The 72,089-nt window shown below is 45.2% G+C and overlaps 1 long non-coding RNA gene across 1 annotated transcript; it reads left to right on the plus strand.

Annotated features, from left to right (window-relative positions):
- The first annotated feature begins 5,801 nt into the window (after positions 1 to 5,801).
- On the plus strand, positions 5,802 to 34,736 carry LOC308586952. The gene is made up of 3 exons (XR_014008166.1): positions 5,802 to 7,293; positions 27,236 to 27,355; positions 34,349 to 34,736. It is a non-coding gene; the product is annotated as an uncharacterized lncRNA (long non-coding RNA).
- The last annotated feature ends 37,353 nt before the right edge of the window (positions 34,737 to 72,089 follow it).

The following is a 72,089-nucleotide window of genomic DNA, read 5'->3' on the forward strand; positions in this document are numbered from 1 at the left end:
TGGAAGATGTGTAAAGGTCTACAATGTATCTGACTGGTTTTGCATATTGTGCTAATAAAAAGAGCCTTGACAGAGCTAGCTGGCAGCTTGCCTGTGCACAGCTCACCTGAATTACCAACTCCTGCCTCATGCCTTCACTTCAAACTACAACTCTCGTAATTCCTAGCCAGCACAGCCAGTGGTCAGGGTTAGTGGAAGTTGTGGTTCAATCATATCTAGGGACCTGAGGTTGAGAAAGGCTGCTCTAACCACTACACCACACTGACTCACCAACTTGCACCTTACCAGAAATACAGGGCATGATCCAACTAAAGGCGCACATTTTTACACCTCTGCAAACCTTCCCTCTCACACTGAAAACCACACAAGTGCATTCTTTTAAAAAAAAAAACACACAAGAAAACACCAGGCAGACATTGCACAGAGCATGCGAGCATTAGCAAGGTTGTTCCTGGCCACAGCACCTCCGACTGTCCAAATTGGCTTCCACGGCATACAGATCTGGAGACTGAGAAATCGAGCCACAGAAAACAAAACAAGGACAAAACCCATAGGCAGTCCTGAGTCTATTAAGCCTGTAGGAATGAGCTGCTTATTGATTTCCGTGGAATCAGGTTTGCACACCCCGGCTGTGAACAATTGTCTGCCCAGTAAATCAATGGGATTTGAGCAGCCTAACTTTGTGCAGGATAGGAGCCAATGCAACTTGCAGCGTGAGGCACGAAAAATCTGTATCAGATTAAAGAGCTGTATTTGTCCAGGAGTCTTGAGTCCCAAAGTAACCATTTCGTTACGGAATTCCACAGCAACCAATCTCTGGAGAAGACTTGAATCCAATGTCGCACTAAGCAAGCATCCTGTGAGTGCAAAGATTCCTGCTTGTGCAGCAGGATTTGCCCCCTCTCCTCCACCCCCCCCCCAATGCATAGCTTGCACCCTACCCAGATCTGCTCCAGAGGCTTGTGGGGGGGGGACCCAGAACAGATTTAGGTGGCAAATGGCTCCCAGTACATTTCCAAGCACAATTCAAAATGTTGGTGCTGACCTTTAAAGCCCTAAATGGCCTTGGCCCAGCATACCCAAAGGAGTGTCTCCACCCCATCACTCACTGAGGTCCAGCTCCGAGGGCCTTCTGGCGGTTCCCTATGAGAAGTGAGGCTATAGGGAACCAGGCAGAGGGCCTTCTCGGTAGTGGCACCCACCCTGTGGAATGCCCTCCCGTCAGATGTCAAGCAAATAAACGACTATCTGACTTTTAGAAGACATCTGAAGGCAGCCATGTTTAGGGAAGTTCTTAATGTTTGATGTTTTATTGTATTTTTTGGAAGCCGCCCAGAGTGGCTGGGGAAACCCAGCCAGATGGGCAGGGAAGGAAGGAAGGAAGGAAGGAAGGAAGGAAGGAAGGAGAGAGAGGGGAAAGTGCAAGCCGAAATCCTTGCACGAATGGGACCGTTACTTTGCCTTACCTTGGATACAAACCCACACACTCATGGCCAAAGCTACGTCTCATGAAAGTGCTGTCCTGGTGCAGTTGGTAATGCGCTAGGTTCAACTTCTCTTAGCCATGGAAGCTCTCTCAGCGTGACTTGTTTCTCAGAGGGGAAAGGGGACTACCCTTTGCTCAGCTGAAGTGAGTTCTTCTGAAGAAGGATGAGATACAAAAAACGTAATTCAAGTAACCTTGCTTTCCTCTTGTGTCATGTGGTTCCCAGGAAGGAGATGGAAGACTAGTTCGTGTATGCATATCAACCTATTTTTCTGTTTACTTTGGGAAAAAAGGAAAGCTCTAGGTTGGTTTCCATTTATCTTCCAAAAAGTCCTTGTCTGATGTGACTCCGGCTATAATCTGTTTCAAGGGCAGCTGCTCTTTAATGAGAGCGTTGAGATTGTGTCTATCTCCAGTTTACGAAAGAGCTGGAGATGAGGGGGGAAAGCATGGAAGTCTATTATCTGTAAAGTGTTTCTCCTGCATTTGTGACTGTTCTTAATGTTTTATGGAATATATGTGGTCGTGCGGTGGGGGTGGGGGGGACAGACATTATTTTTTAATATATATATATTTTGTTTAGGCATTTTCCTTAGGCACTTTTGAGTTAATTACTTATTCAGAGGGCTTCTTACTCAGTTCCTTGCAAAAAAATGTGTTGTGCATTAATTCTGGTTATGTACAAAAACCCACCTGCAAGGGATAGAAAAAGAAGGGGGGAGGACGACGACGAAATAAAGAAAGAAAACCTCTGAATCAGTAATGCTGATAAAATGAGCAGCTCTCCTGGGGCCTTGCTGAGAAGCTGGATACTGGACAAAATTAGAATCTTGTAGCTAAGGCTATTCATAATGTCATTAACATAAAGGCAATTAAATGAGTTTTTAACCTACAACCCTTTATTGTTATTAATGAACATTAGGAGAACACAGGAGATGAAATTGGTAATTATCTCTGCACCAAGCTATGCAATAATGTGTTTAAATATAAAAGCAAAACAAATGATTATTGTTGGTATTTTCAGTTGGAGGAACCCCAAGGAGCGGCTCCGTCACATTTAATCACATGGTACTACAGCAAGGGGGTTAATTAAATGAGGGCTCCACTTTCAGGAGGTTTGGCTACTCTGCTTAATGCGGAAGAAAGAAGCTTTTACATGCATTGGCAATGTCTTTCCAGGGGTTCCTTCCCACTCCCTTCAGCTTAACGACCTTTTGCAAAGGAAGGGAATAATTTTACTCTTTTTGAATGATAAACCGGAGTCTAGTCATCAGCACCTGACTCGTCACACCTTCCCAGGACCAGTGATTAGCTAAGAGTCAAGGTAGAAGTTTCGATAGAAATGTACAGGAAAGCGAGAATGAAGAATAGAAGGCTGGTTCTCCCCAAGACAAGTTTTCAACCTGCTGGAAAACAGTGGCTTTCAATAAGCCTGAAATTCACCCAAGGAAAAGCAACGAGGCAAACACCTTCTCTGCAAAGTGTTCAGCAAGCAGAACACGGCACTTTGCCAAACAGCTAGCATAATCCGGTGAGTTGCTAGGACCAATTACATCACACTCGGTGTTATTCCAATGGACAATGCTAAATAGATGGCGTTGGTGGCTGTGGCGGCGACGGTTTTAATTCTAAAAGGGGCAGTAATTATATTTTGCTATAATCACCATCACAGAATATGATGGGATCTTGTCTGTGTGCAATTGGTTACAGCACAAGTCTTTCCCCCAACTGTGTTCGCCCAACCATCTTTATAGCAAAGAGCAGCGCCAGCACAGCAAAGCAAGACTTGTGCCCTCTGTTTGTGCAGGCTGTGCATTTCAGTTAATTTATATAGGATCATCAGGGACGCGGGTGGCGCTGTGGGTTAAACCACAGAGCCTAGGGCTTGCTGATCAGAAGGTCGGCGGTTCGAATCCCCGCAACAGGGTGAGCTCCCATTGCTCGGTCCCTGCTCCTGCCAACCTAGCAGTTCGAAAGCACACCAAAAAGTGCAAGTAGATAAATAGGTACCGCTCTGGCGGGAAGGTAAACGGCGTTTCCGTGCACTGCTCTGGTTCGCCAGAAGCGGCTTAGTCATGCTGGCCACATGACCCAGAAGCTGTATGCTGGCTCCCTCAGCCAATAAAGCGAGATGAGCGCCGCAACCCCAGAGTCGGTCACAACTGGACCTAATGGTCCCTTTACCTTTTATATAGGATCATCAGTATTTTAGGAGGGCGTCAAATGGGGAAGAGACACGGTTCCTAGCCGTGGGCCCACGTGGTCGGCCCTGAATGGAAATGTTGGAGGAGGAAGCAGGGGTTATGAGAGATGTGGCGTCCAAATCCAGAGTTGCCTCCATCACAAGAAGACATAAAAAGGCCAAACAATATGGTGGAAGAAGGCTCAGGAATGCCTAAGGTGGCTTTTGTGTTGGAGTGAGATCAGGACCATGGCTAGCAGCCAGGTCAGAGTTCAAGAGTAGGGATGGATATGTGAGTGGGTGGGTCGATTTTGGTTCTCTTCGTTCCTCACTTTTTCGAACTTAAATTTGGTTTTCCACATTTCTGCAAGAATTTATGGGTTTTCTTTTTTCCTTTCAAATCCTCATGAAAATTATTCAGCAGTTTAGTGCGATTTCTCCTAATCAGCACATTTTTTATATGCAGCATTTACTGCTGGGCACATTTTTGCAAGCAATTTCTCCTAAGATAATATGTTTTTGAATTGATTTTCACCAATGTATTCACTTTGTGTATATTTCTCCTAAGATAATACGTTTTTGAATTGATTTTCACCTATATATTCATTCTTCACTTGTACCTAATATATCCATTTTTGTAAACACTGGTTGGTTGGTTGGAGACCTCCCATCACAAAATTTGAATGAGTGCAAATTTCAAAAACTGGCTATGGTTTTTTTGTTTTGTTTTTGTTCTCATGTTGTTTTGGAAAGTGTGAATTGGATAAATTTGGCTGTGAATGTGAATTGGATTTTCCCTCCATCCCTGTTCAAAGGCAAGAGTTTCAGGACCACAAGCAGCAATCCTAGAGAGCTGAAAGCGGCAAGGAGGGAGCAATTTGCCTCACCAGTAGCTTGCCATATCCGCTCAAGCTTTGTAGTCTGGCCTGAAGGAGCCAAAATTAAGTCCGTTCTGGATGCCAGTGTCCTTTATTAGTCATTTGTTTGTTTATTTGTTTACTGCTTCGTGCCAATATAGGCATCTAACTGGTCTGGTGAAGCCATTAGTTCCTCGGTGCCAGGGTTTAAATTATGGAGACTTGGGATGTGTGCATATTTAAACACATGTGAGGCACATGACTTCCCCCAAAGAACCCTGGGAACTGTAGTTAGTTAAGGGTGCTGGGAACTAGCTCTATGAAAGGTAAACTTCAGTTCCCAGGATTTTGGGGGGAGGAATGAGCAGAGGAAGGTCAGGTTGCAATGAAGGAATACATAAGGTGGAAGATTCTCTTGGGAAAGTCTTTTTTAAAAAGTATTAAGCAGGGAAATGAAGATTTCTCTCTTTAAAGCAGGAACACTCAAACAGTATTACCATAAAAAAGTCAGCTGCTGAAATTACCCAAGCCTCTATTTATTAAACAAATTTAAGGCTCTTTTGAGTCCAGAGTACCCACAGAAGAGGCTGCCTGCTGTTTCTCTGTATGATTCACTGCTCTGCCTTGACTCCTGCCGCTCAGCTTCTGCTGTGGGTCAGGAATTCTGGTGCAGCTGTGATTTGGATGCAACCGGATTATTCATTCACCGCTGACACTCAAACCTGCCCTCAGGAGGCATGCCAAGAACAGCAACTCATGCAAGGAGACAGGTGGTGGGATTCTCTTATGCACTCCAAAATGAAAGCTTTCGAAGGCTGAAGTGTGCCTCTAAAAAAGGGGGGCGGGGGGCGGGGAGTGTTCTCATCTATTAGAAGTTTGAGAAACTTAAACTGATTTAAAGTAGGGTTGGTTCCTAATTCACACCCTGAATGGCACTTTCCTTGTGTGAACCTGTCAAGCGCAACCCTTTGCCACCGAAATCAATGGAGGGCAGTCATTGACTTTCGTAGGGTGCAGGATAAAATCCTAATTGCTTTAAATAAAGCCTGTAAGATAGAGCCTCTTGTCCCGAGAAGACGCATTGGAATCCAGCAGGGTGGAAAATAGCTAAGGATTCTTAAAAGACAGTATAATTAAAGCACAGCAGATCACAATCCCCTTGGAAGAGGAAGAAAAAGAGAGACCAGAATGAACAAGATGTTGTCAATGTGGCTTCACGGGGCACTGTTCAAAGATCTAAGGTTTTTATTTTTGTAAAAAAAAAAACTTGTACAGAAAGTAATGAAGATTTGGGGTCAAACCCAATTAAAGAATCAATTACAGCTCACACGGACACAAGAAAAGAACAAATCACTTCTAGACAAACACTTCTTTTAAAAAAGGCACTGCCTTTTATGATTATACGGTAGGGGGAAAGACATATAAAGACATTTTCATCTATTGAAGTTGACTCCCAAATGACTAAGAAATTATAAGATGCGTTTGAAATGAGTTTTTGCCTGTAACGTGGAGGTAATTAACTTGGAGGATCAGTGCGTAGAGCACGTACCGCAAACAAACCAGAGATAAATAACCAACGCATCTGATAAAACAAATTGGTAAAATGAATAGAGGTAAGTTTCAACAGGAGTAAATAAAGAGAAGCATAATATAACCACAGGAATATATTTCATTAGGCAAATTAGCCACTGGCCTTTATACCGAAAATGATGTTCCAAAAGGTTTTGACAGCTTAACATAAAACAGAAATTATAATAACCAATAAAAACAAAAAGACTAGCTAGAACATGCATGGAAAATGTAAGCAAGCGTTCGACACTCACCCTCATTTGGCGTTCATCCAATCAGAAATTTTGTCCGCCACCCCCCTCCCCCCCAAAAAACCCCAGAATTTTTCCTCTTTCTAATTACTTCTAGGCTAGAGGCCTCAACAGAAATCATAGTTTAGAGGAATGAGAATTTTTTAAAAATTGAAGAGCAACGGGAATTAGCTCCCCCCCCCCCGAACTAATGCATACATTTTCCAAATAAAAACATAATGAATGAGGCCTTCCGGTGATAGGGAATCACAAAAGCAACTGCCTACAAGTCTACTCTAACTGCAATAAATTAATAATGGAGCTTAATTGCATTCAGGAAGAATAAGCACTGACAGGCTTAGCTCCTGCCCGACAACACCCCAGGCCAGTAGCTACTGCAAGGCTCTAGCTAAATCCATTTTGCCTACCCATTATCCTGGTGCCCTATTATCTCTCTAAGTAAAATATTTATATACTACTTTTCCTAAGCTCAAAGCAGTTGACATTAAAATAACACATAACAATTTAAAGCCACAATTACACAGAAGCAATCAGGGAGGAGGGGTGCGGCACACCAGCAACAAAAACATTCAATGGCCACAAAAAAACCCCACACAGATTGAATCAAAGCAGTTTTCCAATCAAAACAACCGCCCAAAGCCACCCGGATTTAATAGACCTTCGGGAAGGCGGCGAGAGCAGAGCTGTTCTTGACCTCCTCTGAAAGGTCACTCATCTCAGAACCTCATAGAGGCCTGGCTCCAGCAGGTGCTCATTGGGACTGGTAGAATGGCAGCCAGGGAGGCCCAACAGTAGGTGGCGCCAGAGCCAACAATAGGCAGGCGCAACTCAATTCAGTTTTGCTCCCATCCTCCTCCCTGCTGAGTTCTACAAAGGCAGCCTTGAGACTAAGGAAGAAGGCAGGCAGTGCCGCCCCCTGGACTGGATCTAAATAAGAAGAGCAGACAAGTAAGGGCTACTTGAGGCAGTGGCATAATGCAGGTTGCCAGCACCCGGGGAGCAGCAAGTCAAGTGTTGCGCCCCTCTGGTGGACTGGGCACCTGAGGTGGAGGCGCACAGTGGGGGGGCAGGGCAGAGCCCGCGAGGCACATGGCTGCCAGGGCAGGGCATGCAAGCATTGCGCTTCATTGCACCCCTCTCAGAATTTTGCACCCGGGGTCACTGCCCCTCTGCCCCCCCCTCTACGCCTCTGACAAAAGGTGCTGTGGCAATTTCCCTTTCATCCTAATTGGCAAACCTCTGCTGCCACCCGTTCTCAAGGGTGAGTGACTTTGACCCCACTGCAGCAGTGTCCCCAAATGATGTGATGTGTAAACCCCACCCCACCCCTTATTTATTTATTTATATGGGAGAAATTCAAAATGGTGTTCAAAATGGTGCTTTGCTTGACGACAGGAGTGGGGTAACAAATGCAGCCCTCCTGGCCTTTCTACCTGGCCCTTGGATCTCTCCCCAGGCCACCCCCCTTTGTGGATCTGCTTCACAGCCCAAGCATATTTATAATAATAATTATAATATATTATTTAGACCCCGCCCATCTGGCTGGGTTTCCCCAGCCACTCTGGGCAGCTTTCAACAGAATAATAAATACAATAATCTAGTAAACATTAAAAGCTTCCCTAAACAGGGCTGCCCTCAGATGTCTTCTAAAAGTCTAGTAGTTGTTTTTCTCTCTGACATCTGGTGGGAAGGCGTTCCACAGGGTGGGTGCCACTACCAACAAGGCCTTCTGCCTGGTTCCCTGTAACTTGGCTTCTCGCAGTGAGGGAACCGCCAGAAGGCCCTCGGCACTGGATCTCAGTGTCCGGGTAGAACGATGGGGGTGGAGACGCTCCTTTAGGTATACTGGACCGAGGCCGTTTAGGGCTTTAAAGGTCAACACCAATACTTTGAATTGTGCTTGGAAACGTACTGGGAGCCAATGTAGGTCTTTTAAGACCGGCGTTATGTGGTCTCAGCGGCCGCTCCCAGTCACCAGTCTAGCTGCCGCGTTCTAGATTAGTTGTAGTTTCCGGGTCACCTTCAAAGGTAGCCCCACGTAGAGCGCATTGCAGTAGTCCAAGCGGGAGATAACCAGAGCATGCACCACTCTGGCAAGACAGTCCACAGGCAGATAGGGTCTCAGCCTGCGTACCAGATGGAGCTGGTAAACAGCTGCCCTGGACACGGATTTGACCTGTGCCTCCATGGACAGCTGCGAGTCCAAAATGACTCCCAGGCTGCGCACCTGGTCCTTCAGGGGCACAGTTACCCCATTCAGGACCAGGGAATCCTCCACACCCGCCCGCCTCCTGTCCCCCAAGAACAGTACTTCTGTCTTGTCAGGATTCAACCTCAATCTGTTAGCCGCCATCCAACCTCCAACCGCCTCCAGGCACTCACACAGGACCTTCACTGGTTCTGATTTGAAAGAGAGGTAGAGCTGGGTATCATCCGCATACTGATGAACACCCAGCCCAAACCCCCTAATGATCTCTCCCAGCGGCTGCATATAGATGTTGAAAAGCATGGGGGAGAGGACAGAACCCTGAGGCACCCCACAAGTGAGAGCCCAGGGGTCTGAACACTCATCCCCCACCACCACTTTCTGAACCTGGCCCAGGAGGAAGGAGCGGAACCACTGTATGACAGTGCCCCCAGCTCCCAGCCCCTCAAGACGGTCCAGAAGGATGTTATGGTCTAAATGTCTGTATGTCTTGGTTGATGTAGTTTGCAAGAATTTAATAAAATTAAAAAAAACAAAACAGAAGGATGTTATGGTCGATGGTATCAAACGCCGCTGAGAGATCCAGCAGAACTAGGAAACAGCTCTCACCTTTGTCCCTAGCCCGCCGGAGATCATCAACCAGTGCAACCAAGGCAGTTTCAGTCCCATGATGAGGCCTGAATCCCGACTGGAAGGGATCCAAATGGTCCGCACTGCATACAAATATCTGTTCCACAACACAAAGACATAAATCCCTGTCCAGGGATATGTAGATGAATGGCTGCACAAGATGGAGAATGATTCAAGTTGCCTATGAACCTCATCAAGTTCTAGATGTCAAAACACACAGGATATAACCTGGAATTCAGCTTTGTGTTGTGGGCAGTTCAGGGAGAGGCGTGAAACTCGCCTTCGCTCCACACAAGGTGGGCACCAGATACGGGGCAGGTTTAGCTCCTACACGAGGAGTTGGGAACCTTTTACACCTCAAGGACCTTCTGTGCAACCTTTGGAGGGCCACAGGCAAGTGCTAGGTGTGTCCAGGGGCACAGCAATATATGTAAATGTTCCATTTTTAGAATAGGCTATTTTCCATGCACAGCAGACTCCACTTTCTGTAGTCCATTGCAGGCAAGCAAGTGCTATTGCTGGAGCTAAAGGACACAGTCCATCCATGCAAACAGCCTCCATGTAAACGGCCTCGGTCCAGTATATCTGAAGGAGCATCTCCACCCCCATCGTTCTACCTGGACACTGAGATCCAGCCCCGAGGGCCTTCTGGCGGTTCCCTCACTGCGAGAAGCCAAGTTCCAGGGAACCAGGCAGAGGGCCTTCTCGGTAGTAGCACCTGCCCTGTGGAATGCCCTCCCACCAGATGTCAAAGAGAACAACAACTACCAGACTTTTAGAAGACATCTGAAGGCAGCCCTGTTTAGGGAAGCTTTTAATGTTTGATGTATTAGAGGATTTTAATATTATTATTATTTTGGAAGCCGCTCAGAGTGGCTGGGGAAGCCCAGCCTGATGGGCGGGGTACAAATAATAAATTATTATTATTATTATTATTATTATTATTATTATTATTATTATTATTATTATTATTATTATTAATAATATAAAAAGAGTTGCCGGAACACACCATGAACTTTCCCCTTGTTCTTTTACAATGGAAATGGGGCCCACCTGAGTGGTGCTGGATCTGAGCTGTATTTTCTGATTGAAAAAAGGCCCTGTTTGTATGTATTTGCTTTTACATTACATGTTTTATTCCACCTCCTCAAAGATTTCAAACAGCAACCATTCTTTATTATTATTATTATTAAAGATTTTCTTGTTTTACAGAAGTATGTGTAATGTCTCTCGTATTTTTTCCATGTAACATTTTTACAAATCCGTTTGTGGGGTCAGGTGGCAATGTTTCTATTATGCTTAATGTATGCAGGGTTTGCTGTCAGCGTTGCTCGTGCAGGTTCTCTGCTGTTAACAGCAACCATTCTAAATCCATATGCCATATCACACCCTCCGACATTTCTCCGAGGAAAATAGGGACGTCCTATTCCATAATGATAATTTTACCATTTATACCCCACCCATCTTATTGGATTGCCCCAGCCACTCTGGGCAGCTTCCAACGTATATAAAAAAGCATAATAAAACTTTAAACATTTAAAAAACTTCTCTATACAGTGGTACCTCGGGTTAAGTACTTAATTCGTTCCGGAGGTCCATTTTTAACCTGAAACTGTTCTTAACCTGAAGACCACTTTAGCTAATGGGGCCTCCTGCTGCTGCCGCGCCGCTGGAGCACGATTTCTGTTCTCATCCTGAAGCAAAGTTCTTAACCTGAGGTACTATTTCTGGGTTAGCGGAGTCTGTAACCTGAAGCGTATGTAACCCGAGGTACCACTGTTCAGGACTGCCTTCAGACGGCTCGGGCGTTAGATACTGTAATTCTATATGGTCCAACATTTCTCCAATGAAAATAGGGACATCCTAAAAGAAAGCGGGACATTCCAGGATCAAATAAAAAACCGGGACAGGTTCCCTAAATCAGGGACATCCCTAGAAAATAGAGACACCTGGAGGGCCTGCCATATGCAAAACATATATAGTCATAACGTAGTGATATTGTTCCCTATATAAAATCCCTGTGACGAAAACAACCTGCTATATCAATTGCCTACTCAATTATGCAATACATTAGATACAGATTAATTTTAAGGCAAATTAATAAGTACCGTAACATATAACAATAAACCAATTGATGCTGTCCTCCATTCTGTTCCATATGCTCAAATGTCTCCGAATGAGCAGCTGAGGGTTTATTGAACCTTGAACTTTGCTATTCTAGCATCAAATGACATTGCTCAACTTCTCCAGAAATCCACATTGTCTTCCCTCTCTGTTTCTGATCAAATTAGTTAGTTGGACCAAATTTCCTTTAACCAACTGTCTATAAACAGACAAGAGAGTTAGGATTTTTCCAGTTTTGGCACACAATCATTTTATACTGTGGTCAATGGATAGATCACCATCTCTTTAATGATGGTGTCGGCATTCTAGGGCACTCTGAAATTTCATGGTATGGCAGCACAAAAATACTTGTATGAATAAATAAACAAACAACATTGATCCCTACATTCAGAGCAAATTGTGGCTTGTGTACAATTGAAGCCGTATTTATATACATATATTTTTTAATCAGCCACGTGCGTCCAACCCCCCAGCCCCGGCCGCCCTCATCCCCTTAGCCAACTTGTTCTAAATACCTGTCAGGTTCTTCCCTGACAGCTACAGATCTCTCTTCACTGATGTTGAATCTTCTCGCGTTTGCTGCTTAAGTCTGCTATACACTAGTGTAAAGGGGGGAAAGGCCCAGGCTATTCATAGATTCTTATAGATTCAGGAATGATGTGCATACTAAACAGGCTTCCCTATCGCTCCTTGTAGTCGCTCCTAAGTGCAGCTGTTTTAGCTTCTTTTGAACTCCTAGTTGTTCTAGGAAGCCATTAAGCTACATGAAGATGTACTTGGGTTGCCAGCTCTGGAGCAGGAAGAGGAAGACAAGATGGCCTCCAGCACTTTGTTTATAAGAACGCTTTCCTTCCAGCAATCTGTGTCAGCGCCAGGTAGAAGGATGGTGTCATTTCTGTCCTTAAGGCACCGATCAAGCAGTGCTGTAAACACAAATCCTCCCATTTTGTACATTCCACTTACTCTTGAATCAGGCGTCTTTCAAGTTGGGGCAGTCGCTGCTGTAGAGAGAAAAAGATTTAGCAGGACATGTAAGCAGGCACATTTAAAAGCAAAACAAGTGCACATGCGGCTGTGAGTCGCCTGAACTGTTTGTTTTTTATTTTATTTTTTAAAAACTCTACCTTTCAGGGCTTAAACCTGACATTTTCTGAACTGATATACTTCTTTGTTAGACCTAGGGCTCAGCTACATTAGCCCAAAAACAGTGTCTTGAGTGTGTTATAAATATGCAACACCAGATGGCGATGGAGAGCAAAAAAATGATTCTAAGAGATTTTACATAGCGGGTTTTTCCCCTTTTCTTAAAATGATTTAATTTCTGACTTATTCATAGTGGAATTTTTCCTGGGTGTTGATCCACCCCTAGTTGTTTGTCGGAGAGACAGGATGAACGCTTTCCTTTGCAAAAATAAAAATAAAAAATTATTCACATACACAACAGAGAGAAATTACTGTATTTTTCGCTCTATAAGACGCACTTTTCCCCTTTCCCTTTTTCCTGCAGCAATCCCTCTTGCTGTTCTGGCTACAGGGATAGCTGCGCAAAGCCTCTTCAACAACATTTGATTCAGAATATATATTTTTCTTGTTTTCCTCCTCTAAAAACTAGGTGCGTCTTATGGTCAGGTGCATCTTATATAGGGAAAAATACGATAGTTTAACGGGAAAAGTATCCGTTGTGCCCCCACCTCGTCCTGCAGGATTTGCATGAGTAGAGCAAGTCTCATACAGCCACAGTAAGTCTGGATCTAACCATATTTCTGTTATTATTATAACAACACCCCCACCTCTGCCTTCACATTGCCTTCCCATAGCCGGGTAAGTGAGGTACCAGGTTTGGGGAAGGATGTGTGAGGGCTCTGGCAGGGTCCTAGAGTCCTCCCGCCTCCTTCCCTAAGCCAGACAAGTGCTAACTAGGCTTTGAGAAGGAGGCAGGAGGACTCTAGGATCCTGTTAGAGCCCTCATGCCTTCTTACCAAAGCCCAGAGCTTACTAGATCTTTCGGAAGGAGGTAGGAAAGTGCCTGTACAGGGGAAGTGGTCATGCTGTGATAAACCCCACCTCTTCCGAGGGCCAGACAGAGAGGTCTAGAAGGTCACATGTAGTCCACAGGGCAAGTTGCTCCACCCCAGAGGAAGGTCAAGATTTCCAAAGGTGCATTTTGTCCTATCAGTGTTGCAGTGGGGAGACTGAACCAGCTGAGTCTCTCCCTGCAGAAAGGAACCGAAGCTGGAACGTGTGCCGAGGAAAGCAACCAAGATGACCAAGGGTCTGGAAACCAAGCCTTATGAGGAGCGGTTGAAGGAGCTGGGTATGTTTAGCCTGGAAAAGAGGAGTCTGAGAGGAGATATGATAGCCATCTTCAAAGATCTTAAGGGCTGTCGCATGGAGGAGGGAGCATACAGTGGTACCTCGGGTTAAGTACTTAATTTGTTCCAGAGGTCCATACTTAACCCGAAACTGTTCTTAACCTGAAGCACCACTTGAGCTAATGGGGCCTCCCGCTGCTGCCGCGCAGTCAGAGCACGATTTCTGTTCTAATCCTGAAGCAAAGTTCTTAACCTGAAGCACTATTTCTGGGTTAGCGGAGTCTGTAACCTGAAGCATATGTAACCTGAAGCATATGTAACCTGAGGTACCACTGTACTTGTTTTCTCCTGTTCTGGAGGGTAGGACTCGAAGCAATGGATTCAAGTTGCAAGAAAGGAGATTTCGACTAAACACCAGGAAGAGCTTTCTGGCAGTAGGAGCTGTTCGACAGTGGAACAGTCTCCTTTGGGAGGTTGTGGACTCTCCTTCCTTGGAGGTTTTCAAGCAGAGGTTGGATGGCCATCTGCTATGGATGCTTGAGTTGATATTCCTGCATTGCAGGGGGTTGGACTAGACAACCCTTGGGGTCTCTTCCAACTCTGCGCTTCTACAATGCTCTGTCTGCCCCCAATGCGCCAGACGCTGGATTCCATGCAGGATCTTGTGAAGCATGCACCACCTTAACTGAGGGAATCTGGGAAGGACTCTATGGAGACAGGCTCCTTTTGCTCTAGCAGGGAAGCAGTGCTGTCAAGGCCAAGCCGCCCATCAAACTGAGAAACGCAAGAGCTGCCAAGCTGGAGCTCTCTGTATATTTTATAACGACAACTCTGAAATCCACCGGCCTACAACTGAGCCACATATACCGACCCGTAATGAGGTGAATGGATCAGGGTGAACTGACACCAACCAGAGCCCTCTCTTCCCGGGGTAATACAACAGCGCATTTTTAGGTAACAAGGCTGTCCCTTCCCAGGGGTGCAGTGAACAAAGCGAAGATGGGGAACTAAATTCAGATAAGCTTTCAGAAATGGAGCCAGTTACCCTCTGTCTCCCTCCCTCCCCGCCCTGCTTCTTGGCTCCCCAGTCGAGCTTGTTTAGGCTCCTGGACTCTTGCCATTTCGAGTTGACGTTTCCCTTCTAAATGGCATTTCAACATGAATCTCCCTAGGTGTCCACCCTCCTTGCCTGGATTAACTCTTGGGCGCCATATGGTGCAAAAGGCCTGTCACACATTCTCTGAATCATTTCTCTCTTTTTTTTCTTTTCTCTTTTTAAACTGCCAGACTGCTGACTCCTTTGGCATCATGCCCTGTGCCTGCGATATGCAGCCTGCAAATAATTGAGAATGAATCTTGCGAGGCTTTTTCACGGCAAAATGTTTCCTTGGTGCCTATTTTCTCCAAATGGTTCATGAAAATGCAAGCATTTTCAATAGTGGTTATTCAGATTCACATTATTATTATTATTATTATTATTATTACAAATAACATTAACAAATTTTCAGAAGATTGTTGATGATATTGATCTTGATGATGATGATGAATAGTACCAATAATATAACACTGATCACATATCTAGTCCAGGCAGTTTACAGAACTGCAAATCACATATGAAGAGGAAGAGGAAGAGGAAGAGGAAGAGGAAGAGGAAGAAGAAGAAGAAGAAGAAGAAGAAGAAGAAGAAGAAGAAGAAGAAGAAGAAGAAATGGATTTCCATTTTAACTAACTCTTACCCCCTTTGCAAGTTTCTCTTTTCATTCTGTTTTCATTATCACCAAGCTCCTTCAGTCTCTCTCCTCAGGCATTTGAGCCTACACAAAGCACACACAATGTCAGGGTTGATAGATTATCCACCTGGAATTCCCTTTTTTTGAGCAGGGGGGTACCTTTTGGCGCTCCAGATGTTGCTGTACCACAACTCCCATCATCCCCGGCCATCAGCCTTGCTTGCTGGGGCTGATGGCAGTTGTAGTTCAGCATCATCTGCAGGGCCAAATGTCCCCCACACCTGGCTTTGAACCTTCTAATGCTCTGGTTTTGCTCAGAAGCTTCATTTGGCAGAAGATTCCCTTGCATGCTTTCCTGTTCCCCCACAGAAGCACCACAAGCCGAGCCACTATAGGAAAGTGCTTGGAAGCAGCACAGCTGGTAAGCTCCTTAGTGACACCCCCACTTTCTTTCCCTCAAGGAGAGCCAGTGTGGTATAGTGGTTAAGAGCGGTAGACTTGTAATCTGGTGAACTGGGTTCGCGTCCCCGCTCCTCCACATGCAGCTGCTGGGTGACCTTGGGCTAGTCACACTTCTCTGAAGTCTCTCAGCCTCACTTACCTCACAGAGTGTTTGTTGTGCGGGAGGAAGGGAAAGGAGAATGTTAGCCACTTTGAGACTCCTTAGGGTAGTGATAAAGCGGGATATCAAATCCAAACTCTTCTCTTCTTCATCTCGGGCAGTGGCATAGCGTGGGTTGCCAGTGTCCGGGGCTGCGCGGAGGTGACAAGGAAGGGAAACGGATGGAGTACGCACACAAATTCAACTGCCTAATGGCATCTGTGTCACCCATTAGATCGCAGCTGCAGAGATAAGTAAAGAAGAGTCGTTCTGTTGTCTGGAGAGGTCACTTCCTGGTTCGCATGGAGAAGTCATTTTCAACTGAGCCCAGCAAGGAAAGCACACAGCTGTATTGAGGCATCACCAGATGTTGAAATTTCCCACCCCTAACAACCGCCCCTGTGCCCCCCTCATGCTATGCCACTGATCTCAGGCAACAGCGCTATGCCAAATAGACAACAGACTTGCTCTCTGTGGCTCCAGAGGGCCAGACCAGAAGAACAAATGGGTGGAAACTGCAATAAAGCAGTTTTGGGGTAAACGTTAATGAAATCCCATTGCTTGGTAGGGCTGGGCAAAGCTCCTGGCTTAAAATGCTGGCGAGCCATTGCTTGTCAGTGTAAACAATACTGAGCTGGATAGACCATTGGTCTGACTCTGCACTACATTACCCAATAGACACACTAAGAAAATGCTTAGGGCACCAGCAAAAGCAGGGGCACACACACACACACATTACTGAAATAATGTGTGTGTGTATATATAAGCATTTTCATAGGAAAAATCAGAACTTTGTTAGACTTCCTTATGCTCCACTACACACACTTCCCGCATTTTTGGTCCCTGTGTACTATAATTTGCTAAGGGGGATGAAAGTTGTTAGGAGACCCCCACAGAGCTATAGTTCCCTGCGTAGAACTGTATCCCTCTTCACAGAAACCTCTGGCCAAAACCTCTGTGAGGGGAATAGGGGTCTCTTAACAACTCTTACCACCCTTAAAATACACACACGAATAAAACCCCCACAGTTCTAGCTATGTGCTCTCGCCCTGAATGGCCTGCATCAAATGGTAGGGCTGAATTTCAAGGCCTACAAGGTTCCATCCATCGAGTTCAGCCTACACTCGAGTAGGACCCTAGCAGAGACACATGCCCGACTGACATGTTCTCTTCCTCCTGGTCTTTCATTCGGGAACTTCATAAGCTTTCTTCAGCCTGAACATCACAGCGACCGATGCCAATTGACACTGGCACACTTAGGGCTCTGCAGAGTTTTCGCATTTCGCGTAACAGACCTCAGCAACTCAGCATTTTGGCTAATCTACTTTATTTACATATAAACACACACGGAGCACTGCAACATGGCTCCCTCTCTCTCTAGCATCAGACAGCAAAGAGAAAAACAAACAAAGGACAATAGTCCCACTTCACAGAACACAGTGACACAAACATCCTGTCTCCGTCATTTCCCACTCTGTGGAGTCAAAACACACACCGTCATGTGAAAGACAACAATCCCATGACTGCAACCACGGAGCAGGAATTCGAACAGCTTCCACCACCCCCACTCCCCAGAAAGCAGCCTGGAAGTGGGGGGCAACAGCACACTGCCCACCTGCAGCTCCCAAGCCTCCCCCGACTTGTTAAAACAAAGGGGAAGGGGAAGGGGAGCGGCAAGGTGGGGAAGCTCCGCTCCTTCCTCTGATGGCTCAGGGTAGGCTTGGGAGTTGTGGGGAGACAGTGTGCCAAATGTCACCCCCCTCAGTGATGACACCCAGGGCGAGCTGCCCCACCGCTCCCCCTTCCTCTGCTCCTGAATGGATTGACTCAGCATTTGGCAGCTTTCTATATTTCACAACTTTTTCCTGAAGCCCTCCTGGACATTGGAAGCTTACTCAAACTCTGGTTTTCTATCTTGGCAGGGAGTGTGTAGAATATATATATATTCTTCTTTTTTAAGGAAGTATATGTGTGGGAAGGAAATTGACAGGTAGCGTTGGTTATGCTGGTAGTTCAGGTGCCGCCGTGTAGGCAGGCGGAGGTGTTTTGTTCCCTTCTGATGTGCTCAAATGAAATATTTGTACAATGTGTCTGCACAAAACTTAGGAGTGTTTGGTGCGTTCTGCCGTTAAGGAGAGATGTGACTCTGCTATTAATTCAGTTTTGTGAAATGAAAGTGATAGTGGAGCCCACTGCACGCCGGTGGAACTTCTGAACCGCAACAGTGACAGCAAAAAAGTGTTTTGTGTTTGTTATTTACTACGCGCTAAGGGTATGAAATGTCTTTGCTGTCATTACGCCTTGTGATTTTTTTTGTAGTGAAGTTTTAAAAAAGAGAGAGGGAGAGAGAGAGTCGGTGCCCAATGTGCGTGGAAGAACTTTCAAACAACAATATTTATTATACATGTACGTACTGTATATATTTGCTGCTTTGCTGTCACCACAGTGTGGTGTGTTCTTGTGGAAATGAAAGGGGACCAGACCTTGGGTGCCACATTGCCTTGTGCCTCAGCAACACAGCTATTGACTGGGTTGTAACAGGAACCACTCGTTCCGCGACGAAGGATCAATCAAACGAAAGCTTTAGCTTAGCCTATTTAACCACGGAGGCTGATATGCAGATATGCACTAATTATCGACGGTTTCTTGCCAAACAACGGACAAGGAAAAAACAATATGAACAGCGAAACCATATCTTTCTTTCTTTCTGCCCCTGCCCTTTTGTACACACTGCGTTGTAAAATACGGCCATCGGATTAGTTTGTTACGTATCCCTATCACCTAAAACTCTGTTTTGAAAGGGTGTGCTTGCCTGGTGCATTCCCAAGCAAAACCTATTTCTTTTTAAATATGTTGACTGCACTGTTCTTTATCCAAACGATCAATTGCTGGGGCCCATCGCCTGCTCCCTTTTAATAAACGAGGATTCACGACCCATGGGTGTTATATGCCTGCTTGCACACAGGGTGGCAGAGCTTATAACAAGTAGGCTGTGTTTGAATTCAAAAAATGGAAGGTCTTGCTTAAAAATCAAATCAAATAGTGATTTCTGGCGAAGCTCATTGCACCACAAGTTGCCCAGGACACCCAGCAAATGAATTAAGGAATTGCCAGTACCAGATGTATGATGCTGATTTGATGTATTGCTATGTGCATCTGATCTGCCGAGTTTGTGTTAGGGCATGCGTTGCCTTTACACCTGCACCGTATATAATTTGTACTGACAGCGCTATCATAGATGCAATGTATGATATGACAGTGATACCCTGAATTCCAGGTTTCCCTGTCCTTGCCTACTTCCCATGCTACATCCAGGTTGTTTGGCTGGCAAGCTGTAAAGCCAAGGCAACCGTAATCTTTCTAACCCTTCCCCAAATTTCAGATTAGACGTCGGCTGGTTTTCTGCCCTTTTCTGGATTCCTCTCCCAGTCACCCCCCTGAATTCTGAATGTGCAAGGAAAGGCAACTGCGCTGTTCAGTCGCTGAGACATTGTACACACACTCAGTTGGACGCATGTTGCAAAGTTACACACATTCCCCACTAAGAAAGAATGGGAATGTTGTAAACAAAAATTGCCCTTTTCCCTTATGGGGTATCCAAGAGCCCATATAGAGTCCTTACATGGGTTCCCTATTGGTAGGAGAGAATAACAGAGGCCAACCAGAGAATATTGAGAAGCAAAGCAGCTAGTAAGCTTGATCTTTATTGATCTGTTGCAACAGGGTGCTCCCCTCACCTGCAGGAGAGGAGGAGGAACCTAGAAAAATGGCGCGCAAGGCCTTATACTTTTGAAAATGCCACCCTGTAGATCAAGACCACCCCCAGAAACATCATACATACATCACAGAGGGGGTGTAACCTAAGACCACCCCTCAGATACATCATACCTACATCACAGAAAAGGCATTCTAAACAGAAATTTGAATGTTGTTTTTCTCCTGTCGTTGTTTATCTCCTGTCTGGCAGGTTACTTGACTGGATTGACTAGGGAGCCTGGCCAATATTTTGTAATGATAAATACTTAGTTCCTGGGCCATGTCACAGGCTCACACCCTATTCAAACACAGACATACCCTTAAGACAGGATTTGTGAAGGAAAAGACAATGGGAAGGCTTTTCCACTTTGACCTTGCAAAGAAAACATTTACTCAGTTTAGGAATCAAAATGGCTTCAGGTCGGTCTTCCTGTGCTGATATATGTATGTGCGGTTTTGAACATTACCATATATCTAAGACCTCGAAATTCCTATCACAATATGGGAAACGAGAGCAAAAGTGTAACTGGGGAGAGAGGAACCTACGAACATCACAGAAACTGGATGTTTTCTCATTGTAGCCAACCCTAGGCATAGCACTGCAATGGGCGAGGTCTCTCTGAGTCTTGGCTCCTGAATTCCACATGTGCCCCTTATGTCTCTGGGTAGGTATAGATGTGGTTAGAGAGTGCATCTAGCTCTCTAGCAACCACAACAAAGATCCTATGCTTCTTTAGTTGGGGGGGGGGGTGGAGAGAGACATCACAATAACAGGATGTAACACCGTAGAGGACAGTTTCATGGCTTGACACACCCTGAAGAGTAAACATCCCATGTGACTACGAGTGACCTATTGGCTATAAATATAGGGTGAGCAAGGCAGGAGCCTCATTTGACTAAGTGGCTAAGCAAATCAGTCTCTTAAGCTTAAGCCAAGAAATAGTATTCTCTATGAAATTGAATATCATTATACGTATCAAGGCTTTGAGATTAGACCACTGAAGAAGCCCGGAAAACTACCTTGGGAGTGTGCTACCTGCAAGCCCCAGTAAAAGTGCCTCATTGGGGGCGAACAGCGGCCTCTTGATTACTTGGACTGCCAGGGCAAAACAGGTGCAAAACTCCGGCACCCTGTCTACAACTTCATTAACATCTATCTACAGCTTCACTAGCATCTCTCAGTATTGTGAACAACACCAAACTTACCTTTTGTTGGTATCTTCATAGGTTCCCTCTTGGTAGAAGAGAATAACAGAGGCCAACCAGAGAATATTGAGAAGCAAAGCAGCTAATAAGCTTGATCTTTATTGATCTCTTGCAACAGGGTGCTCCCCTCACCCGCAGGAGAGGAGGAGGAGGAGGAGGAACCTAGAAAAATGGCACGCAAGGCCTTATAAAGACTTTTAGTTACCTAAAAAGATAAAGAAAACAAAAGACTGAGTTAAGCACTTGAAAAATCCATTGAAATCAGACATTATAAGTTCATCTTAGGTAGGATAGTTCACAAGACTCTGTGGCTTTTCAGAAGGTTTTGTATTTTTCTCAGAAGATTGATAAAGAATGTGTAATCATTTTGGTAATTATTGTGTGTATATTAATCGCCAACGTGTTGCATAAATGTAGGGTGAGCAAGGTGGGAGCCTCATTTGACTAAGTGTGAGTGACCTCATGATTCTCACAAGGGCCAGCCAATCTACACTCTGCACAGCCAGATGGGGAGATGATTATTGTAAGGCCATCCAATCAGCTGTCTGCTCAGCCAGCTTCTCATTGAAGCAGGAAGAGCTGATTGTTCATGGCCTTCATTCATTTTGGGTGTCCAAAAATGTTGTCTGGGGTCCAGAATGGGCTCACTGCTCAAGTTACGTCTGTCTGTCTTGGCCCCGATTCTTTAATTGGCCTAATAAATTTTCTTCAAGGAAATATACTTCCTATCCACTGCAGTATTATTTCAGCTACCGGGCACCATTGAAATGCTAGCCTTTGTTTAAGAACTGTCATACCAAGTCTGCTTTATGTTCAAATGAAGACATTTTGTGGAGCAGTCCTTTTACAGTTTAAGTGGGGACTGCATTGCAGATAGAAACAATTTATAATGAGAATTTAGGGAGGCTTTGTTGAACATGGAATTCAGAAAACCAGTGGCCTAACTGCGGAAATCCTTAAACTTGAGAGGACACTCAGTTAACTGAAATAAATATTCCCTGACAATTTTAACACCGACTTGATTGACAGAAGTTCACATTTGAGTGTGGTTTTTAATATAAACTAGGATTTTGGGTTTTTTAATAATAATAAAAACCCTAACGATGCCTGCAACATTTTAAATGCAAATGTATAGTCAGGAGCCATACTTTGAGCCTATCTGATTTCTTGATCAAGCACCAAGTTTCCAATGTCAATTAATATAAATCAATTACAGCCCCATTCCTGCGATATTTTAAACGGAATTGGATTAGGAGAAAAGGCACTTTACAAATTGTGTCCTGCCAGGCAAATCCCTAGTATTTTCAGTGGATCTTATTTCACATCGATTCATGACATGAATGAGGTATAAAAGAAAAAGTCCTTTATTCCTCTAAGTGTCAGAGGTTTGAACAGACAGAAAAGGTACTACACAGGCAGAGCGAGGTTATTCCTCATCTTGATTAACTGGCTCTCCGTTATAACACTCCCTCCCATGTTACGGCCTTCTGCTTTCTTCCTTAGCTTCCTTAAAGCTCATTATAATTGTTCTTATTAGAACAGCAGCACCTTACTGCCGAACACGTGTCACTTCCATAACATTACCGCATCGTAAAAGATGGTAATGAGATCCTGCAGGCATTAAGTATCTATGTGAATGCTAGAATAGGTGAAATGTCTTCCACTGAGCCAAGTTACTTATTTAAACCACTGAAAGTTGGGTTTGGAAGAAGGAATATAAAACATGCTCTCAGTCCCTTGCTTTTCCAGAAAGGGCTGGAAAAAAGCCTCTGTCTGAGACCTTGGAGATCTGCTGGTGGTAGTTGTGGACAGTACTGACTTGGGCGAACTGATGATCTGACTCAGACTACGACAGCTTTCTTACAGTGCAATCAAATCATGTGAAATCAGTGCATCTATTGTCTGAACAGAGTAGATGCAAATATCAACCATCATGACCTGCGGTTGACACTCAAGGCACTGGTTTATTTCCAATCCATTTGGTAGCAAAATCCAGATCTGTTCTATAGCAAAATGCAGAGCATGACCTGTGATGTGAGTTGGATGCCTAACATAGTGGTACCTCGGAAGACGATCGGAATCCGTTCCGGAAGTCTGCTCGACTTCCAAAACATTCAGAAGCCAAGGTGGGGCTTCCGATTGGCTGCAGGAAGCTCCTGCAGCCAATCGGAAGCCACGTCAGACATTCGGATTCCAAAGAACGTTCGAAAACACTCACTTGCGTGTTGGCGGCATTCGGGAGCCAAAACATTCAACTCGCAAGGCGTTTGGTATCCAAGGTACGACTGTGTATTGAGACAGCCCCATAGGTCTCATGACAGCCATGAATTCATGAGATAAGGTGGAACATTATCATAGGGTTCTCCCACACTATACCACAAACTGCCTTTGCCAAATCAGGTGGTGAGGTTGTTGAGAAGCAGGGTGGACTAGAACCCAAGATTCTCACTCTGTCCCTCTGCCCAATACCACGCACAGACCATCACACTTGGCTTCCAAAAAGATTGGTTTCCTGGCAAGGGAAATGGGGTTCCTATGGAGAGGGCTGCCATCCCCTCCTTTAAGATGGAGAGGACAGCCCTTCAAGGGCCAAAGCTCAATGGTAGAGCATCTGCTTTGCATGCAGAAGGTCCCAGGTTCAATCCCCAGCATCTCCAGGTAGGGAAGGGAGAGATCCCCACCTAAAACCCTATACAGCCACTGCCAGTCAGCAGGTAAAAAGGTAAGGTAAAGGGGCCCCTGGACAATTAAGTCCAGTCAAAGGTGACTATGGGGTTGCAGTGCTCATCTCGCTTTCAGGCCAAGGGAGCCGGCGTTTGTCCACAGGCTGCTTTCCAGGTCATGTGGCCAGCATGACTAAACCGCTTCTGGTGCAACGGGACACCGTGATGGAAGCCAAAATGCACAAAAATCCTGTTTACCCTCCCACCACAGTGGTACCTATTTATCTACTTGCACTGGCATGCTTTTGAACTGCTAGGTTGGCAGGAGCAGGGACAGAGCAACGGAAGCTCACCCCATCATGGGGATTCGAACCGCAGACCTTCTGATAGGCAAGCCCAAGAGGCTCAGCGGTTTAGACCACAGCGCTACCTTACTGCCAGTCAGTAATACCGAGCTAGATCTACTAATTCAGTATAAGGCAATTTCCTATGTTCCTCTGATAGCCCATCAAATAAAAATAAAAAAACAGGTCTTTGTAAAGTAGGACACATGGCTGCCATCATCAGCTAGGGAGGAAGTTTATCTATCTTTAGTAGGGCTGGAGAAATCCAAGGGAATGCATTTCCTTAAAACTGGAATATGACTTCCAAGACAAATCCCTGTAGATAAGGACTCACGGTGACTTCAAATCGCTAGAAGTAAATCTGAGCTATCCATGAGAGCCTCATCTAGTGAGACACACTCCTTATTCAAATGCTAATATAAAAGGATGTTTGCCAGAAGATGGGCTGCCAAGCCCAGGTAGCATTCTGAGGCAGGAGCTGGTCTCTGTTCAAGCCTTGCTTCCTCCCCATTCCTTGGTATGTGAGCCAGCCATTCCAGATTGGCTGGACCATTTCCTTTTAATAGCACCAGATGTACTGCAACAAAGCAGCAAGACAAATGAAAACTAAATATAAAACAATATAAGTAGCTTACATTGTGGTACTTGCTGAAAAACACACTTTACATCCTCAAGTACTCAAGGGGGTAAACTTAATGAGCACAAAATATTCATCCCTAATAAGAACATACTGTCATAATCACCTTCTACACGTGATAAATAGATTACTGGGGAGTTGCGGGCCTTCCTTCCCACCCCCACCCCCCTTCTTATTAAGCTAATGCTTTAGCCACAAGATAATTTAGTCAATTCTCTAAAAGCAAATCACAGGCTTTCAAGACCCAATGGAGGGGATGTTTTGAATCTTGGTTTAAAACCAATTTTATCCAAATAAACTCTCCCCATTTTTTTTGCAAAGCTGCCACCAACAATTTTGTTGTTCGTTATAATCAGGCTCCCAGTTGGCTAACTTCTTATGGAAAGAGTCTTCCTCTCTCATTTGAAGAAAAATTTATCATCTGCGAGCAAAGGCAGAAAACGTGTGAATGTCTAAAGCTTATGCAAATTAAGAGGCTATGCACACTGCTCCTAAAAATAGTAAATAATTATAGCATTTCTTCACCATCTTATAATTATAGGCCCCCTGTCATCTCTCCTTGTTCTCTATAAGGTCACAGTAGTATTATACAAAATTTACAGTACATTACAAATAAAAAAAGCCCTGCAATAATTAGCAACTGCGTATCTTCAGCACCAGTGATGAATGTTCACAGTACATGTAAAAATAATAATAATAAAAACCCAAACATTATTTGCTTTATGTGGACAATGTGCACTTTTAAATTTAATCATCTGCTCAAGCTATCCAGTGGGCCATATTCTCTCACTATTATAATGCAATTTGCCAAGTCCGCAGTGCACCCCTGGGCTGAATTCATCCTTAATGAAAAGACAAGGAGTCAGATCTCTCTCCTCGCTCACACCAGTGATGTATACCTTAAGCATATTCCTTTAAACTCAATCATTCTCACCAGGCTCGTCGAATGATAACGTCAAAGAAATCAGAGGGAAGGACAGGGCACGGTTTCAAACTTTATAACAGACGTTTGTGCTTCGTATTCAAAAGATTTCGGTCATAAGGTAACGGCAAAGTTGAGAGATTCTATTTTAATGGACATCAGTTTTCAGTTTTCCTTGCATTTTGCACAAAAGGTGGGAGGAAGGGTGAGGAGCCAGCTTTCCTAATAACGTACGTTCCTACTGAAAGCCACACTCTTGAAGCTGAGAGGGCTGAGTTTACATGTCAGCCAGAGGAAGAATGAACATGGCATTCCATCAATACATGTTTTACTGAAATCTGCATGCATCGATAACCTTCAAAAATAATCTGCGCTTTAAAGAGAAATGTATACTTTCAGTCAGGGATGCTATCCCACGGGACTCAGCTGACTCCCCTGAAGAAACTGTCTGGCCCAAAGAGGGTCAAGCCATTTTTAATCAATGTGCTGTAAAAGAAAAAAAGAAGTCTGCTTATCATTTCATTTTTAAGGAAAAGAATCACTGGGGACCCGTGAATGCTAACTCGTCCATTTTTGTTTTACACTGTGCTGTTTTTAAGCACTTGGATTTTATTGAGATATTATGGCTTTCATTGTTAAAATAAAAAAAATCAAAATAACACACACACACACACTTTGGACAGGGAAAACCTATTTATAAAAGGTGGGATATAAACACATAAATAAATGCAAACAAATAGCTCCTCCATGGGCACTCTGGAGAGTCAAAGGGGTGTAACGAATTTTCCATTGAGGGGAATTTTTCAGAAGCAATTTCATTCCTCAGACCCTTCAGAACGCTTACCTCATATTGTTTGAGGTGCAATTCCCTCCATAGCCTTCCGATCCCTTACTTCCAAGTGACTGTCAATTTATCATAGTTTGAAAAGGAGGTCTGATTCAGTGATAGGAAAGAAAAGGGCCAACTTGTGGCCACATCTGACCTATGAGGTGGTTTAGTTCAGGCTCACAGGCTCAGGACATTTTGCTGCCTGAGATGGAACATTAAACGTCACCCTTCCCCCAAATAGACAATCCTACAAACCCAGTGCTTTTTTGTGAAGCGACTCACCAATGTGGAGTACCATCACTTATCATTTTGCTGTTGGGTTATTGGGTTGTTCTTGTTTTTTATTTTGATTATGTATTCTGTGTTTTTATATCGTGACTTTATCCTGGGAACCACCCCGGTGGAATCTACACACATATTTAAAAAACGCTGTGAAAACGCTTTAAAAAAAAGTTTTGAAAAATACATTGAATTTTGCATAGCTCAGTTTCGCCATCTAGTGTCACATTTGTATACTGCACTTTACAACACATTTAAAACGTGTTATTTGCAGCTGTATAGCTGAGTCCCCTGAGACCTGCGGATATAGGGCGGTAAACAAATTTAATAAATAATAATGATAATTTTGTTCTGGGATGCACAGCACTTTTATCAAGATATGAGTACTAGTTTATCGTTCCTTACTCCCCTCCCCCCAAAAAAACCCCTCTCCCTGGGACTAAACAAACTACTACCACTTTTAAACGTGGAATAGCTAATCTTCCAAGAGATAGCTCAGTCGGCAGAGCCTGAGATTCTTAATCTCAGGGTTGTGGGTCGAGCCCCATGTTGGGCAAAGATTCCTGCATTGCAGGGGCTGGACTAGATGACCCACGTGGTCCCTTCCAACTCTACTATTCTATGATTCTGTGAGTATTTGCCTCCCTGCAGATCTGCAGAAAGGGTTGCCCATGAGCCACACGTAAGCTACTGAGCAAGCCGGCTCTACTGTTAGGCAGTGTGAGACAGCCACTGCAATCAGCTGATCTGTGGAGGTGTCCTAACCAAACAGTAAGTTGTTCATCGTTTTACTATCGTCGTATTTTTAATGACAGGAAAAACACACGAAAGGTACTTGTGGGGTTTCTGCCTCAGGTACCGAAACGACATGATCGGCTTGAATACTATCCACCTTGGCATGGAGGGAATATGCTATATGCTGCTCAGGCAGCAAAAAACATTGGACCAACTCTGTACAGGGTTAAAAAGCTGGCCGCAGTTCACCAAAAACCAAACTTCCTTTAGCACATGAGTCATTTTTGCATTACTCTTTGTCTGCTCAAAGGGCCATGTGTCCTGTCTTAGAGTACTCTATTTGAAGCTGTATTCTATTTGAAGTCCAGTCTGAGGCTGGTTCAAAGAGAAGACCAGGCGTATCAACAGGGAGCAGCTTGACAGCAGACTGAGACGACCGCACCCTTCCCAGCCCCCACTATGGAAAGATGCATTGCATTTATATTACAGTAAATTATTTCAACATTTGCATCAGTTTGTGTTTGTATGTGCGTGTATTAGAAGACAGTGGTACCTTGGTTCTCAAACTTAATCCGTTCCAGAATTCCGTTCCAAAACCATGGCGTGCTTTCCCATAGAAAGTAATGCAAAATGGATTAATCCATTCCAGACTTTTAAAAACAACCCCTAAAACAGCAATTTAACGTGCATTTTACTATCTAACTAGACCATTGAAAATGAAAGCAATAAACAATGTACTGCAGTCACACAATCAATCAATCAGTAGCTGCACACAGTCACAAAAAACCAAAAAAGCAAAATAAATAGCAAAAACAGACAGACCTCAGCGTAACACTCAAATGGTATTGCGGCACTCAAAACGAAAACATAACACTCAAAACGGAGCATGTTCGGCTTCCGAAAAATGTCCGCAAACCAGAACACTTACTTCCGGGTTTGCAGTGTTTGGGTTCCAAGCTGTTTGAGTGCCAAGGTGTTTGAGAACCAAGGTACCACTGTACGCAGATTTATGCAAATATCTGCACTCTTTTTCAGTGATGGATTCCCCCCCTTTTTTCCCCCTTTTTGTAAGTAGCCATCACATCCCCATTGTCCAAAAAGGATGCAAACCTAATCCCACCCTCCCACTTCATATCCCTTCTGCCCTGCCAGAGCGATATAAATTGGCCTCATAGTGAAGGAGAGAGGCACAAAGTGTGCTATCAGCGATATTTCTTAAAGTGAACTCTCTCTGACAGTGCATTGTTTGAGAGTATTTTCAGATGAGTGTGCAGGTTCGGTGTCAGCTGCTGGGTGGTGAGCTTTCCTTCGACACCCTTCCCCAAGTGTATTGCATAAATAAACAGAGTCTATTTGAACAAGACCAATGACAGCAAAATTGCTTGCTTGTCTCTAAAAAGACTCTAATAATGTGCACCAAGGGAGAAGGCCCGTGGTTTGACAGACCTTCCCCCCCCCCCATCCTCTTTCTGAAACATAAAAAAAGAGGGGGGGAAACCCACCCAATTTGATAGCAAGGAGAAGGCAGTTTAAAGTACACCCTCGGCTAATTGCATCCAAAAGAGTTATAATAAAAGAAACTATTAAATTTATGAACTTTCTCTTTGAAATATTAAACATTCGACAACTGTCATGTAGTTAAAACGCTTCTTGAACAGTATAGCGGGGAAGTTTTAGAGGAGTCCCAGAAGAAAAGGACGCTTTGCAAATCATCATTTTACAACATGGGCAATACATTATTGTGGCTCAGTCACAGCAAGCAATTTCCCAATAACAGTTTAGCAGGGGAACTTCTGCTAGAAGGGAATTACATTATGTCAGTAAGCTCTGGCAGAATCTAAAGAGTGCCATATTAATAATAATAATAATAATAATAATAATAATAATAATAATAATAATAATAATAATAATTTATTATTTATTCCCCAGCCACTCTGGGCGGCTTCCAGAAAAATATTAAAATACTGTAATACATCAAACATTACAAGCTTCCCTAAACAGGGCTGCCTTCAGATGTCTTCTAAAAGCCTGGTAGTTGTTGTTCTCTTTGACATCTGATGGGAGGGTGTCCACAGGGAGGGCGCCACTACCGAGAAGGCCCTCTGCCTGGTTCCCTGTAACTTGGCTTCTTGCAGTGAGAGAAGCGCCAGAAGGCCCTCGGTGCTGGACCTCAGTGTCCGGGTAGAACGATGGGGGTGGAGACACTCCTTCAGATATACTGGACCAAGGCAACACTGGATACAAGTGCAATAGCAATGCATGTCGACTCGAAAGTAAACCCCATTGAGTTCAGTGGGTCTTACTCCCAGGTAAGTGAAGACATCTCCACATAGGTGCATGAAGGCCTTGGCAATTTTAACTTCCAGCTTCAGCTTCGTGTTACACTGAACTTTCAAACGTGGCTTTATAAGGGGTGCAAGGAACAGCTGTGGGGCAGCTGGCCAAAAAAAACCTCCACTGTATGATTTACAGCCGATGCTGGGGTGGTGCAATTTTTCATCCAGCAGGGGCTTCCATTACACTTTGCAGCGCCATTGGGATTACAGAGGTGGGACTGTCACAGCCATCTATTGGCAAGCGCCTGTGACATCAGTCGCGAAAAACAAAATGGCAGCTACCTTCCATATCCATGTCAGGTTTAGTGTACAACACACCATCTGCACTGTACTTTGAAAGCATCATGCCACTTTGAACAGCTATGGCTTCCCCCTCCCAAAGGATGCTGGGAACTATAGCTTGTTAAGGGTGCTGGTAGCTGTTAAAGGTAAAGGTAAAGGGACCCCTGACCATTAGGTCTAGTCGTGGCCGACTCTGGAGTTGCGGCACTCATCTCGCTTTATTGGCCGAGGGAGCCAGCATACAGCTTCCGGGTCATGTGGCCAGCATGACTAAGCTGCTTCTGGCGAACCAGAGCAGCGCACAGAAACGCCGTTTACCTTCCTGCCGGAGTGGTACCTATTTATCTACTTGCACTTTGACGTGCTTTCGAACTGCTAGGTTGGCAGGAGCAGGGACCGAGCAACGGGCGCTCACCCTGTCGCGGGGATTCAAACCACCGACCTTCTGATCGGCAAGTCCTAGGCTCTGTGGTTTAACCCACAGCGCCACCCGCATCCCTCTGTTAGCTGTTAAAGGTAAAGGTAAAAGTACCCCTGCCCGTACGGGCCAGTCTTGACAGACTCTAGGGTTGTGCGGTCATCTCACTCTAGAGGCCGGGAGCCAGCGCTGTCCACAGACACTTCCGGGTCACGTGGCACACGGAAACAACGTTTACCTTTCCGCTAGTAAGCAGTCCCTATTTATCTACTTGCACCCGGGGGTGCTTTCGAACTGCTAGGTTGGCAGGCGCTGGGACCGAGCAACGGGAGCGCACCCCGCCGCGGGGATTCGAACTGCCGACCATGCGATCGGCAAGTCCTAGGCGCTGAGGTTTTACCCACAGCACCACCCGCGTCCCCTGTTAGCTGTTAGGAGACCCCTATTCTCAGAATGGTTCAACAACCAATCCCCTCTTCCCAGGGAACTCTGGGAACTGTAGCTCTCAACTGGGTGTTCTGTGGATCACCTTTTGCTCTGATTCTGTGGTAAAATGTGGGCAAAATGTGGGGCAAAAAAACTGCTCAGACACAGAGTTTTAAACTCCAGACCTGTGCCTGGAAAGTGGGGCACAACTACGTATCACATCATCAGTCCTGGATGGCCTATTTGGATGGCATTTCCAAAGGCTGCAGTACTATATCCACTTACTTGGGAGTAAGCCCCATTTTCTCTTTCCCTCTCTTTCCTATACTCCCTCTCTGCACATCCATCATCCATTTCCTCTCTTCTGGCTTGTGGAGCATACGAAATCAGGTGGAGCGCTGTGTTTTAAGAGATATTTAGTTCACTTCTCATTGATTATATGAGCGGAAAATACTGGAGTCCGGCTTTGACTTCGCGCCCTCCTCAATCAGTTTCTGCACTTCAGTGTTTAGATAAAGAGAAATTAAGATGTGAAGCTGGCCTGCTGGGTCCTAAGACGGTGCAGGAACCAACCACTGTTTTTAAGAACAACAGTTCAATTCCTGGCACAGAATCTAGTGAGTGGCTGACAAGATGGGGGATTATAGGCTGCATTATAGCTCCTGGCTGTAGGGAAGCTTACTTTGATATCACTTGAGTAAATAGCAGTCAAAAGCCAAGAGGAATGGCTGGAAATAGAAAAGAAAAGGTAAGTTATTCTTAACAGGTTAATGTTCCTCCTCTTTTATTGAGTTCATATATTTTATTTGTGATTGTTGTTGAAGTTGCCTTATTTTCCTTCTCTATTTAATGATCACCGTCACATTTACAGGGGCGCGGGTGGCCCTGTGGGTTAAACCACAGAGCCTAGGACTTGCCAATCAGAAGGTCAGCAGTTCGAATCCCTGCGACGGGGTGAGCTCCCGTTTCTCGGTCCCTGCTCCTGCCAACCTAGCAGTTCAAAAGCACGTCAGAGTACAAGTAGATAAATAGGTACCGCTCCGGCGGGAAGGTAAACGGCATTTCTGTGCTCTGTTCTGGTTCACCAGAAGTGGCTTAGTCATGCTGGCCACATGACCCGGAAGCTGTACGCCAGCTCCCTCGGCCAGTAAAGCGAGATGAGCGCCGCAACCCCAGAGTCGGCCACAACTGGACCTAATGGTCAGGGGTCCCTTTACCTTTACCTTTTTATCACATTTACACCCCAAGCAGCTCAGGGAAGTGGAGCCATCCCATTTTATCCTCACAACAATCTTTTTTGAGATAAAGGTTATGCCAAGAGACAAGGATTGGCCTAAGGTCGCCAACTGAGTTTTATTGTTGAATGGGAATTCGAACCCAGTACTCTCTTACCCAATACTCTCACCACTGCGTCGTACTTGATTGTAATGATCAAAAAGCATCCTTTGCTCTCGAGACCTTAGAAATACTCTGCAGTTTTGCATCAACTTCCAGTTCGGCAAATACAATGCAGGAGCCAGTAAATGGCATTACAAAGTTTCGTTTTCCCGAGGCTCAGTGTGGAAACTCACCAATAGGTGCAACTGCACTCCTGCAATTCTTCTTAGGTACAGTTCGTTGCTGTGCTCTGTAAGGAACTAAGCCGTGGGGGGGGGGGGAGAAAGAACACCTCAAGAGTCAGCACAGTATTGTAGCTGTACATTTGTAAATAGCTATTAACAAAGGTGTTGTTAGTCTCTGGTGCTCCTTCCCATCTCTCTCCAAAAATGAAAGATCCTTCAGAGGTTTTCCTGAACCTTCCGCTTCTCAAGAACTGAGAGGGCAAGGGCATAGTGTTATGTACTGAAGTTCTCACCCTGGGCCAGCAGGGGAATACTGTAGATAGTTATGCAAATGAAGGATCGAAAGTGACGTTCAGTGATTGGCTAGTTACAGAAAATGGTTACTGTTGCATTCTAGTGGAGCTCTATATAAGCAGGCTGGCTGAGCTCCTCAGTTCAGTTCTGTTCCAGCTTACAAATAAAGAGCTGCTTTGGAAGAATCGCTGTGTCGTCTGATATGTTCGCCCACAACTTAACACATAGCGTATGTTGAAGCAAGTCTAATAGATGGCGTGTATGAGACTAAACCTTCAGAACCACAATCTGCTAAAGTGGGACGCTCAAACCAGAAGGATGAGGTGGTTCTGCAATTGGGACAGGAGACTCGGACACAGAGACATCAGTGCCATAATGGACCTACAAAGGAGAGAGCTTGCAGGAGGGACACAGGTAACACGGAAAATGTGTAAGCTGTGTCACTGAGAAAGCTGTTAAAGCTTCATTTCCTCCTTGAGTGCAGCCATGGCCCCATCAGACTATTCCTTTTCTTCTCCTCCAGTGCTGATGCCAGGAGTCTGGTCCTCTGCATCCTTTTCACATCCTCTGCATCCTTTTCACATCCTCTGCATCCTTTTCACGACCTCACACAACAGACTTCTGTGTGTGCAGCAGAACTTCTCTTGTCACCTCCATCTCTCTGTACACCCTCATAATCAGCTTGGGGGAGGGTGCTTTGGGACCATGGGTCACCTGTTACATTTAATAATAATAATAATAATAATAATAATAATAATAATAATAATAATAATTCATACCACGCCCATCTGGCTGGGCCTCCCCAGCCACTGTGGGCGGCTTCCAACAAAATATTAAAATACCGTAATACATCAAACATTAAAAGCTTCCCTAAACAGGACTGTCTTCAGATGTCTTCTAAAAGTCTGGTAGTTGTTGTTCCTTTTGACATCTGATGGGAGGGCGTTCCACAGGGCGGGCGCCACTACCGAGAAGGCCCTCTGCCTGGTTCCCTGTAACTTGGCTTCTCGCAGTGAGGGAACCGCCAGAAGGCCCTCGGCGCTGGACCTCAGTGTCTGGGTAGAACGATGGGGGTGGAGACACTCCTTCAGATATACGTCACAGGATTAACTCATAAACGAGGGATCCATGCAATGTTGGATGATGCCTTCCAGAACAGAGTTGGTGGGTACATGAGGGAAAGAAAGGAAAAGGAAGTCCCATTGCACAGTTGAACATCCACTCATGCAGTGTTGATTAGAACCCATCAGGTCCAGAGACTTAAAAGTCTTTAATTGCACTGTTGACTATTCTAGACCATATTTATCCTTCAAGAGGGATCCTTCCTGTTTCTGTTGACAGTTCTAACACAATGAAGATTTTCATGTCCAGTTACAACACTCTCTGACAGTACTAGCAGAGTTAAAAGGTTCAGGCGTTTCCATTATAAATGCTCCTTTTAGGAGAGTGGAACTTGGCTGCTTAAAAAACATGCTTTAGGCTAAAACTCTCTCAACAAGGTCTCATTCCCAGAACACTCCTTATTTATTTACAGCATTTTTCATTATTTCAAAAAATCTCTCCAAGCACTTTTAACAATCAAGATTAGAAGTTTCCAACCTTCCAGTGGGTAGCAAGTCACAAGGTGGGGCTTCCAAAGAGCAAAGATTCCTTCCCTCCATTACAGTTTTGGAATTTTAAAAAATGGCTTTTATTTGCTTTGCTCTCACAGATTACAGTTTATGATGATTTGGTGAGCCTGACATGGATAAGCAGTTCTTTCAAATTACCTGTATCTGCGTTTTCCAAATATTGGATTGCAACCCACAATGTGGTCACGAAGGAGTACAGCTGGCTCAACATTCTGCAAGAATGTTAAGTCTTTGGGAAAATATCAATAACCCAGTCAATACTAAAGTGGTCTTTATGATAACTAGATAAGAATACATGACACGCAGAACCAAATGCCAATGGGATAGTCTGCCCTCAAGAAATATGTCAGAGCCAAAGAACCAAATAAAGAGGTGAAATATTTGGGTTATCATTTTTATTCCAACCCAATGCAATCTTCAATCAACTTTTGCAGGTGTTGGTAATATTTCAGTTTGAACAGGGTGCCGGTGATCTTTGGGTCTATTGTGTCATGTATTCTTCACCGGACGGATCTCATTCACACTTAAAATTCTGGAAAACATTGCCCTGTTGAATGTTATCCCTGGGTTTAAAATGAAACAGAATGGGCTTTCATGTAGATTGTAGAGAATAATGTTTTGTGAAGACCCAAAACCCTGTATTCAGTTACTTGGATGACTAGTTCTTTGCAGAAGAATGGGTAGGGGGTGCAAGACAAAATTGGTGATATCTGCACAATAACAACTTTGCTATTGATATCAATGAAGCACATTCACTGTTCTCTTTTAGGTGCCTGCTAAAAACATGATTGTTTAGACAAGTCTATCCAGATTGCTTGGAAAGTTGAGGTAATTTAAATCTGTTTTAGTATTTTAACTTTTGTATACAAAAGACATAAATTTTAAAGTATGGCTGTAAATTTCCCCTGCTTTTATTGTTTAATTATTTTTTTTGTAAATCGCTTTAATAGTTTTGGGTGTTGTTTATTTTTTTTACAATCAAGTGGTGTCTAAATTTTATTACATAATGCCAAAGTAGCTATTCTTCAATTACAGAGAGATTGCAGCTAATCTGCAGTTCAAACAAGGTCCTGATCACAAAGCATACAGCATTTTTTAAAAAAATATATTGTTCCATCCAGGATATATGGACTCTAGTAATGACTTAGGAACCCAGTCTCTCTACTGAAACCCAAAATCTGCCAAAAGATTAAAACATCAAACTGCTTCAAAGTCTCAAGAGTTCAAAGAAACAGTTTTGGGATTTGGTAAAGGAATTCTTAAAGAGAAAATGGCACTTCCTATTTCACACAAACAACTTTTCCCCCCCTGATTGTGGTGTAGTGTGTTATTATAGATGTACTCTTCACCTCAACCCACCCCCTAATCTTCCATTACTATTACAGCTGCCATCAAATTTTGCCTAACCTGAAATTGGAAACAAAATTTTCATTCACCGATTCCTTCATAGGCAAAAACAAAACAAACCCTGAGAAATCTCAAAGGCAGCTCATTTATTTTAAAAAAAAAGATTGGTTGAAGTTCTCTGGGAAGTTCCACCCACCTCCGGTAATTGCCTTTTCTGTCATGTGGCAAATCAGATAATACAGAGTATTTGGTTTGCACAATCCCAAATTCATAATGGCCCTTCAGTACTGAAACCTTGTGTATAATGACCACTTACATAACTCCCTATGGACTCTAGTGAGGCTACCAATGTTAATAAAAACATTTATGGAATTGTTGCGGCCTGTTGGAATGACATCAATGAAATGCTTTCTTGTTCCCCTCCAACTCTTTGTTGGGAAAATATCAAAGGCAGTGGAATAGTAGGTGTCCCCAAATGTCTTAATTCAGAGAACTAGTGTTAACTGAGTCTGATTAGCTCCATTTATCTCTAATTAATTACCTTTACCTAATTAGACACCCTGTTTCCAGTAGACATGGAGTCAAGTAGACTAGATTATTAGTGCAGTCATTGTGCCTTTACAAAATCCTGAAATTAATGAAACGTGCAAAAGAATCTGCAGTTTTAATTGCACAGGTGTTGCCTTATGGCAAAGCTTTATCATCTGATTACACCAAGGGATTATTAGTGACTTTTTATATAGAGGATGAGCCTGTGAAATGTACCTTAGCAACAGCTCATTAGTTTAGGGTTGTTACTGTATTATTTATTACATTCAGCCTTCCCCATTATCTAGATTGATTCATGGACCTATATATTTCTTCCCCTCTGTTTGGGTGGAGGGGGGAGAGAGAGAAATCGGTGGCTATTGCCAGTCCAGCTGCAATGAGGAGGGGGAAGCTGAGTGGCATTTAACAACTGTATTTCTCATCTGTAGGAAAATAAGCAATTTAAGCAGTAGCAAATAGAGAGATTAAGGCAAAGTGAGTGAGATAGATAGATGATAGATAGATAGATAGATAGATAGATAGATAGATAGAGAGAGAGAGAGAGAGAGAGAGAGAGAGAGAGAGAGATGATAGATAGATGATAGATGATAGATAGATAGATAGATAGATAGATAGATAGATAGATAGATGATAGATAGATAGATAGATGATAGATAGATAGATAGATAGATAGATAGATAGATAGATAGATAGATAGATAGATCAATCCATACTTTGGTCATAATAATCATATATAGAGATATATGATATGATATATTATATATGATATTTATATATACTGCACAAACAAAAATGTCTCATTTTGTAACATACAGGTTCGCTTTGAGAAATCTATCAGATTTCTATATTTAAAAAGAAAAGCCTGTGGGGCTCTTATTTCACTCTTCCCATACCAGATACACAACATTAAAAATAACAGATGTGTTGTTTCTAAATTTTGAACTATCCAGCGTTTTACGCCACCAACAAAGTTTAGGAGATGCTATAGGTTACAAAGGTATGACCTTACATTACCCAGCTCTCCCCAGAAAACACCTTTAGACCTCCCTGCTTCCAGGCTGACATGCTATAGCTGCTCTGCACTGAACAGGGCCTCAGACTTGCACTCAGAGGAAGGGGCACTTATTGATAAATCAATAAACCCTTTAAATGCACTGTAAACAAAGATTGTAACATATTGGATTCTACAGCACATTCCCCTCCCACCTCCTCCACCCTTCCCAACACGTAAGCCGAAAGATCTTTTTTTTTTCTTTTTAAAGGGGCGGGGGGTGGAGAGAAGTACATTAACTGCGAGATGTAAAATACAGCTGTTCGCTCGTTGCTGAATTTAAAACAGTGAAAGATAGCAGGTGCCCCTTGTATTCTATAGGATCTGACAACTAATCTGAGCAGTAATGATGAATATTTAATGATGCTCCTTTCAAGCATGAATGCATAACTATGCATGGGTGCGCATGCATCACAAAGCATATAAACTTTAATCTCTAAACTACAGCTGTAATTAAGTAGGTAGATAACGCAGCATGTGTAATTAGAATATACATACATAAACATGTGATGTGTTGCAGCCTCTGCTCAAGCAATTTGCCAGAGAGAACGGAGCTCTTCTGAGGAGCGATGCGCACGCTATCAAGGACTGTAACTTCTAACCTTATGATATGTGTGTGTCTTTGTCTTTGATGAGCATATGCCATGGGCAGTGACTGGGAGCTTATCTGGATGGGGGGGACCTTCCGTTGAATCGAAATGTGCAGCACACCCAACAAGGCTTCACAAATGTTTGTGAACCTACCCAAGTGGTTGACCACTAGTGAAGGTCAGTTGGCTAATAGCGGGGGCTACTCAGTGGTGGCTCCACAGTTGTAGGAGTCCTTTCCCCAGGAGCTCTACCAAGCGCTCTCTCTCTCCTAGGACTCAGCTACATTAGCCAAAAAACGTTTTGAATTCGTTATAAACATGCAACACCAGATGGCGCAAGGGAGCAAAAACACGTTCTATGCAGTTTTTACATAGCTCCCCCCCTTTTGTTATAACAATTTAATTTCTCATTTTTTAATAGCATTTTTTCTTCTATGTAGACCCATCCCTAGCCTTTAGAGATGGGGTGATGCTTTTATTCCTCAAATTACTTTATGGAGTGGCTTTATGATAATTTTCCACATTTGTCTTTAACACGGATAGTGAATACAGAGAAGGGTGGGCAGACGAAAACGCTCAACAACCAAACAAATATTGATTTCTTAATTTTGGGTTCAAAAAAATAGGGGTTGTCTGATACATGGGGGTGTCCCATACACTGAAAAATATGATATATTTACAGGAGAAATAGCTTCAAGCATGAACCTGGTGCTGGAATATGCATACAAACATCAGTCTACATGGCTAGTTGAGGAGGAGAGAGAGAAGGAACAGGAAATACTTCTTTGAGTCTTCCTGCTCAAGAGTGTGGTTTTTGAACCAGCTGTAAAGCCACCTCACAGGGATGTGGGTGGCGCTGTGGTCTAAACCACAGAGCCTCTTGGGTTTGCTGGTCAAAAGGCTGGCGGTTTGAATCCACACTCTGCCCCAACTTCGGTCAACCCAGCAATTCGAAAGCACACCAGTGCAAGTAGATAAATAGGTACCGCTGCGGCGGGATGGTAAATGGCGTTTCCATGAGCTCTGGCTTCCGTCATGGTGTTCCATTGTGCCAGAAGTGGTTTAGTCATGCTGGCCACATGACCCAGAAAGCTGTCTGTGGACAAACGTTGGCTCTCTTGACCTAAAGCGAGATGAGCGCCACACCCCATAGTCGCCTTTGACTGGACTTAACCATCCAGGGTTCCTTTACTTTTAAGCCACCTCACAGCATTACCATCTAATCTGTATTCAATCCATTTGCTAATCAAAATATAATGGGGAACTTTGTCAAATACTTTGCTGAAATCAAGATAAATTAGGTCCAAAGCGTTCCCACAGTCCACTAAACTATTAACCTCACACACCCAAAAAAGATTAGTCTGGCAGAATCTGACAAGTCCATGATGGCTTCTACTAGTCATCAAAATGCTTAGAAATTAATTCCCTTAGAATTGTTCCTAGTATTTTTCCTGGTTCCTTTTAAAGTCTTGGGATATCATCAACATTCACCTGCCTCCAGTCCTGTCACACCTCACCTCCCTTTGTCATATATATTGCTTGGGCTACTGCTGCTGGTTCCTTTGACAAACAAGACCTGGCTTTCTCTCTTCCCCCCCCCCTCCCCTTGCTTCTGGCACAGGCTCCTGTGAACAGCTGACAGCAGCTGTTTCGATAAGCTGGTCCTAGCTACATCCCTGGGAGGCCTCAATCATGCCAGGTATTTTGATGAGCCAGGCACCCTATTGGTTAGTATTTATTTATTTGTTTGTTTATTTATTTATTTATTTATTTATTTAAATAAATTGGTAGGCTGCTTTTCACCACAGACATGGTCCCGACACAAAATAAAACACAGTGCTTACAACAAAATGACAGCTAAAATTCAGATTAAGAGCAACAGTTCATAATGCAAATATCCCCCAACTCCACACCAGGAGCAGCCAAGATGTGTTAATTACGTAACCAAAGCTCATCGGTGACGTAGTCATCTATACTGCCAAGAGGAGAGAGAGTTCCACAGCCAGAGCACAGTTACTGAGAAGGCGCTATCCTGCATCCCCACACAAGAAGCAACATTTGCCAGTGGGGCAACAATAAGGTCCCTTCTGCCGATCTAAGAGCCTAGGCTGGCTGATATGGAGGAAAGGTTCTCCATAAGACACCTGTCTCAATGGTAGGGGGTGATTATATATTTTAATCTGTGTTTGATCAGCTTGGTTGCGACTTTTGTGCCAGTGGTCATCCAGCCTGCTTCATTGCCTCAAGCTTACTGGAAAAACCAGGGCGCAGCTCCGCAGCATTGAAGAAGGTATTTCATGATACCTGTTAATAGCCCTTTCCATCTCACCATTCCAGGTAGTGAGACAAGGGCTTCAAAAGAAGTGTCATCCATGCAACCCGAATTTCTCCGAGCATTCAGGAATCATTGGGATTCCATAACTCTCTTTAGGAACACCATCTTAGTTGAAGGGTGCTTCTTACACAAGCCAGATATGACACCTGATATACTTTACTGCACCCTGTAAGAATGACTTGAAATTACTCATATTTCCCTCCTTGGTTGGGAGCTCTCAGCCTTAAGGAGCAAAGAACCAGCTGTTTGGGTTGGTTTAATGAGTGAATAAAACAAAGCACTACATATGCAAGTGTCTAAAATGGTATCCTTAATCTCTAAAACCAGGGTCAGCTTTTGCTACCCATCCCTTACCTTTTAGCATTTTGCTTTCTAACAGTTGCTTTCCAGAGCAAAAATCTTGTATATATGACATACACCAGCATTTACTTTGAAACGGCCAAGTGCTCTGAGAATGTCAGAAACTATTCTGAGTGGACAGTTAAGACAAGTGTTGACTAGCATACTTACCCTCTGATCAACTTTCCCTATTAGTAACACCCTAAACAAGGATTACAAGGGACACGGGTGGCGCTGTGGTCTAAACCACAGAGCCTAGGGCTTGCTGATCAGAAGGTCGGCGGTTCGAATCCCTGGCCAGGGTGAGCTCCCGTTGCTTGGTCCCTGCTCCTGCCCACCTAGCAGTTCCAAAGCACGTCAAAGTGCAAGTAGATAAATAGGTACAGCTCTGGCGGGAAGGTAAACAGCGTTTCCGTGCGCTGCTCTGGTTCGCCAGAAGCGGCTGAGTCATGCTGGCCACATGACCTGGAAGCTGTATGCCGGTTCCCTTGGCCTATAGAGTGAGATGAGCGCACAACCCCAGAGTCATCCGCAAATGGACCTAATGGTCAGGGGTCCCTTTACCTTTTTAAACAAGGATTAGACATTGTCTGTCTGTCTATCATCCATTATTAAACTCTGACTTCCCACTCCATAATAAAATTGTGCTTAAATCAAAATGACTAAGGCTGAGGATAGTGATTAGAATTCTAGATTTGGACTCCATCCCCACTTAGTCATGAAGTTCACCTTAGTCATGAAGTTCACCTTAGGGTCAGCCACTCAAATGCTGAGACATTTGGGTGGGATATTTTTCTTTGTGAGATGGTGAGCAACCTAGAAAGAGAGGAAATCAGACCCTTGAGAAAAAATTTCCCCTTAGCAAGACTCACCTTCAGGGAGAAACATCACCAGGCAATGGCACCATTGGGTTACACACAGTATTTCAAAATAATTAAAACACAATGGCAGAAAGACGCAGTTGCTCCAATTGTCACTGAGCATGGCATGGAAATGTAATGTTTAGAACAAGATTCCTGTGTGACAAATCTCACATATTCACATCCTTAGGACACCCAGGAAACTCATGAGCAAAGATAGAAAGGGCTTTCTTTGTGTGATTCCACAATTATTTTCATATTGTAGTAACAAGGATGAGGTGCAAAATCATGAACTGCAAACTGAGAAGTACCGAATTACTAATGCAGCATGCCATGCATTAGAGTCAATGACAAAATTGCCATTGGATTCTCATTGCTAAGTATTACCAAATCCATTATCAAATTATACATGGAGGCTTGTGGACTGCATGAACTGCAGGATCCCCTTTAGTTTTTCAGCTCTGTTGAGGCTGTCTGCCTAGGAGGGTGCTTTGAACAGACTTTGAGAATATCTGCATTCCTGTTAAGAGGGAACTTTTGGACATTCTCTCAGTCAATAGGCAGTGTGCATTCTCTCTTATGTGATGAGACTCTATGAAAACAGCCCAAATGACAGTGCAGCCTTTAGTTCATGGGTTCCTTGGCTCTGGGTCCCATTGGTTGCCTTGCCCCAGTGACCATCACTCGTACCATTTCAGCTCATCCTCCATAGCACATTTGCTCCAGATTTCCTGATGGAATAGCACTCTCTTAATCAAAACTTGCATTCAAACCTCTCCTCTTGCAGAGTATTTTTCATTTAACCTTTATTTTACAGTCTCTTTAATCATCTACCACACCTGCAAACCAGATTGGCTTCAATGATAAATAAGCAGATCTGCAGACTCCTCCAAATTCCTGAAGAACACAAGCTCCCGAGCGCAGCTCTGGGAGATTTGTTTCCTTCTCCGCGCACAAAGCAGGAGTGCAGCATGAGAACTGGCACAATTTAGGGTGAAATGGGAGAAACAATTGAAAATCCATTCAAAATTTTATGCTTGTAGAAAGAAAAAGCAGCAGCAAATGTGGAAGGTTGGTTTTCTGTTTCGGTTAAGTTGGCCTAACCATGGACCTGATGAAATGCTGATGAATGAGATTGATTCCAACCCAAGATTATGTATAGCACAGCATGTGTTTGTTGCTCTCTAGTAGGTATATGGGACGCGGGTGGCGCTGTGGGTTAAACCACAGAGCCTAGGACTTGCCGATCAGAAGGTCGGTGGTTCGAATCCCCGCAACGGGGTGAGCTCCCGTTGCTCGGTCCCTGCTCCTGCCAACCTAGCAGTTCGAAAGCACGTCAAAGTGCAAGGAGATAAATAGGTACCACTCCAGCGGGAAGGTAAACGGCGTTTCGGTGCGCTGCTCTGGTTTGCCAGAAGTGGCTTAGTCATGCTGGCCACATGACCCAGAAGCTGTGCGCCGGCTCCCTCGGCCAATAAAGCGAGATGAGCGCCGCAACCCCAGAGTCGGTCACGACTGGACCTAATGGTCAGGGATCCCTTCAGCTTTTTAGTAGGTATATGCCAGAGTTAATTCATATGTGGGGGGTTTTCCCTCATTCACTATGAAGAGCCCTTTTGAATTCTTATTAATTCCAAGTTGCATTTTGGCTCTTTCGTGTTTAATTTGTAGATTGGAATACTTCCAGGAAACCTTGATGATAAAGGAAACAGAGAGCACCACTTTTCAAATTTAGCGCCACACAACAGGAAATCATTCTGGAGATTTGGGTAGAAGAGATCAACATAATCACTTGACGAAGAATGGTCAAGATATCACTGCATCCACTTTCCATACAGTCGAAGCTACAAAACACTGCATCAGAAGCATGAAGTTGGGCCCCTAGCCCAGAATGCATTAAAAAAAAATAGCTATCCATAGTGTGTGTCTACAGCTGGAACTTTGAGTTCAGAGGCCCTATCCCTCCAATGAGCAGCTGCTGGTAAAAAACAGCAAGAGATGTCCTACTTGAAAGTTTCCCATGGGCATGAAGTTGGTCACGGATAGAGGCAGACCACTCTTAGAAGCAGCCTCCGGCCACTAGTGAAACACCCTGGATCTGTGCATTCATTTCAGCCTGTTTCCGCATTCAACCTTTAAGGACAGAAAGACAAGGAGAGATGCACATGGATTAGACATGCTACTGAAGCCCTCACATTCCCAGGCTCCTTGCTTTATTTTATTTTATTTTATTTTGCAAAGTTGTCTGGTAAGCCACAGCCAAGCATGCCTCTTCCTTCCTCTTCGCCTGACACTTCCGCGGGCAGCAGTGCTGTCCTCAGCAGCTCTGTGGGGTGGTGGTTAATTGCCCCCGTAAATCACTGTGCAGCAGCACACTACTCCGTTTATTTTTCTGACAGTAATTTAGTGCTTGCTCTTTTCCACACTTGTCATTGCGTGTTTTTCCTCACATTAGAAGCCTGTAGAAAAAGGACAGTAATTAACGGTGCAATACACCCTCGTGGAAACTCTTTCATCATATTGTGATAATTGTACTTCTTGTCTGTCAAGGTAACCCTCTTCCTCTGCCTTCCCAAGCATTCCACACCGTACTATTTGTCAACTGTAAAGTGGAGACACAGGGTTTTTTCCCCCTCACGCTCTTAAAAAAAACAAAAAACATTCACCCTGACAATTGTGTAGAAGCTTCCCTGGGCTTCATCCCCTCCAAACTGGTTTTTTCTATTTGTCCGAAGCGGAGGTCATTTGTATTTTAGGGGATGTGTCAACAGTTTTTAGCCTGATCCGCACAATAACATTCGCAGCAAAGATACACCTGGGTTTTACGTTTCATCATAGGGCTGTGATTCTAAAGCCTTAGCCTTTCATGAGGAATGCAAAAGTCATCCATATTTTGCCAGTTTTTCAAGATGAAATGTAGCCTCTGTCATTTGGTACCAATGTCATACTCTAAATACTAAATTCCTTTAGTATGGCAAAGCCGTAAGATATCCAAACTCACAGGTATACAAATTGAAAACTAAGGCGGTAATAAAAATTGCTGTAATGAGGAGCTTGATGGATGGATTTTGTATGCGCACAGCATCTGCTGTCATGCTTCTCGAAGTGTAAGGTTGGCCTGCCTAACAGTGACGTGAAAGAAGTTGGTAGGGGAGATGCAAGGTCTTCCAACTCCTTCTGGCTCACTATTTGCATTTCTTGATTGCTGAAGAATATGGTGTGCCAATTCATTCTTCCCCAGTTCAATAGCAATGCACACAAATCTCTTATCTTTCATTGCTTGTCATGTAGCCAAGAAGGTGCCCAGAAAGGGTTAAGTTGAGCATTAGAAGAAATGCTTCTAATCGAGGGAACAAGGGGGCAGCAGAAAGTGTCTGAATAACTTTAAAAGACCTCTGGTAATAGTTTGGGGCTTGAGCACTTTCAAGATGTAATTTTTTAAAAAGATGCATGTCAAAACAATCCCATCAAATTGACATTTTGCAAACATATTCCACAAATGTTGCAAAAAGTTTGTAAACAACGTGTAATCCATCCATCTTTTCCTACAGTACTGTATTCACACAGTTGTTATCTAGAGGTTATCCAGAATTGGAAGCGTGGGTCTATGATGCAGGAAAATAACCATAGGGGGAGCAGGCTGTGGAGAGAAAGAATAGCCCGTGCACCCAAAATGTACAGTTGGGCATGAAGCATTATAGAAAGCTCAAGGGAAGACTGCTGCTTGATGAAGTCAAGACAACTACTTGATGGAACAACTTGATTGCTAGACAGGTGGTCCTATACCCATTTAACATATTTTTTAAAAAACAAACTCAAAGATGAAAATTCCGAAGAGAAAGGCATATTGCCACTCATCAGTGATCTACAGTAATCTTCCTAAACCTTCCAGATATTGCCGGATTCGCAATTCCACCAGCTCTAGCTAGTTTGGCCAATCGTCAGGGATGGTTGGAGTTGTAGAGCAACAAGATCTGGAGGGCAGCAGGTTCAGGAAAACTGATATAGAGCCTAGATCTAATCCACAAGAGCCTGTAACATTTCTGCAAGGTGGCAATCACAATACAGTGGTACCTCGGGTTAAGTACTTAATTTGTTCTAGAGGTCTGTTCTTAACCTGAAACTGTTCTTAACCTGAAGCACCACTTTAGCTAATGGGGCCTCTTGCTGCCGCCATTCGGCCGCGTGATTTCTGTTCTCATCCTGAAGCAAAGTTCTTAACCCAAGGTACTATTTCTGGGTTAGCAGAGTCTGTAACCTGAAGCGTCTGTAAACTGAGGTACCACTGTACTAACAATATCTGGCCAGAGAACTTCACTTTCCAGGCAACAAGCAGCAGAGGTGCTAGAAACATCCAGTACCCCCAGCAAAATAACTATCTTGAGCAAAGGCACCTGAATCACTCCCAATGAGTGACAACTGCGTAATTATTGCCCGCCTACCCCAGTTATGGTGCATTAAAAGCCTAAGATTCCAGCATTTGGAGACAAAACCCTCTCTTTTCCATGCACAGTATTTGTGCTCATCCATTTGCATCAATGCATTTGGAGGAAGAGGGCACCAATGCGTTTGGAGGAAGGGGGCACCAATGCGTTTGGAGGAAGGGGGCACCAATGCGTTTGGAGGAAGGGGGCACCAATGCGTTTGGAGGAAGGGGGCACCAATGCGTTTGGAGGAACAGGGCATCAATGCGATTGGAGGAAGAGGGCACCAATGCGTTTGGAGGAACAGGGCATCAATGCGTTTGGAGGAAGGGGGCATCAATGCGTTTGGAGGAAGAGGGCACCAATGCATTTGGAGGAAGAGGGCACCAATGCGTTTGGAGGAACAGGGCACCAATGCGTTTGGAGGAAGAGGGCACCAATGCGTTTGGAGGAAGGGGGCACCAATGCGTTTGGAGGAAGGGGGCACCAATGCGTTTGGAGGAAGAGGGCACCAATGAGTTTGGAGGAACAGGGCATCAATGCGTTTGGAGGAAGAGGGCACCAATGCGTTTGGAGGAAGAGGGCACCAATGCGTTTGGAGGAAGGGGCCACCAATGCGTTTGGAGGAAGAGGGCACCAATGCGTTTGGAGGAACAGGGCATCAATGCGTTTGGAGGAAGGGGCCACCAATGCGTTTGGAGGAAGAGGGCACCAATGCGTTTGGAGGAAGAGGGCATCAATGTGTTTGGAGGAAGGGGGCACCAATGCGTTTGGAGGAAGAGGGCACCAATGCGTTTGGAGGAAGGGGGCACCAATGCGTTTGGAGGAAGGGGGCACCAATGCGTTTGGAGGAAGGGGGCACCAATGCGTTTGGAGGAAGGGGGCACCAATGCGTTTGGAGGAAGAGGGCACCAATGTGTTTGGAGGAAGAGGGCATCAATACGTTTGGAGGAAGAGGGCACCAATGCGTTTGGAGGAAGAGGGCACCAATGCGTTTGGAGGAAGGGGCCACCAATGCGTTTGGAGGAAGAGGGCATCAATGCGTTTGGAGGAAGGGGGCACGAATGCGTTTGGAGGAAGGGGGCATCAATGCGTTTGGAGGAAGAGGGCATCAATGCGTTTGGAGGAAGGGGGCATCAATGCGTCTGGAGGAAGAGGGCATCAATGCGTTTGGAGGAAGAGGGCACCAATGCGTTTGGAGGAACAGGGCATCAATGCGTTTGGAGGAAGAGGGCATCAATGCGTTTGGAGGAAGGGGGCATCAATGCGTCTGGAGGAAGGGGGCACCAATGCGTTTGGAGGAAGGGGGCATCAATGCGTCTGGAGGAAGAGGGCACCAATGCGTTTGGAGGAAGAGGGCACCAATGCGTTTGGAGGAACAGGGCATCAATGCGTTTGGAGGAAGAGGGCATCAATGCGTTTGGAGGAAGGGGGCACCAATGCGTTTGGAGGAAGGGGGCACCAATGCGTTTGGAGGAAGGGGGCATCAATGCGTTTGGAGGAAGGGGCACGAATGCGTTTGGAGGAAGGGGGCACCAATGCATTTGGAGGAAGGGGGCACCAATGCGTTTGGAGGAACAGGGCATCAATGCGTTTGGTGGAAGAGGGCACCAATGCGTTTGGAGGAAGGGGGCATCAATGCGTTTGGAGGAACAGGGCATCAATGCGTTTGGTGGAAGAGGGCATCAATGCGTTTGGTGGAAGGGGGCATCAATGCGTTTGGAGGAAGGGGGCACCAATGCGTTTGGAGGAAGGGGGCACCAATGCGTCTGGAGGAAGGGGGCACCAATGCGTTTGGAGGAAGAGGGCACTAATGCGTTTGGAGGAAGAGGGCACCAATGCGTTTGGAGGAAGAGGGCACCAATGCGTTTGGAGGAAGGGGGCACCAATGCGTTTGGAGGAACAGGGCATCAATGTGTTTGGTGGAAGAGGGCACCAATGCGTTTGGAGGAAGGGGGCATCAATGCGTTTGGAGGAACAGGGCATCAATGCGTTTGGTGGAAGAGGGCATCAATGCGTTTGGTGGAAGGGGGCATCAATGCGTTTGGAGGAAGGGGGCACCAATGCGTTTGGAGGAAGGGGGCACCAATGCGTCTGGAGGAAGGGGGCACCAATGCGTTTGGAGGAAGAGGGCACTAATGCGTTTGGAGGAAGAGGGCACCAATGCGTTTGGAGGAAGAGGGCACCAATGCGTTTGGAGGAAGGGGGCACCAATGCGTTTGGAGGAAGAGGGCAACAATGCGTTTGGAGGAAGAGGGCACCAATGCGTTTGGAGGAAGAGGGCACCAATGCGTTTGGAGGAAGAGGGCAACAATGCGTTTGGAGGAAGAGGGCACCAATGCGTTTGGAGGAAGGCAGCTATTTTCCTTAATCCTTACATGTCCAGTTGTTTGCTGCCGCACTTAAAGAGTATCAGCAAGTAGCTTCAGACCTCAAAAGGGCTGGGCGGTGTGGGGGGGGGTTGAAAACACATTTCAACTATTTCCCCTCCTGTCAGTCCCCAAATCCCACCAGCTCCTTGGTCGAGAGGTTAATTTGGCAGTAAGCAGCGTCTTGGGAGGAGAGAGCGGGGGTGGCTTTATTATTTTTATTACTTTTGGAAGAGAAGCTTCAGGTTTTCAGCGCGGCTCTTTTGACTGCTTCCCACCTTTCCGTCATCTCCCCCTTCCCCTCTCCCCGTCTCTTTCTCTTCCACTGTCAGCGACGAGAGGCTAATGGGACGGGTGGTCAAGATTTCTTTTTTTCTTTCTTTCTTTTTGGCGGGGGGGGGGGTTGCGATGGGGATCCATCATCGCGGCCCCTTCTCTCCCCGGCGAGGGAAATTAGCATGGCGGCCCCGATGCCGCAGCTGCCAGAACTGTCAGGCTCCTTCCTCTCGCTCATCTTCATTAGAGCTCCCTTCCTGGCGCGCGGCGGCTGCTGCTGCTGCTTGCTTGCTTGCCTCCTCTCTCTCTCTCCAAGGCCTAGCTAGACCTGACAAAAGGGGCCGCCACGCCCTTCAAATGTCAAAACCATGGCGGCGGCGGAGAAGGAGGAAGGGAAGGCGGGAAGGGAGAGGCGCCTTCTTGTGTGCGCGCCCCTGAAGGGGGAGAAGAGGAAAAAATGGCGCCACGCGCGCTTGCAAAAGAGACAGCCCTGCTGCTGCTAATGCTGCCCTTCTCGACGGAGAAGCGAAGGGGCGGGAGCGCACGCCGTCTCCCGAAGCTTTACAGTGGGAATTAGTCTATTAAAAACCATTAACATAATTAGGAAGCTCCTGCCCCTAAGAACGACGGGGGCTTCGCTTATTCCCGCCGCAGCCATTGTTAAAAGGCGGGGTTGTCGTCTCGTCTCAATTTACACTGCCTGACCCCGCCATGGCTCCTTGGGAGCTTGTTTCTGTGGGCTTCCGAGAGAGCTGCTTGTTCCCCCTTCATCTCTCTGTCTCTGTGCGTGTGTATTTTGATGTTTTTTTGGCCCCCTTCTTCTTCTACATCCACAGATTAAATCAGCAACTTGCTCAGAAGGTCACGATAAAAAACGAAAAGAGTAAACCGGAGAGGTGCAGCTGGGGACTCCCCTCTTCTCTCCCTTTCCCCTGATTAGCAAATCAAAGCTGCCTGAATGATTCACACTTTTCACCTGATTTTGTCCTTTTCACTAATCATGTAGCCATTTCCCCTTGACTGACAGTTTTCTTTATAATTGGCCCTGATCTAGTCGGGTTCTAATAACCAGAAAATCCCCTCGGAGGTCCCAGAGCCCTCCAACGGAGAGCCTCTCGCTCGGCCTCCCTTTCCCTGGGCCATCTGTGGGGCTGTGGCGAGGCTCGCCATGGTGGAAAGCTGCCTCATCTAAATGCTCCATAATGGGGAGGGAGCGGGAGAGCCGGGAACGCGGCATAAAGGACTTGGAGGTAGCAGATTCTAATTACTGTTCATTTGCCAGAGTATCAAAGCCTAATTACTGTTCAGCGGATGCTCCTGGGGAAAGCAGGAGTCAAAGCAGGGTTCTGGCAGCTCCCCCAGAGATCTCCAGGAAGCCCTTTATCCGCCTCTCTGTTTAAATAGGTTGAGTGGGACTCTGTTAAATTACATCCTGGAAGCAAACACATTCCGCAAACAAACACGCGCCCGATCCGCGTTTCTCGAGGAGGACGAGAGAGATCTTTGTAATATGGGGCCTGCTGCCTGATTTGTCTTTTTAATGCGCGCAATAAATATCCGGGAGAAATTTAGCAAAACTCCGTCGCCTCCTCCTGCTCCTCCCTTTCTGCATTTTTTTTCTCTCTCTCTCTCTTTGGTTGTGGTTGTTTTTTTTACCCCCTTCTCCCCTCCTTTTTCTAAAGGCAAGCAGTTCATCTTTGAAAGGGTTTTCGCACCTTCCGGGAGGGGAGGGGAGTCGCTCTCTGCCGCTTATTTGACAATTTCTGTCACCAATTAGCAGCTAAATCAACATCAGCACAAACAAGAAATAGAAAGCTCGCTGGGGCACCTAGCAGAGCGCTGCGACTCCTTTCCCTCCTCTCTCTCCCCCCGTCTCTCTATATTATACGGCGCGTGTATCTCCCCCCCCCCCCTTTCCCATTGCCCCATTAGGAAAGCATCATATTGCTATCCATTCACTGCAGCCCTCAGCAATAGATCAAGGCGGTTTCCCTTCTGCAAGGAAGGGGATGGATGGGCCGGATTGAATTGTCTCGCATCCCTCCTCCCCTCCTCCGGAACTTTGTCAGGTAATCTGCTCGCTGCAGCCAGGAATTTACAAGCCGCCGACAACAACCTAATGAGGCAGGCAAGCTGTTAGGCGAGCTGCTCGCTCCATGATGAGATGCTAAATGAAAAGCTGGTGCGACACACGCCGTTTGTTATCATTCAATCTGCTTGAAACCGCAAACTGGTCATTATCCAGCCATTATTTTCGTTGATTTACAATCGCGGCGGATGAAGCCATTGCTGCGGCTTGTTCCAAGTCCCCTGGCGGGGAGATGGGAACCAGCTTGCAATTTGCATTTACACGATCTGACTGAGCAGCTTATTAGATCTGGATATTTATTTTCCACTTAACCGATGTTTGATTACACTTTAATAAAGTACAAGAAAACTGTCTGGGCTGCCCGCGACGGATGGATCCCGCCGGGTGGCTTCGACGGTGCGGGGAGGGGGTGTATTTCGGAGAATGAAAGGAGAGCAAGAGAGAGATAAGACCAGCCAAGGATGATGGGGAGCTTCTTAAGACAAAAGTGACAAGGAAAGGAAATCAGAGAACGCGTGTCATACGTCCGGAATTCCATGGACATATACGGAATTCCGCATCCGTCCATAGTAATCATCCAGATATCCAGGAAAAATCCAGACGCATCTCATGTCGGCAATGCCAATATCCCCTTACAATAGCTCAAAAACAGCAATTGGTTTGTTTTTTTATCTTGCCCAAAAAAGCTCAACACCTCTGGCCAAAAAACAAACAAACTTTTCTGTCCGGATTTTCACCGTTTGAAATGTGACAACCCTAGAATATGGCACAGGAAAAGAGAAAGAGAGAGGGGTGTGTGTGAAAAAGGCCAAGTGTCAATCAGGACACCGCAAAGCCCTGCAATCACCACACAAGGCCAGTGAAGCGAGAGAAGCCGTACAGTAATTAAAATATATTGTTGACCAATCTTCCTTTCATTAGCGCCCTGCACTCCATTGATCCGTGAAGGGCACCGGCAGGGGGCGCTCTGCAAATGCGACGTACAACTGCCTGAGCCAAGCTTTCCCCTGTTTTCCAAACCAGGCCTAGGGCTCACCAGCAGCAGGGCCATAATCCGCCGCGCGGGCATATAATCAGTGCCAAATTAATCTGTTCCCCCTTGGCTTCTGCTGCTGCTGGTGGTTGTCTTGTGTTAAAAGCTGATGGAGGAGATCTCATGAATTCTGACAAAGCCTTCTCCAAAGTTTTCATATGCATGTGTTACTGAGCCACAAATTTGTTTTATTTTGAATTATTACCAGCTGGATGGAGACATTTGTATTCGTTTCGGCTGCAGGAGGACAATGGGCGCAATGGCAAAAGTACTGAGCTCATCCTTGGAACCAGATCCTTGCTTGGCTGGGGCCTTACTGCGAAACTAATATTAGTTCCTTATCTGCACAATGAATATAATGGCGAGCTCCCTTAGACTCCAGTTGGTGCTTTTCTGCTAGGAAGGCTCCTGTGCCTTTATAGTTGCATGGTTGGCAAATGTGGGTTTTCCTCCCCTTCCATACAGATGCAGTGATGTGAGGCTGCACCTGTTGAACTCCTGCCACAGTGGGCAGGGGGAAGGAAATTTAGTTCAACTTCCATGACTAAGGCTGCGTACACATTGCTGGCTCCAAATGTAGCTAGGTTGTTCTATTTCTCGGTTCAGATCAAAGCCGGTTTCAAGTGGGAACCACACCAAAATGCAGTGTTTCATTTTTTTAAAAAAGCAGATATGAGAAAAGGATAGATATGAATTGTGGCTAACGTCATGTGTACACCATTTCCAAAACCAGTGGTGGGAGTGCACTGCATATAGAGCAAACAGGAGTGTGTACACAGTCTGCCAAAGCTGCTTGGAAATCCATCTTGTCTTATAGGTAACAACAGTGAGTGCAGACTATTTAAGCCAGCGACAAAACTAAAAAAGCCTAGGTACCCAATTCAGCAAAACCATGTTGTAGAAACCTCCTGTGACTACCTTATTTCAGTTTCCAGCTGGATGATCATGCTTTTGAATGTTGCTCCATGTGTTTTAAGAAACCTTTCTACACAGGAAAGGAACACATTAGGTAGAAGGAAAGCAAGAATATCCTCTCTCTCTTATGCTATGTTTATATATCCAAGCTAGATTTCTTGGAACACAGGAAGCATTGCCAACCTCCAGTCTGAACTGTTACACTCGAGTAAAGTACCAAACCACAAGGCTTTACTTAGCATCTACTTTCTCTAAATATTTGATTGATTTTTAAAAATTTTATCCAAAGTTTGTCCCATACTTATTCTGTCCTTTGGGCAAGTGACCCACAATTCCTTTGTATTGTTACATCATTCCCTGACAGGTGGGGGTGGGTAGGTGGTTGTTTTGCTACCAAAAAGAAAAGAAAAGTCTTGTTTTAGGACAGTCATGTTAGATACACACTGTTTTCTCCATCCTAAATCCAGTTTGTCACTTCACAGCTATGAAAAGCGGAAAGATGAAATTGCCCTGGCTGTTTATCTTTTTTTTTTTTAGGGGGGGGGGAGAGTGAACTGGAAAGGAGATGTGAGAAACCTTAAGAGGGGGAGAGAAAAAGGTGGAATCAAAAGTCCATGGCAAGTGAAAGACTGCCGGAGTTGCCAATGTGATGTCTTTCGGATGTTCCTGGACTACAACTCCAATCATCTGTGACCACTGACCATGCTAGCAGAGGCTGGTGGGAATTGAAGCCCAAAATTTGGAGGGTGCCACGTTGCCTTCTCCTCCTGAAGAGTGCTGCTGAGGAAGAAAGAGTGTGGTCCTCTCTTGTCTGTACAATAAAACAGGGGAACACCTCTGACGGCTAAAATATATCAATAGTGAAGTTCTTAAAAGAGCAGAAAAAGACAAAGGAATAAGAAATGGGCTTGTTTCCTCCTTGTTTATATGTGCCTAGAACACCTCAGATTTTAATAAGGGACCATAAGCTAGGGCCAGACGGGAGGATTTTATTTTCCCCATATCAAGATCTAGTCATTTGAATTATGGGAAGACATGCATTTCCTCACAACAGAAGTGCTAGGCAGAAGTGAAACGTCTGGAGCCCATGCAAAAACTGGGCAAAAAACTGAAAAACATTGTCTAGCAAGTTCTAAATTTTTAGACACCCATAAGCAGAGATTTGGGGCCTGTGCATTTCACTTGCGCTAAAGTTACCCACTTTTTTCCTTGAAGAGGTGAGACACCTTTAAAAGCTGCAAGACTGGCAGAAATCCGGTACACATAGCAGAATTTCATTGTTGTGTCTCCATGCCTCAGTTTTTCACTATCCCTGCATCTCCATGCTGGGAAAAAGACTTACAGCAATTCTCCTGTCTTCTCCCTTCTGGAATGTCAGTCTCAAAGACAGCGTCTGATTTTAACCAAGTTTACTTCTCATTATTTCAGTGGTTCAACTGAGTAAGCATGTTTATGACAGCAGCCTTACTTGGAACGTAATCCCTGTGGTTTACAAGGGAATTTATTTCCATGTATGTGTATTTAGAATCACAGCTTAGGAGGGTTTAACATGTTCTTTGAGGACAGCAGGAGAGGAGCCCCTTTGAAAAAAAAGATCTGTGCTAGGCTACTAGACTAGGACATGATTTGTAAAAACAAAAACAACAATAACAATTAAGAACACAGCTTAAGACCTCATGCCTGGAACTTCAAAGATGGTTAGATCAATGGGAGATGTTTATCACTTCTGTGCATTCAAGTCTAGGACATCCTAAAAGGCAAGAAGCAGAAAAGTCAGGCAACCTAAACTTAGGGAAGCTCCCCCTCCTCTATTCCCCCCCCCCCCGCATTTGGAGCCTAGCCACTTGCTCAGAGGTCTCAATTCCCACTGAAGCCCACGGTGAACAAAGCCCTGCGTTGCTTCTGAGGGATTGTGATCATTGTTGTTATTTATGTTAACTCCCCAAAGATCCGAGTCAAGATCAAGCCAGGCTCCACGGAAACATGTAGGAGAATCGTCGTAATAAATCCCGGCTTCATTGAAGTCGGTGACACAGCTTTAACGGAAATCGGGTTTCACCTGCACAACACGGCGAAGCAGAACATCAATATTGTGAAATAGAACACATAATGTGTAGCGCAGGGAAGCCGGCGAGGGTGTCAAAGAAAAGGCAGAGAAGAGAGAATTCAAGCCAAGGGCACAAGCCGAAAGATTTCGGCAACGTACACACAGGGCAGACTCAAAACACAAATAACGGTGTAGCGCAAATTACATCAAAGGCTCCCTCTGCTTTGGGGGAGGGAGAAAAGTTGAGTGATACAGAATTACAGGATTGTGGAGTTGGGAGGGCGCTGTGAGATCAAAACTAATAATAGTTATTGATGGGGCAAAATTATGCTGTTAAATATTGTCTGGTATCTCTAGAGCTGGGCTAGCAAATGTCGTTTCCCTTCAGAAGTTGTTGGACTATTAACTCCCATCAGCCACAGACAGCGTGGCCGATGGTCAGGGATGATGGGAATTGTAGTCCAGCAACTCCTGGAGGGCACTACATTGGCTTAAGCATGCTCTAGAGTAGTGCTGGTTAAGCTTTTTGGAAAGCTTGCCACAAGTCACAATATAGGATGGTGTCATTTTTATATGCATCTAGCGGGAGGCAGTGGAAGACAGGAGTGCCTGGTGTGCTCTGGTCCATGGGGTCACGAAGAGTTGGACACGACTAAACGACTAAACAACAACAACAAGCATATACAGGTCTTTGGGGTGTGTTGCTTTGCCCCTGGCCTACTGAGCTGTGGGTTAGCTAGCAGCACAGCTCCTAGAGAAACAGGCAAGGATGTGGATGACATGGACTGGTTGGACACAGAGGAATGGTGGTTGGCGCCACCTGGGGAACCCCCAAGGGAAGAAGGCTCATAGCTCAGAGATTGGTGGTAGGACAACAGCAAGTGGTCAGAGGGAGAGGAGGCAGTAGCCTGGGAGGATGAGCTGAAGAAGTAACAGGATTTAGTGAGCAGGAAGAGTCTGTGGCAGAGAGCAGTCCAGAATCAGAGGCAAAAGTGGAGGCTGGAGAGGAGGGAGGCCCAGAGGCAGAGATGAGTCCGGCTGGTGAAGAAGCCAGAGTGTCTCCTGCTCCTGCTGCAACCAGCACCCCTTTCCCCTGGTCTTCCAGGACCAGAAGAGGTATGAAGAGGGAGGAGCAAAGACAGACACAACGACCAAGTCTCAGATTGCTTAGGAAGGACCTAGGGGAGGAGATATAGGAAACCACGGGAAGGCGGGGACATTCAATCCAGACAACTGCCTCATTGGGGCATGATCTACTGAGCCAAGTTGCTGGCCTCCTGAGTCAACCTGGTTTCCTGGTTCCCTTGAATAAAGGGAGTTTGCTTCACTGATGCCATGTGATTTATTACTGACCTTCTCCTGACACCCACTCCTGACAGTGGGCCTGCCTATGCTGTACCAGGCCTCATACCCAGATGCCTGTGTCCCTTTTAGTGCCAGGGCCAGTCAAACTCCTGAAGATGGGGTTAATCTGTGGTGCCCTCCAGAGGGTGTTGGAGTTCACCTCTGGGAAGTGTCCTGTCAGCTACTTCTGCTATGAAGTTTCAGAGGCAAAAATACTTCCTGTGGGGAGAGCAAACACCAGAGGGGCTGAACATGACCTAGAATGCAATATCCATACATCCTGCAGCAAACCCCCAGAATATAAGTGAATGCAAAAAAGACTTCCTTGAAGGCAGAACATGGGGAAACTATTGCATTAACCACTTGCCCTTTTCTGTGAATTATTGCAATGCTTTTTAAACAAAGGTTAATTTTATGGACAAAGCATACCAGAGCCTTCAGGGGAAAGAAGGGGCACTGCAGTAACATCTTGGTCAGCCTTTATGTCAGCAGAAGCCTTTTTAGTTGGCAGAGGTTTTTCTAACTACTCACTAACAACTTCTGGGGGGAAAACATGTGCTCAAACTCCAGCCTATGGTGACACAGCAGATCATACACCCACAAAACATGGCGTGATATCTTTGGCTGCAGACAAGGGTTTCCCAGGATGAAGCATCCATTCATATTTCCCAGTTTGCTTGTAGTTAGGGAGTGGAATTCAATGTACAGTGGTACCTTGGGTTACAGACGCTTCAGGTTACAGATGCTTTAGGTTACAGACTCCGCTAAACCAGAAACAGTACTTTGGGTTAAGAACTTTGCTTCAGGATGAGAACAGACATTGGGCATCAGCGGGAGGCCCCATTAGCTAAAGTGGTACCTCAGGTTAAGAACAGTTTCAGGTTAAGAACGGACCTCCAGAACGAATTAAGTTCTTAACCCGAGGTACCACTGTAGTTCTAAGTGCAGGTGGGGGTGCAAGCAGAATGAGGTCTGCTTGCAAAATGGGACTTTCCTCCTTCTCCTCACCCCCATGCCCCCGGAATCTGATCTGAGATGTTCCCCAATCTTCTATCACAGAAATTCTAGCCCATCCTTCTAGCACCTACCAGGGTGGCTTACAACCATTTAATATCACAATGCAATGAAAATGTTGTATTGCTGACTGGATCCAGAATCTTGGTGTCCCCTATGAGCATAATAACAACTGTTGTTCCATAATAATACAAAAAGCAAGCATTTTGATAGCTCAGATGCCTTTGTTCTTGTATATATACACAACACATCTATGGTCGCATTTTGTTGAAAATGAAGGTTGAAAAAAGGAACAAATAAATGCCAGCTTGGACTTCCGGTCGGCGCCAGCGCTAATGGCGGTCCTTTTTCCGAGCTCCGGAGAAGGACTGCCCTGCGAGTTCGGGTCTGTCCCGCTACGGCAAGCGGGGACCCCTAAAATCACAGGCGCGGAAGCCTGTGAATGAGGAGATTCGGTGGGCACCAAAAGCGCCCCCCCTTTACCGCAGAAAGAGCCTTTTTAAAGGCTCCGGAACGACATCGGGGGAGCGCGGTGCTGAGAATCGCTACCCAGCCCGCAGGGTGAAGCCGCGTCGCTATTAGTGGAGAGCGCCGATTCCTTCCTGTAAATTACGGACAGAAAAAACCCGTGAGTAAAACGGAACTTTTATTTGGATCTAAAATTTGGAGATTTGGTTGAAAGCGGGGAGGTCAAAATCAAGGAAGTCTGCCTCCCCCCGACTGCATGAAAGTGAAAGCAACGGAACTCTAAAGCTGCATCCGTTAAAGACTTTGTTTTTATTTAATCAAACCTGACATTTGGACTTTAGATCTCCCCTCTAGCTAGCAGGGCAGAGGGGAGGCAAAAGAGACTTTGGCAACTGCATGATTTATTTAAAAGAAAAATCCTCTGCTGCCTCAGCTGTCTAAGAGCATGAAACAATCTGCCTTTTAGGACAATAGGACACTGAACTGACTTTTCCCTCTGAAAGTTACATTGTGATACAAAGTTTCTGCATTGCCTGGATACAGTACATCAGAGTAAGTTGAGACAGTATCTACTGGGAAATTGTGGCAATTTGCAGTTACAAGTCTCCAGCCACACTTGCTTTAATTTTTCTCTTTCTCCCTTTCCTACGTATTTGGATATTCTCTTTGCCTTCGTATTTGGACATTTTATATTTGGCCATTTTGATTTGCTCCCCCTAGAGGGTAAAGTAAAGGTTGGCCCAGCCTAAGACAGTGGAATTTTCCAGTGGGGAACAGCTCCCGTGGGAAACGACCTTGACATGAGTGGCTCACAAGAAGAGATAGTCACAAGAGCCAAGACCAAACAACAGCAACAGCACCAGCTGCAGCAACAACAGCTAAAGAAAAGAGGCTCAATCACAGGCGTAACTGCCGGACTTGCAGGAATAACAGGACAAGAAAAAGTGACAGCTGTCTCTATGGAAGCCGTGACAGAAGCCCTGCTCAAGATAAATCAATCCCTGGAGTCTCTGACAAAACAGACTTCAGAAAATACACAAAAATTAACAGAAATATCAGCAAGACTAGACCAGAACACAGAATCTATAAATAAATTGGTTGAGGAAAATTCTACTACACGTAAAATTGCTGAAGAAGCGAGAGCTATCGCTGGAGAGACACAAGAGAATTTAGAACCGATTGCCAAGAAGGTTCATGAACACGACGCAACTTTGGCTCTGTGGGAATTACAGAGAAAAGAGAGAAATTTGAAATTGAGATTGATTCCAGAGAACGAAAGTGACAACCTTGCGGAGTTTTTAACACAGGAGTTTGCTGATTGCTGGGATCTGGAGGAAGACGAATTTAAAATTACAACAGCCTTCAGACTGGGCAAAAAGCAGGACAGAAAGACCCCGAGAGACTGCCTGATTACACTTAGATCTAAGGAAGAAAGAGACAAAATACTAGGACTACACTTTGAAAAGGCCTTGCAAATTGGAAACTCAGCTGCACAGATTTTTAAAGACATCCCAAAATATATTTTGGATTTGAGAAGCTTTTATAAGGACTTAGCTCTTTTGTTAAAGAAAAACTCCATCCGCTTCAGGTGGGAATTCCCACAGGGACTGTCTTTTGATTACAAAGGAAAGAAGGTGAAAATAAAGACTATTAAAGACAAAGACAAATTTTTGGAAAGAAATCAAGAGGACCTGCAGAAGGGGACTGTGGACCCAATTGCAGAACAGAGGAGAGCACTAGACATTCTGAATCTCTCACTTGGACACAAACCACCACCATCAGAGGAAGAGCAACAACTTGGAGCTGTTGGAGGAGTGTCAGAGAAATAACAAAATGGCCCTGCAACTTTTTAGCTGGAATTGTAATGGGCTCAATGGGCCTTTGAAGAGAAGACAAGTTTTTCACATTTTGAACAGAGAACAATTGGACTTGATATGTCTACAAGAAACCCACATAACCTTGTCTTTAAACCATTCTAAATGCAAAAGCTTTGCTGTGTATAATATTGCCCTTATGCTGTTCAGCCAGTCTTTGGTTTGTGAACCTTGGACAATTCATGTTTTAGCCCATTCTGAGCTGTGATAGTTAGAGTGTCAACCGAGTGATCGGTTTGCTATGGGAATACATCGTCAGTAGACCCTAATGATGTTGGGGGATCTGTTTGAATGAACCATGATCTGTTTTAACGAATGTCTTCAGCATTTGTCTTACAGACGCCAAATGTCTGAACGGGCTCTTACATAGAAACAGAATGAACCTGTTTAACACATTTGTTCTAATAGTATGGGTGTATTTTATCCATACTGTTAGTAGTGCTTCTACATGACTCGGTGTTAAGAGATTACTTTCCTGATTCATCCTTAGGTGAGCTCTGTAGCGGGCAATTAGCCATTTCAAATGGGGATGTCCGCTTCCAGGTGTGCAACTGACACAGCAACCTGATGTATGTCTGTCAAAAGGCGATGGGACTTACTCCCAGCTAAATATGAGCAGGATTCCTTCATTGCAGGGGGTTGGACTAGATTACCCTTGGCTCCCGTCCAACTCTATGGTTCTAGGATTCTATGGTTCTAGGATTGCAACTTAAATCGGCAGATAGGCAGTCACTTCCTTTGCTGGATGAGGACGTATGTTTTCCATCAGAAGTGCAACACAACTCGCAAGGCGTGCTAAGTTATTCATATATCTTGTTTATTTGTTTCTAAGGAAAAGCCAGTTGCATTTTGAAAGCCCGCAAAGAAAGTTCTAAGAAACCAGTGTTTATATCACAAAAGTAAGCATGTGTATGGGATATGTAAAGCCCTTCTTTCCACTTAGATCTGTTCTTGCCTTTAATTTTATAAGCAGCTTATATCTCAATTTAATCAAGCTGTACCTGACCAGTGAGCAGAACCGATTTCAAGGTGAAGGCATCCTTGCTTAAAAACAAAAACCTGAGCTTCTCCTTTCCCTTTTTATATAGATAACATATTACAAGGGTTTATTTATCACCCTATTTATCCCTTTTACTGTATTTAACACCCGGAAATTTAAGGCTTGCCTACAATTAGCAATTCCTTGCCTCTTCTCCCTCCAGACCCCTGCAAACCAAACTCTTAATAAAGCTGAATTGTGCATCAATTCTGGACAAGGTTTTAAGTTCTGGGTGATAAATAGGTGGCAGGCTTTCATTATGAAACCTTAATTACAGCAGCTTCTTGGGGGGGGGGGCAGAGAACTACGTGGGCTAATATTTCACAAGCATCATCTCAGCCGAAAGGTGTTCTTTTACAGTTGTCGGCAAAGACAGGAATAAATATTCTATTCTGCTTTTTTTAAAAAAGGAGGTTGGTGGTGAAGGCTCTCTGTGCAGATATGCCATTGAACTGAGTGGGAGCTCAGCAATGATCGGATTGGGCCCACGGAAGAGGGGGGGCGGCATTTTCACACTTTCACACATTTGCTGATGCTTTCTTTGCATTCCAAGAGCTCTAGCAGGTTTATTTTTAACATGTCATTCTTGGCATAGATTTAGGGTCTGATCCTGCACTCAAGGAAACGGTGTATCAAAGTCACCGCCGCATATGTTTTTGCTTTTGAACGTGCTGCCCGTGATTATTCCGGATCCTGCTCTCTGGAACCAAGAGGAACAGAATATTTATCTCTTTCTCTTTGGTCCGATTCCCACATGTTTAGACATCACTTACTTTCCCTTTTCCACATGTTCACATGCCCATATGCCACTCATCAAACAGGGGTGCCCACATGAATAAAACAGGGAGGGGCATGTAAGCCCCACTCCACATAATCAATCTCAGGACGCAGTGCACATACATAGGGTTGCCGTATTCCCAAAAGTGAAAATCCAGACAAGGTTGTGGGGCTTTCTTGGGGGGGGGGGGGATTTTCTTTGCTTTTTAAAGAATTATTATTATCATCATTATTATTATTTTTTAAAAAAATCACCCTACTTGCCATACGTTCAGGTTTTCCCGGACATTTTGCCAATTCAGCAAAAATCCGCCTAGACGCCATTTTGCTGGCAGATTCCCAGACATGTCCAGGAAAACCCAAATGTATGGCAGCCCTACACATCCACCATTTGAATGGCAATGTCATCAACTTTGGGGCAACCCAGCCCCCTCAAATATTTTTTTTGGGGGGTGGCAAAGAGACCTTGGCCCCTAGGAGTTGGCTCCTATGTCATCAAGAATACAGAATACTTGATGACTGGCAGCTGAGTGTGTGAATTCACCCCACTGAAACACATCTGTGGTGATATGTGGTCTAAGTGGTGAACATGTATGTGCGAGCCAACTCATGACAATTACATTCCCTTTTAAACGCTCAGCAAATAGCTGGTTGCAGGCTTGTGTAATTGAACTGTGTGTTCCTGGTAAGTTCCTTTTTATCCCTCTTAAAAGAATAAAAACACGACAACCTTATTTGAAGTCAGTAAAAGAAGTTTACTCACATCATCAGTTCAGAGTTGGATCCCTGAAGGCTAGTTACAAAGTAGATACCTGTGGATCTATCCCATAGGGGGATAATCCCAGTGTCCTCTATTGGCTGAAAGCCAACAGAGCATTTCTAGCTAAAAAGCTGCTCCAATGACGAAGGAAAGATAGAACAGAGAGTGTGGCAGCATGCCTTGCCCTTTTGTTACTTGGACAGGTAAGGTCACACCCACCTCTAGTCACATGCAAAGGAAGTATGTCCCAGCCAGGAGGAAACAGGAAGTTTTCGACTGGCTGGACTAAACATTCCCCCGCATGTCCACTCTAGGAAAACAAGGAATGTTGTACTTGACTGCTATTTATGTATCACATCCCACAGTTTGGACAGCACAACCCAACGCAGAGTCCTCGCAAAGGACAGTCCCACTGAGTTCAATGGGAGTTACTTCTAGGGAGGTGTGTTGAGTAAGGATGGGAAAGCTTTGGCCTTCCAGACCAAAGGTTGGAATGCGACTCCCATCATCCCTGAGCATTAGCCATGCTGGCTGGGGCTGATGGGAGTTGGAGTGTAACAACATGCGGTACCCCATCCCTGGTGAAGGATGAGGAATCCATTTCTGCAGTCCTCATGAAATTGCTGCTCAATGCAATTTTGGTGATGAGATGCTCATCTTCTCTCCACCCTCCTCCCAAAACATGTCACAGAATGGGGAGACTGCAATGGGACTGCTAGCATTTTATCTATTGTGTTTTATTCTATGTCCTTCAACATCTCAGCACTTCTGCGTCTTGAATGGAAAATCAGAACTAGAGCACCAAGCCTGCAAACACGGCATGACTGATCCTCACCTTAAGTTTGAATTTGCATGGTAAGCCTTCCGGGAAAGGACTTCATGAAGAGCAGTATTGGGCCTGTCTTCTGAGACGGCACCGAGTCGCGTTTTCCTAAAAGATAATGTTTGTGTTCTTAGCCCATATATCAAGCCAAGGGAATCAGGGGAGAAAGATTTTAAACCTTAAAAAGATGTACTGCTCCTATTGTCATTGCAACTCTTGAGGCCAGCTATCATAGCCGCAGTCATTAATTAGATGAAATATTTCAATTAGCATGAATTATTAAAATCTCAGCCAATTAGCCAATATGGCTGCTTTGTCAATAGGGGATAGGAAATAAGCGACTCTCCAGGTTTTTGTCAGAATCCTGGGCCACGATAGTTTATCTGAAATGTTAAAAGCAGACATCTGTCTTGAGCTGCTTTCACGCCATCCATTTAAAACGTATCGCTTCCCCCAAAGAATCTTGGGAACTGCAGGTTGTTTCTGGTACTGGGCATGTAGCTTTATGCGGGGTGAACTACATTTCCCATGATCCCTTCGGGAAGCCGTATGCTTTAAATGGGTGGTGGGTACACACCCTGTGTGTGTATTCCTCCTTAGCGCACTTAGAGTTGTTTCCTTCACCGCAGTCCAAACACACAGGAACTCCTTGCAGATTCCAGAGTGCCTGTGGACAGGAACATTGGAAGACGCCTTTCTGCATGTGCAAAGAGATATACATGCAGAGATGTTCTGCCATGAAATAATGGGCAGCTCGCAGGGCGTTTGTACGTACCGTATTTTTCGCTCTATAGGACACACTTTCCCCCCTCCAAAAATGAAGGGGAAATGTGTGTGCATCCTATGGAGCGAATGCAGGCTCCTTGGCTTCAGCGATAGCAACGTGAAGCCTCCGAAGCGCAGAGGGAGAGTTCCCTCCGCGCTCCGGAGGCTTCGCGTTGCTATCGCTGAAGCCTGAACGGCGAGAGGGGTTGGTGCACACCGACCCCTCTCACTCTCCAGGCTTCAGGGATAGCCGCCTGAAACCTTCGGAGCGCAGCGCGAGTTCCCGCTGCGTTCCGGAGGCTTCAGGTTCCTTTCGCTGAAACCAGGAGAGTCTTGCTCTCCCAGCTTCAGCAAAAGGAACCCGAAGCCTGCGGAGCACAGCGGGAACTCGCATTGTGCTCCGAAGGCTTCAGGGATCTTTGAGGCTGACGGTGGGGGAAAGCAGCACTTCCCCCCACCGCCAGCCCCACAAGCTCGGGGGGCAGTGGGAAGGCAGCGCGCCGCCTTTGCGCTGCTCCCCGACCTGGTCTTTGAGGCTGGCGGTGGGGGAAGCAGCGCTTCCCCCCACCGCCAGCCCCACAAGCTCAGGGGGCAGCACAGTTGAACGCACAGAACACACCTTGTTTTAGAGGGGGAGAATAAGAAAAAAAATTCTACCCCTCTTTGCGCAGCGCCCCTTCAGTGAAGCGGCAGGAGAAGTGGGAAGGGGCTCCGTTCCTCCTGCTGCTTTGCTGAAGGGGTGCTGAGCAGAGAGGGAGAGAATTTTTTTTCTTATTCTCCCCCTCTAAAACAAGGTGCGTCCTATGGTCTAGTGCGTCCTATAGAGCGAAAAATACGGCACTTTGGGAGCCTTTGCATCCACAGGAAATTTGCTAGAACAGGGCAAAGGCCTCCAGGAAATTGCTGTTGGGAAGGGTGGGGAAAATTCACCGTTGTGGAGAAATATTTCCATACCTAATGGTGAAGGGCCAAAGCTTGGGGGTAGAACATCTGTTTTACATGCAGAAGCCCCCAGGTTCAGTCCCCAACATCTGGGAGAGTACTCTGTCTGAAATCCTGGAGAACCGCTGCCAGTTAGATGGGTCAATGGCCCGACTCAGTGTTAAGGCAGCTTCCTCTGTTCTGATGCAAGCACCTCAGAAAGCACTGGATAACATGTGATTGGTGGGCAAAGGGCATTTATTTCTGAAGCAGCCTTGGGATCCCAAGGGGATATTTTATTACTTGGAACATTTCCTGCTGCTGGGCTGGAGTATTGTGGCGGGGAAGGTTGATTTTTGGTAAAATTATTTTAGATTTTGTTGCGATTCATGTGGAAATTTGTCAGTTTGGCTTTGTGTTTTCTAATTCTCCGTTTAGTGTTGATGACTGCTTCTGTTCTTGTTGTAATTTTTTCATGCTGGAAGCCACCTTGAGCATGGTTTGAACTGTGGAAAGGCGGCATACAAATAAAATTACATATATTTTATGTAATTTGGATGCTTGGTGAAGTTGTTTCTGTGCAGTCTGCATGAATTTAAAGCGTTGTTAAGAGTCAAAAGGCAGAGAATACAACCTGCCGTTCATCGCTATCTTGCCAGAGGATGATGAACCGCTGTTCCACTTGGAGTGAGAGACCTGCACTGTTCGTAACAGGAGGAGCAAGATCAGAGAATCTCCACAGCTGGAATTCTACAAGTCTTTGAAAGGAGACTAAAACATGGAAACCTGGGGGCAGACTAAAACATGAAAACCTGAGGTGCTGGTGTGGCTCCCCACCACATCAGGATCTCACATTCGGCAGTGTACAAGGTGCCTGTATTAATAAATATCGGCGAGTTAAAGTTGTGATCTCTATTGTCTCATATTCAGTGGGTTAGGGGCTGCTGGAACAACATGGCCTAATCCTGGCCTCCCATCAGAAATGGCACAAGGAGCAATGTATTTGTGCACATCTGCCAGAGATGGATTTAGGGCAGCACGACTGGTTCCGACACAATGGGTGCTGAGCCTAGGGGGCGTCTGCAGGGCGTCGCAGCGATGATATAGTGAATTGAGCAAGAGGTGAGGGGGGCATCAGTTGTTGGGCTCACACAGGGCACTGCTGAAATTCGAAAGACCAAAGTCTGTCCCTACATCCACAAGCTTGATAAAGTCTCCATTAGGGGCTGTAAATTTATACAATACATTGAAGATATTGACATTTAATCAACCAAGTACCTAGCTATTCACCCCAGGAAGTCCACATTCTAAGGCAGTGTCTCCCAAACATGGGTCTCCAGTTGTTTTTGAACTGCAATTCCCATCATCCCTGACTAGCTAGGGATGATGGGAGTTGTAGTCCAAAAACAGCTGGAGACCCACATTTGGGAAACACTGTTCTAAGGCAAGGATAGAGGAATCTGCGGTCCTTCAGAAGCTGTTGGGCTATGGCTCCCACCATCCCTGACCATTGACCGTTGGGTGGAGCTGATGGGAGTTGTATTCCAGCTGCTTCCTCCCTGCCCTACGTTCTTTAACACAACTTTACAAAGCTTGGTAGGAGCAGCGGAGAAGGCAGCTGCATATAAAGTCCCCATGAAGATTTGACACTCGTAGAATTTCAGGAGCCTGGTTTCGATGTCCAAGAGGTCTTCATTTCTCACCTCCGTAATTCGGCCCACCATCCAAGGAGCTCAGGGCAGCATCATACACAGACATATCACTTTGTGATGACAATAGTCCTGCGCCAAAGAGAACCAGCCCGTGATCACACAGTGAAGGTGCATGGTTTGTGAGAGATTTTGAAGTTAAGCCTTCTGGGTCCAACATTCCTAGCTACCACTGCACCACAGCCATTTGCCTTGCCTCACGGTGAAGACCCAAGCAATGATGAAGTCACAGCAAAATCACAGGAAAGACTCAAACAAAGATTTTAAAAAAATCAAGGCTCATAGCCCCTCCAATTGTCCCAGTTTCTGATTTGATCCCAGAATGTCCTACTTTTCCTTAAAAGGTAAAGGTCCAGTCGCGGACGACTCTGGGGTTGCAGCGTTCATCTCGCTTTATTGGCCGAGGGAGCCGGCGTACAGCTTCCAGGTCATGTGGCCAGCATGACTAAGCCGCTTCTGGCGAACCAGAGCAGCACACGGAAATGCTGTTTACCTTCCCGCCGGAGCGGTACCTATTTATCTACTTGCACTTTGCCGTGCTTTTGAGCTGCTAGGTTGGCAGGAGCTGGGACCAAGCAAAAGGAGCTCACCCCATTGCGGGGATTTGAACTGCTGACCCTCTGATTGGCAAGCCTTAGGCTCTGTGGTTTAGACCACAGCACCACCTGCATCCCTTAGGATGTCCCTAATTTCATCAGATAAATGTTGAAGGGTATGGAGATATGCAACCGGCCGAGCCAAGGAGATAACTATACAACCTTTAGAGGACATCTGAAGGCAGCCCTGTATAGGGAAGCTTTTTAATGTTTTAATATATGTTGGAAGCAGCCCAGTCAGATGTACAGGGTATAATGATGATGATGATGATGATGATGATGATGATGATGATGATAATTGAATAGGATGTCCCTATTTTCATCAGAGAAATGTTAGAATGTATCCCATAACTACATTTAAAACATTTCTCCAGAATAATGACCGAGTGTCAGATAAGGCTGACTGCATTAGAAAACTACAGAACAATGTAAAAAAAACTGCAGGCTCTCCCTGTCAGATGTTATTCTTCCAAAGCAGACATGATGGGAGTTGTAGTCCAACCCATCTGGAGGGCACCAGCTTGGGAACTGCTGTTCTATTGCATTTCTTCCTCTCTTTATGGCCGAGGCCACCGGACCTCCCTCATTAACACCTCTCAATTCTGTAGTTGTTTCTGTTTAAGGAGTCTTTGGGATGAATTGTTTCTTTTGTTTACGATCTAGCAAACGAGCCTTGCTAATCCTTATATTTTATCTCCCTAACATATGGAAAAGCTATTTATTCCAGCCAATCACAATAAAGTGAAAGAAAACCCCATTTTATGGAAAGGTATATATCACAAGTTTGTTCATCATTAAAGATATGATTACCGGGGAAAAGCTTCCAAAAGTGGCACATTTATGATGCTGCGAACAGATGGGGACATCCATTTTCCTTGCAAATACTTTGGAAATTGCTCTACTGGTAGCCGTATAAAAATGATATACAGATGCAGCAGCCGCTGGGCTGGGACGAGAGCTCCAGATTTACACCGTAAAAGCTTCACATGCACCCTGTCAGCTTTGATTGATCTGTCCTCTACTGCTGGAGAAACTTGTTGACAAGGGGAAGAAAGCGGGCACATAATTCAAGGCCCCAAGCCAAAGCATTCACCTGACCAGTCTGGCCCCAGGCAACAAATCCTCATCCCTACCAACGGGCGGTGGCTAATTGTTCTCAGCAAAGGTTGAATAGTCAAAGGTTAATTTCTAAAGGGGGGGGAATGTGGAATGCTGTGCCCTATGACTAAAGCCGGTAGTGGAGACAAAGCAATCTGCACATGCTCTAAGAAACTCCTTTTTATCAACTGCAAAGATGAGCGTGGTCACTTAAAAACAACACCCCACATAGTTCTAGGCTCTTGGATGGCTGGTGCTTTGCACGAGGAATTGAAACACTGGGAAATTTTGGTTGGTGCAATGGAAATTACTATTATTATTATTATTATTATTATTATTATTATTATTATTATTACCCCGCCCATGTGGCTGGGTTTCCCCAGCCATTCTGGGCGGCTTTCAACAAAATATTAAAATACAGTAATGCATCAAACATTAAAAGATTCCCTAAACAGGGCTGCCTTCAGATGTCTTCTAAAAGTCTGGTAGTTGTTCTCTTTGACATCTGGTAGTAGGGTGTTCCACAGGGCAGGTGCCACTACCAAGAAGGCCCTCTGCCTGGCTCCCTGGAACTTGGCTTCTTGAGTTTGGGAACCGCCAGAAGGCCCTTGGAGCTGGACCTCAGTGTCTGGGTAGAACGGTGGGGGTGGAGACGCTCCTTCAGATCGAAGTGGATCGAAGCTCGCTTCAGCGCCGCAAACCCACTTCAAAAAAGAAGGGGCTTTTTGCAGTTAGGCAAGCGATGAGAAATGGAAGCGGAAAGTGTGGAATGATGGAGGGGAAGACATTTAAACACGCCACAACATAATCAGAAGGAATGCTCCATAAAGGCCAGCTGTAATCTAACCTCCACATAAGGTGCTTTGTGCAAGCAAATCAGAATGAAAGTTCAACGAAACAGGTTGCCTGGAAGAGCCCTATTTTTAAGCTATCAAGCTCATTCCCGGAAGTGGCAGCGAGGAGGTTCTCAGAGCATGTGCGAAGCGCTCTGCTCTCACTGGTTGACTAACCCCAGCCAGCTTCTCATCCAAGTGTTGCCAATGTGATGTCCTTCAGATGTTGGATTACAACTCCCAACATTCCCAATTGTGCTGGTTGGGGCTGATGGGAGGCTGATGTAGTCCAATGGCATCAGGGACCCTACCTAGTCTGAGGGCAGGGGTGCCAACTTGAATAAAATATTGTGGGGGTCCAGGTAGGCCCCAGCCCACATAATCGATCACAAGACACAGTGCACGCACACCATTTGAATGGGAATGTCCATCAACTTTGCGGGGGCCCAGCCCCCTCAAATATTTTATTCTGGGGGCCAAAGCCCCCATAGCCCCTCAGAGATGACTCCTATGTCTGAGGGCATAGCATTCCATATCAAGCCTCCAGCCTCCAGAGCGGCAAAGGTGTGGCAGTTCCATCACCCCCTGTATGAGAAGCCATCTTCAAATATCTCAAGGGCTGTCACATGGAACAAGCTTGTTTTCTCCTGCTGCGGAGGGTAGGACTCAAACCAATGGCTTGAAGTTGCAAGAAAGGAGATTCCAACAAGAGCTGGTTGACAACGGAACAGACTCCCTCAGAAGGCAGTGGACTCACCTTCCTTGCAGTATTTTATGCAGAGGTTGCATGGCCAATTCCTGCATTGCAGGGGGTTAGTCTAGATGCCCCCCGGGGTTACCTTTCAACTCTACAATTCTATGAAAATCTTGGGAGAGCCACACATTTCACCTGGAACGAAATGCTCAAGGGCATTTCAGGACCGTTTTCGCTGCTACGTCGCCTGTGCCAAGCCTGAAAATAAGGGCGGCCAAAATGATTCTTTCTTTCCAAAATAACCAACGAAGAGATCTGGTGGACACCACCCCCTGAAAAAAAAGGCAAATAAATAAAATCCCAGAAAGGCAAGCTAAGCAGAAGTTAGCAGGAACAATAAGTGCAAGTCACTGTATCTGGTTTTCACGACTCACTTTCCATTCTCCTATGCATGCACAAAAACCATGCGCATACATCCAGGACGGCTATCGAGCCCCAATTGTCATTATCATATTGATGAAGTTCATCAGAGTGCAATTTTGGGTTTAACACCAACAGACTGGGGAACAGGAGCAAAGAATTATCTAAGAAGAGCACCGCATTCTTACCGCAGGGACGTTTCCCTGTTCCAGTTCATTGATGGAGTTGATTAAGTTTAAATGAAGCAGACACTGGATAAAAGTAAGGGTATTGACCACTGGGGCAGCACCGGGCTGTGCTTGAAAAGGCCTGATACATGCAGAAAAGCAAGATTTGCTAAATGCTCTAATCTTCAATCAAATCTTACATCAATACAGACAAAGTTTGGTAATGAGAGATTCAATGAAGCATGCGGGAGAAAGAATTAATCCTCTTGGTCTAAACTGGCTTCAACTTTGAAGCTTGCTCCGAAAGGCAAGGCAGTTATCTAAATGCTAAATAAGAAACTTATTGTACTTTTCAGGGCAGGCCTAATCTTTTGTCTATTTCATCTCCATGATTTGTATGCTCATAGATGGCAAGTTGTCATGGTGATTATATCAAGCTTCTCTGCAGCCCAGAGGTCTTTAAAAAAAATAAAAAAGGGAAGCGAAGCACAAGGGCAGCCCATCTGGCCAATCCCTCGAGATCAGCTGAGGGGGGAGGCGGGACTCTCTAATCACCACAATAGCTCCCGATACTCCCCCAAGACCACCATGTTGCCCAAGGAGGGTACCAGTCACCAGCCCACCCCTCTAGCCAAGTTCCTTTAGGGCGCTTCTTGTGTTTCTGGGGGTTATCGAATGCTGGCCGCAGGAAGCCGCTGGTTTTAGAAAGCTGACAAGAACCAGCGCTCACCCTTTGACGTCACGGTCTGGATGCAAAGAGGAAGTCGCTCCACTTTGGACTGGAAGGCGATCCTGCCTCATTCACGCTGCCCAGACCGACAAGCTGGCCAAGAAACGGCAATCCCTTGGAACCCGTGCTTCACTGAATTTTGCATCGTGCTTCTCTGGCCAAGTCTTGTGTACATAAAGATGCATGTCCGTAAAGGTAAAGGGACCCCTGACCATTAGGTCCAGTCGTGGCCAACTCTGGGGTTGCGGCGCTCATCTCGCTTTATTGGCCGAGGAGCCAGTGTACAGCTTCCGGGTCATGTGGCCAGCATGACTAAACCGCTTCTGGCGAACCAGAGCAGCGCACTGAAACACCGTTTACCTTCCCACCGGAGCAGTACCTATTCATCTACATGCACTTTGACATGCTTTCAAGCTGCTAGGTTGGCAGGAGCAGGGACCGAGCAACGGGAGCTCACCCCGGTGCGGGGATTGAAACCACCGACCTTCTGATCGGCAAGTCCTAGGCTCTGTGGTTTAACCCACAGCGCCACCCGCATCTGCATGTTCATAAAGTGTGCATAAAACAGCATATATTTATGAAGTTAACATACCATTTAGCATTAGGCAAAACTATGCACAAATCGATGCACGTATTAGGATAATTTTGCAGTGAAATGCTGGTGAATTTTCAGGGTGTTTTTAAATAAATAAATCAGCAGGATTCTGATGTGGAAATGTGGAGAACTGACCCAAATACTGGAAGAATAAGAAACAGAAAGAAATCAGAATTGCCCAATTCGCCCATTCCTAATTCATGGTCCTAACCCACAATTGAGAACGGGGTGCTGATTGCAATGACTCTAGCAGTGAGTTCTCAGCCCCAAAGCCTCTTTTTACATCCCCAATTGCTGAAGACTGCAGTGGAGCCTAGAAAACCGCATCTTCAGAGCTATTATATCATACAGCAGCAGCTTTTCCCAAACTTGGGTCCCCAGATGTTGTTGGACTACAACTCCCATCATCCCTAGCTACCGGGACCAGTGGTCAGGGATGATTAGAGTTGTGGTCCAACAATATCTGGGGACCCAAGTTTAAGAAAGACTGTCATATAGCATGTATATTCAGTTCTATTCATCCAGTTCATACACATACCTATATCAAATTATCAAATAGCATCCAATTTTAAGGAGCATTTGTTAATTTGGTGGCATGGATAAGAATTCAACTGAGGTCAAACCAGTATGCCATTCAAACCAGTATGCCATTCAAACCAGTATGCCATTCAAACCAGTATGCCATTCACCGACATTTTCTGACATGTGGTTTTCAAGACTGATGTGTTTGGGAAAGAGCAAGTGATCTCTCCACCAGATGCCTCATGTTTGCCTAGATGTTCTGTGTGCTCTTTTCTGATGAGAAGCTCTAGAAAGGCATTTTCCCTCCCGCTCAGGCAAAGCTAAAGGTTCTCAAATGGGAGAGAGAGAACAAGAGAGGGAACGGAGGATGGAGAAATCTCGGAGTTCTGGTTTCTTAAGTCCCATTCATCACATTTCAGCACCAGTTTGCAACATAGGTGAAAACCAT

This window comes from Podarcis bocagei (assembly GCF_964188305.1).
Source record: "Podarcis bocagei genome assembly, chromosome: 5".
In the NCBI taxonomy this organism is placed as follows: Eukaryota; Metazoa; Chordata; class Lepidosauria; order Squamata; family Lacertidae; genus Podarcis; species Podarcis bocagei.